We start from the raw sequence: 72,089 nt of genomic DNA, 5'->3' as shown, positions 1-72,089 counted from the left end.
CTTTGATCTGGAAGGCTGAAGCTAAAATTATATTGTGGGTTTAGTATCTGGGCAAAGCTAATGTTGAGTGAGCACAATGTCTGGTTCTCTGCCAGATTTCCAGGGTAGGTGTCAAATGAGGAGAAAAGCACCTCCCTTCTGTGACCAATGAAAAATTATTTTTAAAAGGATGACGGTGAGAAATTCTCAAAGCTACTTCTGTGTCTCAAGTTTTTGATGCTAAGAGCCTTGAATTAATACAGTAAGACACAGGATATGAACAGCTTTATCAAGTACATCCTATTGAGCTAAATGTCTACATAGTACTAAATCAAACTCCAAGTCTTTTTTCAAGTAATAAAGTATTAGGTGTGTGCAAAATGTAGTGAAGATTCCAGGTGCAAGCCCCAGGTAGGAGGGAAGGGAGAGGAAGCTGGCTTATGGACTGTATTGAGGACATACAAGGAAAAGGTTCCTATCAGACAGTCAGGGTAGGGTGAGTGACCAGGAAAGGGAAAGGATGTCAAGGCACAGAGGGAAAGAGGATGAGAAGCCTAACAGAGCTATCTTTTCCAATTCCAGGATGGAAGAATGCTGGGGGGAGATGTCACTTAATAGCACTTCCTACAAAAATACAACATTTTATCAAATCTGTGAGTTTACCCACTATAATAAGACGCAAATTGAGGGGGGAAGGGTGATGTTGACTAGGCAAATAAGGGTGTTGCTGAAGGGGTTCTGGTGCGCCAGCAATTTTGTGCTTCTAATATTCTTCATTCTGGAAAAGGTCAGCTGTAGCCTGGGTCCTGCTTTGGACTTGGAGGGATCTGAGTAACATAGGGGTACATGTGTCCCAGGAGGACAACTGAAAGATTTTTTTTTAAGGAAAATCAGTCCAATCTACATCTTGACACCACATAAGACTTCAAAAACCTATTTGCTTTCCTGAATTACTCTATTGAAAATTAACTCAACCACTTTGTAGGAAGGTAAACCTTATTCTAAGAGAGGTCTGTATCGATTCCATTATAAATATTGTAAACATACAGACTAACAAAGCCTCTTCTTTGGTGTCATATTTCTTTTAGTGAATTTCCATGTGATTCATTAAGGATATTTTTAACTTTTTTCTCTCAGTTGAAAAATTACATATATAAATCCTGACTTTAGAATTGCACAAACACGCACAGCTGCTGGTTTAAGCTTATAAAAACACGAAACAAAACAAAACACAACTTGGCACAGAGCCATGGTTAAACCTTTTGTAACTGATTTTGAGGGGAATGTAGGTAGAAATACACTCCATACAGAAGAAATAATTTAATTCTAGTTATATAGAGAGGACTCCATAATAATATAAATTATTTTCCATGTCATACTAGGAGAGCACATTATTCTTAACCTCTTACAACAAGAAGGAAGCTTGATACATTTAAAAAAATTTTTTTTTATTTTGAAGATTTCATTTATTTATTTATTTGAGAAAGAGAGAGAAACAGCATGAGAGGGGAGAGGGTCAGAGGGAGAAGCAGGCTCCCCGCTGAGCTGGGAGCCTGATGTGGGACGCGATCCCAGCACTCTGGGATCATGACCTAAGCCAAAGGCAGTCGCTTAACCAACTGAGACACCCAGGCACCGAGCTTGATAATTTTTTTCAATTTTTTATTGTTATGTTAATCACCATACATTACATCATTAGTTTTTGATGTAGTGTTCCATGATTCATTGTTTGTGCATGACACCCAGTGCTCCATGCAGAACGTGCCCTCTTTAATACCCATCACCAGGCTAACCCATCCTCCCACCACCTTCCCCTCTAGAACCCTCAGTCTGTTTTTCAGAGTCCATCGTCTCTCATGGTTTGTCTCCCCCTCCAATTTCCCCCCCTCCATTCTTCCCCTCCTGCTATCTTTTTCTTAACATATATTGCATTATTTGTTTCAGAGGTACAGATCTGTGATTCAACAGTCTTGCACAATTCACAGCGCTCGCCATAGCACATACCCTCCCCAATGTCTATCACCCAGCCACCCCATCCCTCCCACCCCCCCATTCCAGCAACCCTCAGTTTGTTTCCTGAGATTAAGAATTCCTCATATCAGTGAGGTCATATGATACATGTCTTTCTCTGATTGACTTATTTTGCTCAGTATAACACCCTCCAGTTCCATCCACGTCGTTGCAAATGGCAAGATTTCATTCCTTTTGATGGCTGTGTAATATTCCATTGTATATATATACCACTTCTTCTTTATCCATTCATCTGTCGATGGACATCTTGGCTCTTTCCACATTTTGGCTATTGTGGACATTGCTGCTATAAACATTGGGGTGCATGTACCCTTTCGGATCCCTACATTTGAATCTTTGGGGTAAATACCCAGTAGTGCAATCACTGGATCGTATGATAGCTCTATTTTCAACTTTTTGAGGAACCTCCATAATATTTTCCAGAGTGGTTGCACCAGCTTGCATTCCCACCAGCAGTGTAGGAGGGTTCCCCTTTCTCCGCATCCCCGCCAACATCTGTCGTTTCCTAACTTGTTAATTTTAGCCATTCTGACTGGTGTGAGGTGGTATCTCATTGAGGTTTTGATTTGGATTTCCCTGATGCCGAGCGATGTTGAGCAATTTTTCATGTGTCTGTTGGCCATTTGGATGTCTTCTTTGGAAAAATGTCTGTTCATGTCTTCTGCCCATTTCTTGATTGGACCATTTGTTCTTTGGGTGTTGAGTTTAAGAAGTTCTTTATAGATTTTGGATACTAGCCCTTTATCTGATATGTCATTTGCAAATATCTTCTGCCATTCTGTCAGTTGTCTTTTGGTTTTCTTGACTGTTTCTTTGGCTGTACAAAAGCTTTTTATCTTGATGAAGTCCCAATAGTTCATTTTTGCCCTTGCTTCCCTTGCCTTTGGCGAGGTTTCTAGGAAGAAGTTGCTGCGGCTGAGGTCAAAGAGGTTGCCGCCTGTGTTCTCCTCTAGGATTTTGATGGACTCCTGTCTCACATTAGGTTTTTCAACCATTTTGAGTCTATTTTTGTGTGTGGTGTAAGGAAATGGTCCAGTTTCATTCTTCTGCATGTGGCTGTCCAATTTTCCCAACACCATTTGTTGAAGAGACCGTCTTTTTTCCATTGGACATTCTTTCCTGCTTTGTCAAAGATTACTTGACCATAAAGTTGAGGGTCCATTTCTGGGCCCTCTATTCTGTTCCATTGATCTATGTGTCTGTTTTTGTGCCAGTACCATACTGTCTTGATGATGACAGCTTTGTAACAGAGCTGGAAGTCTGGAATTGTGATGCCGCCAGCTTTGCTTTTCTTTTTCAACATTCCTCTGGCTATGCGGGGTCTTTTCTGGTTCCATACAAATTTTAGGATTATTTGTTCCATTTCTTTGAAAAAAGCGGATGGTATTTTGATGGGGATTGCACTGAATGTGTAGATTGCTCTAGGTAGCATTGACATCTTCACAATATTTGTTCTTCCAATCCATGAGCATGGAACGTTTTTCCATTTCTTTGTGTCTTCCTCAATTTCTTTCATGAGTATTTTATACTTTCCTGAGCACAGATCCTTTGCCTCTTTGGTTAGATTTATTCCTAGGTATCTTATGGTTTTGGGTGCAATTGTAAATGGGATCAACTCCTTAATTTCTGTTTCTTCTGTCTTGTTGTTGGTGTATAGGATTGCCACTGATTTCTGTGCATTGATTTTCTATCCTGCCACTTTACTGAATTCCTGTATGAGTTCTAGCCATTTTGGGGTGGCGTCTTTTGGGTTTTCCACATAAAGTATCATATCATCTGCAAACAGTGAGAGTTTGACTTCTTTGCCGATTTGGAGGCCTTTTATTTCTTTTTGTTGTCTGATTGCTGTGGCTAGGACTTCTAATACTATGTTGAATAGCAGTGGTGATAGTGGACATCCCTGCTGCGTTCCTGACCTTAGGGGGGAAGCTCTCAGTTTTTCCCCATTGAGAATGATATTCGCTGTGGGTTTTTCATAGATGGCTTTTATGAAATTGAGGTATGTACCCTCTATCCCTATACTCTGAAGAGTTTTGATCAAGAAAGGATGCTGTACTTTGTCAAATGCTTTTTCTGCATCTATTGAGAGGATCATATGATTCTTGTTCTTTCTTTTGTTAATGTATTGTATCACGTTGATTGATTTGCAGATGTTGAACCAACCTTGCAGCCCAGGGATAAATCCCACTTGGTCGTGGTGAATAATCCTTTTAATGTACTGTTGGATCCTATTGGCTAGTATTTTGGTGAGAATTTTTGCACCCATGTTCATCAAGAATATTGGTCTGTAATTCTCCTTTTTGATGGGGTCTTTGTCTGGTTTTGGGATCAAGGTAATGGTGGCCTCATAAAACGAGTTTGGAAGTTTTCCTTCCATTTCTATTTTTTGGAACAGTTTCAGAAGAATAGGTATTAGTTCTTCTTGAAATGTTTGGTAGAATTCCCCTGGGAAGCCATCTGGCCCTGGGCTCTTGTTTCTTGGGAGATTTTTGATGACTGCTTCAATTTCCTTAGTGGTTCTAGGTCTGTTCAGGTTTTCTATTTCTTCCTGGTTCAGTTTGGGTAGTTGATACATCTCTAGGAATGCATCCATTTCTTCCAGGTTATCTAATTTGCTGGCATAGAGTTGCTCATAATATGTTCTTATAATTGTTTGTATTTCTTTGGTGTTGGTTGTGATGTCTCTTTTTCATTCATGATTTTGTTGATTTGGGTCATTTCTCTTTTCTTTTTGAGAAGTCTGGCCAGGGGCTTATCAATCTTGTTAATTCTTTCAAAGAACCAGCTCCTAGTGTTGTTGATCTGTTCTACTGTTCTTTTGGTTTCTATTTCATTGATTTCTGCTCTGATCTTTATTATTTCTCTTCTCATGCTGGGTTTAGGCTTTATTTGCTGTTTTTTTCTCTATCTCCTTTAGGTGTAGGGTTAGGTTGTGTATTTGAGACCTTTCTTGTTTCTTGAGAAAGGCTTGTATTGCTATCTACTTTCCTCTTAAGACTGCCTTTGCTGCATCCCAAAGATTTTGAACAGTTGTGTTTTCATTTTCATTGCTTTCCATGAATTTTTTAAATTCTTCTTTAATTTCCTGGTTGACCCATTCATTCTTTAGTAGGATGCTCTTTAGCCTCCATGTATTTGAGTTCTTTCCGACTTTTCTCTTGTGATTGAGTTCTAGTTTCAAAGCATTGTGGTCTGAAAATAGGCAGGGAATGATCCCAATCTTTTGGTACCAGTTGAGACCTGATTTGTGACCTAGGATGTGATCTATTCTGGAGAATGTTCCATGGGCACTAGAGAAGAATGTGTATTCCATTGCTTTGGGATGGAATGTTCTGAATATGTCTGTGAAGTCCATTTGGTCCAGTGTGTCATTTAAAGTCTTTATTTCCTCGTTGATCTTTTGCTTAGATGATTTGTCCATTTCAGTGAGGGAGGTGTTAAAGTCCCCCACTATTATTATATTGTTGTCAATGTGTTTCTTTGCTTTTGTTATTAATTGCCTTATATAATTGGCTGCTCCCATGTTAGGGGCATAGATATTTACAATTGTTAGATCTTCTTGTTGGATAGACCCTTTAAGTAGGATATAGTGTCCTTCCTCATCTCTTATTATGGTCTTTGGTTTAAAATCTAATTTGTCTGATATAAGGATTGCCACCCCAGCTTTCTTTTGGTGTCCATTAGCATGGTAAATGGTTTTCCACCCCTTCACTTTCAATCTGGGATTGTCTTTGGGTTTAAAATGAGTCTCTTGCAGACAGCATATCGATGGGTCTTGTTTTTTTATCCAATCTGATAGCCTGTGTCTTTTGTTTGGGGCATTTAGCCCATTACATTCAGGGTAACTACTGAAAGATACGAATTTAGTGCCATTGTATTGCCTGTAAGGTGACTGTTACTGTATATTGTCTGTGTTCCTTTCTGGTCTATGTTACTTTTAGGCTCTCTCTTTGCTTAGAGGACCCTTTTCAATATTTCTTGTAGGGCTGGTTTCGTGTTTGCAAATTCCTTTAGTTTTTGTTTGCCCTGGACGCTTTTTATCTCTCCTTCTATTTTCAATGGCAGCCTAGCTGGATATAGTATTCTTGGCTGCAGATTTTTCTCGTTTAGTGCTCTGAGTATATCATGCCAGTCCTTTCTGGCCTGCCAGGTCTCTGTGGATAGGTCTGTTGCCAATCTAATGTTTCTACCATTGTAGGTTACAGATCTCTTGTCCCGAGCTGCTTTCAGGATTTCCTCTTTGTCTCTGAGACTCGTAAGTTTTACTATTAGATGTCAGGGTGTTGACCTATTTTTATTGGTTTTGAGGGGGGTTCTCTGTGCCTCCTGGATTTTGATGCCTGTTTCCTTCCCCAAATTAGGGAAGTTCTCTGCTACAATTTGCTCCAATATACCTTCTGCCCCTGTCTCTCTTTCTTCTTCTTCTGGGATCCCAAGTATTCTAATGTTGTTTCATCTTATGGTATCGCTTATCTCTCGAATTCTGCCCTCGTGATCCAGTAGTTGTTTATCTCTCTTTTTCTCAGCTTCTTTATTTTCCATCATTTGGTCTTCCATATCACTAATTCTTTCTTCTGCCTCATTTATCCTAGCAGTTAGAGCCTCCATTTTTTATTGCACCTCATTAATAGCCTTTTTGATTTTGACTTAGTTAGATTTTAGTTCTTTTATTTCTCCAGAAAGGGTTTCTCTAATATCTTCCATGCTTTCTTTAAGCCCACCTAGTTTTTTTAAAATCGTCATTCTGAATTCTAGTTCTGACATCTTACTAATGTCTGTATTGATTAGGTCCCTGGCAGTTGGTACTGCCTCTTGTTCTTTTTGTTGAGGTGATTTTTTCTGTCTTGTCATTTTGTCCAGAGGAGAATAGATGAATGAGAGAACAAAATGCTAACAGGGTGACAACGTCCCCAGAAAATATACACTAAACAAATCAGAAAAGACCTGAAACCAGGGGAAAAGAAAGGGAAGGAAAGAAAAAAAAAAAAAGAAAAGAAAAAGATTAAAAAGAAAAGATATGATCAAATATGATCTGGCTGGTGCATAGATCAGTGCCACACACTAGATTTTGGGCATATTTTGGTCTGTTAGAAGAAAGTGCCTCCCAAAATTTTAAAGAAAGAAAAACGTATATATGTACAAAAATAAGGGTAAATATGATGAAGAGATGGAATATGACTGTAAAGATGAAAATTAGAAAAGATTTTATAAAAGGAAGTGATAAGATAAGAAGTTGGTTGAAAAAAGAAAGAAGAGGAATTAAAAAAAAAAAGGGAGAGAATGTGATCAGGCAGGAGACTAGAACAAAGCCATATACTAGAGATTTAGGGTATATTTTGGTCTGTTAGAAGAAACTGTATCCCAAAATTTTAAAGAGAGAACAACTTATATATATATATACCAAAAATAAGGTTAAGTACTATGAAGGGATAGAATATGACTCTAAAAATGAAAAATTAAAAAGATTTTTTAAAAAAGGGATTGATAAGATGTTGGTTGCAAAAGGGAAAAAGAAAAATTCAAAAAAAAAAGAAAAAAAAAATTAAAAAAAAATTAACTTTGAAAGACTAAAGAATCATGGTAAAAAAGCCATGAATTCTATGTGCAGTATTCCCCTTCATTGATCGGTAAACTTGGCCTTGGCTGGCTGTTCTTGCAGATCTTCTGGGGGAGGGGCCTGTTGCCGTGGTTTCCAAATGTCTTTGCCAGATGCAGAATTGCCCCGCCCTTGCCAGGTCCGGGCTAAGTAATCTGCTTGGGTTTGCTCTCGGGAGCTTTTGTTCCCTGCAAGCTTTCCGTACAGCTTCGGAGGACGAGAGTGAAAACGGCGGCCTCCCAATCTCCACCCCGGAGGAGCCGAGAACTCGGGGCCCCACTCCTCAGTGAGCCCCCAGAGCAAAGCAGTCAATCACTCCCGTCTCCCCGGTCTCTGGCCGCACTCCGTGCTCACCCGGCCTGTGACTGAGCGTTTCTATCTCTGGCACCCGACCCCGTTTGGAGTCTCCAAACCCAGCAGATCCCTGCAGTGCACTCCCGCGCCGCTCCTCCCTGGGGAGGAAGGGGAGTCTCCCCGGATCTGCCGCTTGTTGGGTCCCTGCTGGAGGAGCAGTGGCCTGACTGTGCCTCAGATCACGGTTTATGGCAGCCCTGAGCTGAGAGTCCACTCCTCGGCTCCGTCTCCGCAGCCGGCTTCCCCACTCCAATACCTGGGAGCTCTGCCGCACTCAGGCACCCCCGGTCTTTCTGTGACCCCAAGGGTCCTGAGATCACACTGTCCCAGTGAGGGTTCCACCCCCCCTTAGCCACTGGAGTGACATCTCTCAGTGGAGCAGACTTCTACAAGTTCCGATTTTCTGCTCCGCGGCTTGATCACTTGCCAGAAGCGGCCAACGGAGGCCCCCTCCCCTGCTGTCTATCCTCCCGAATATGGCCTCAGATTCACTTCTCGGCATGGCCTACCTTCCAGAAAGTGGTTGCTTTTCTGTTCAGACAGTTGTTGCTATTGTTTTCTTCGATCTCCTGTTGAGTTCATAGGTGTTCAGAATGGTTTGATCCCTATCCAGCTGAATTACTGAGACCAGATGAAATCCAGGTCTTCTACTCCTCTGCCATCTTGCTCCCAAGCTTGACAGATTCTTGAGAGCACTTTGATTCTATGTAGGTATTTACCACTCATAAGAAACTACAGTCATGTCCTTGTTTAGTGATAATTTGGGAGGCCCTTTGTTCAAGTTTTGTACTGGGGGGCAGTTCCAAATTTATTTCTATTAATTGGCTTTTTGTTAATTTCTGTAATAACTGAGAAATAGCCAGTCCTCTCATAAAAGGCCTCCTGGATAGGGTGAACTTTGGAAAGAGAAAGAAAAAAGTTTGCCTAAGGTTCTAGGTGGAGAGAAGTGGGAACATCAAGTTCCTGATCAGCATCCAGTTTTTCTTTTATTTTTTTTTTAAGATTTTATTTATTTATTTGACAGAGAGAGACACAGCGAGAGAGGTAACAAAAGCAGGGGGAGCGGCCAGCACAGGAAGAGGGAGTAGCAGGCTCCCCACTGAGCAGGACCCCGGGATCATGACCTGAGCTGAAGGCAGATTTTTAACCAACTGAGCCACCCAGGTATTCCTCCAGTTTTCTTTTCAATTAGATTTTCTGAAGCCATCCAGCTTCTTGAACCCATCTACCAAGTTGCAGGGTCTATAATCCAATGTTTTAAACATATCTCAATAAAGCCACGGTTTGCTTTTGTGTGGAATGGGGGTGGACAGAGGGAGTATCAGAGAAACATGATGGGTAAAAAATTGCGTGGTATGATCATGGACAAATCCTCTTGCATTTATTCTAGACCTCTTCATAATAAGGCAGCCTTCTTTATCAAAAGTCTAACAGGTACCGTCCAGTCACATAAAGAAAGGATACGTTAAAGATGTGAAGGTTAAAGCCACCTATCTACTTCCAAACCCTTTACCAAAAGAAAGGGGGATGCAGGTTGGGGGTTGGGAACTTCCCCCAAATAAATCTGCATTTGAAATAACAAAGGCAAATAGGTATGCCAAACCTGAAGCCTGTGAAGCTACCAAAAATTATTAGATTCAGTTATGTAATGTCACCTCAGGTACTGACAGAACTCTCGCATCACTGATCTAAAAAGACCAGATGCCAGCCCCTCCTCCCAGGCATTTTGACAACTTTATATCCCCACACATTTCTAAATCCCCACTAGGTTGGCAGTACAGCCTCAATCTGGGAAACCCTGGGCCACATGGTCCACTGTTTTCTTCCTGAGAAGTTCCCCGACTGTGCCATTTCTCTCACCTTGAATGCTTTCTCCGTCTCTCTTTAGTCTAGGTCTTAGTATCTGCATTAAACTCCCAGAAGCTGGTTCACAGTAACCAATCATCACTCCCATCATCCCTAAACTCTTCTTTTTACCACTGATTTGGCACTTTGTCTGTATCACTGTGTGGTGTTTTTCTTTGCAAGTGAATGTCCTACCTTCTCTGAAACTGACAGCTACTTGGAGGCAGGGCTGCGACTGAACTGCCAGCATGTAGCACAATAGCATGTTTTAGTTTCCCTCCTGTGTCACATGTCCGGCTTCTTCCCAACTAGTAGCCTTTGCTTACATTGTTACTACTCCCTAGAATATCCTCACCTCACATTTTCTACTTTCAAAATCCCCCATCCTCAGCTGTCACCTTGTTTGGGAAGCTTCCCTTGATCCTAACCCCGTGATAGGGGCCCCTGTGTGTTTTCTCATGACACTCTGCATGCACCTCCATCTTAGCACCTACCCCAATGTCATACACTTGCCTGGCTGGGTAATTCTGTCTCCCCCACTCTATATGGAACTCCTTGAGGCTTTTATTTTAATTTGCTCTCCAGTCTCTACCACAGCACCTGTCACAGATGCTGTAGCTATCAGCTTTGTCATCTTCCATTATGTTGGCTTTGTATGGCAATAGAACTCATTTGTTTCCAGCTTTGAAAATGCACTAAGGATCCTTCTGCCTATGTTAAGAGGATCATTCTGATGCCTAAAAGTAAGAAAAAATTTTTTCATCCCCCTATGAAAACTTTGGAGGCGGAGGGGGAGCAGAGGCTTGTAAGGTGTTGAATAAAACTAATGTTTCAAGATCATCTAACATGAGCCAGGTATTACTACTTTTACACATTATTGCAACACACACATACAAACATATACACACAACAACCAAAACAACAAAAAATGCAAAATTTATCTTATTATCTCCTTATTAGAGGTGAGAGACAGAGGGAGATTTTAATGTACTGGCCCATGCAATTGTGGAGGCTGGCTAGTCTGAAATCTGAAGGGCAGACTAGCCAAGCTAGAGAACCAGTTAAGAGTTGATGTTGCAACTCAAGTACAAAGGCAGTCTGCAGACAGGGGGACCTCGGTCTTTTTCTCTAAAGGCCTTCAACTGATTGGATGAGGCTCACACACATTATGGGGGGTAATTTGATTTAATAATTTAAACCTTAAGCTCATCCAAAAAAATGCCTTCACAACATCTAGACTGGTGTTCGACCAAATATGTGGGTTATGTGGCCTAGCCAAGTTGACACATAAAATTAACTATCACACTGGGTAATAGCAAAGAGTAAATCTTAGCAACCTCACTTTTTATAGGATCTCCTCTTCTAGATACCACTTTTATTTTTTTGACCTTAAAAAAAAGTTTTGTGAAATGAGCCTACAAATTCTGAATCTTCACCTGGGCTGAGGTAGGGTGTCTCTCACCCAGGCAAGGGAGAGGGAGAGAGATGTGAGATGGGCCCTCTCAGGGGGTTGGAGCAGGAAAAGAATGGAAGGAGCACTCTCCGCCTCCTGGACCCCCACATGAATTCCTAGAAATTCCCCCTTCCTGAGCCTCCTCCTCTTCCATTTCCTCTCCCCACCCCAGGCTCATCTGAATTTCAGCGGCCCAGTAGGACATGTTTTAAATGCACCTAATGCCCTGCGTGAGTTACCTAATAGCCACATAATCTCTCCTAGTCATCCCCAAACCTTTAAAACTATGGGCACTTTTTCTTCTTATCAGAATCTTTTTCTTCTGCTCCTTCCAGAATGTATGCTAAGAGAAGGCAAGACTGTTCCTAAGAAACATAAAGAGACCCCTACTCACCCTTCTTCCCTCCAGTATAAACAATGACCATGATAATATGGGCCATGGTTTACAATTTGTGTAGCTCCTTCACATTCATCATCATCATATATAACCCTCAAAAATTAGATAAACAGGATAAGGGTTATTGTCATTTCAGACTTCATATATAAAGTTCTAAAGAGCAAGTAAGTTGAATGTATTACATATTATGAAGGAGAAAATAATCTAATTTTCTTTTTTGGCATACAATTATTCATGAATATTGTTACACTCTGAATCATAGGCCTAGAGTACACACAAATTTGGATGACTTCCCAAGTCACAGAATTTTCTCCAGGATCCATGCCATCGCTGCACCCATACTCTTTTCTGGAGGAACCATTTCTCCCCCCTGCCCCAACTTACAGTGACCCAAATGGGAATTACCTGACCCTTTCTCCAGAACCTCAATGATTGGGCTGATAAATGGGCATCTTACCACACCCCTAAACCAGTGATTAGTCCAAGGGAGGGACAGAAGCCTCAACGTTTAGTCACCGAGAATTTTCAAATTGAAGATTAGAGAAAAAAGCCCAGTTTCACCTCTGACACAAGTATGTAAGACTGTAAACCCAGAAGCTAATATGGACAAGGTTTCAACCATAAAATGATAGACTGAATGAACAAAGCTATTAGTAGAGACTAGCAAAGGCATGAAATGGCCAGAGAGGCAGAGAAAATCATGAAAGTGAGTGAATCCCTGTTCTAGCTCAGTCTCATCTTCCTACTGCTTAGTTTACTGAGCCTTGGTTACTTGGTTACTTTGTACCTAAACCAGAAACCAAAGGAGAGAATTTTTTGAGGAAACAAAAAGTTTCTTATTGGTTATTTACATACTATCCTAAGCAACTGAAGATAAAGTCCTTAAAGTTTTGTTAATTGATTGAAATTACATATACACAGGCAGAGCATTTGCCTCTGGAAATAGTTTTAGTAGAGCTATATTATTTTACCCTTTCCTATTCAATATGCACAAGTGTTCATAACAATGTCAATTTCTTTGTAGGAAAATGTTTTAACTATATGGGCAACTTTTTAGTAAAAACTAAGTTTATTTTATAAAGCACGAAACTATTTAGTTAATGCAGTATTACTTTTTTGAATAGTGAATTCTGAAGGGAGGCATCTAAATGGTAGTGTGACATAGGAGACTTAACAAATAATGTTTATTTTTTCTTTTAATAAATTTCTTTGGTATTATTAACACAATGTTTGTGTGTAATAATAGAAAGCCAAAGTTGTTGGAGAATTGGTGATTGGAGGGAATGACTAATGGTGTGACATCAGAAATAACTATTGATGACTAATAAAAAAAAAAGTGGAGGAGATTTTTCAGGTAGTTTTCTAACTGGGCATTTGATTTTATTCTAACAAAATATCATAAAAAGTAGTAACACCTTCCGCCACCACCACTACCATTATATTACTGAGCTGAGAGGAGAAGTAGAGAGAAAACACAAACAAGAACAGAGAAAGAAGCCCTGTGGGATGTTTCATAGAAACTGTATTGCCGAAGAGTATACCCCCTTGTGTGATAGTATTTTACATATGTTAGAAGTAGTAACTAAAGCTACAGAAATATAGCTGAACAACTGAATAAAGAGATGAAGAATCTTCTGCAAAATCAGCTCTGATACATGGATGTCCATAAAAATGCCAACCAGCATGGGGCATGGACTAACATGCAACCCAGAAAAGCATCAGCAGACAACACAAACGTAAGTCAACTCTATACTCTATATATAATTATCCTTCCAAAATCATCCTCTATGAACACCTTTGTAGTTGGTATAAAGTTCCAATTTAAAGGGACTCTTAACTCTAGGAAACAAACTGAGGGTGGCTGGAGGGGAGGTGGGTAGGGGGATGGGGTAACTGGGTGATGGGCATTAAGGAGGGCACATGATCTGATGAGCACTGGGTGTTATATGTAACTGATGATTACTAAACTCTACATCTGAAACTAATGATGTACTCTATGTTGGCTAATTGAATTTAAGTTAAAAAAAAAAATGAAGAAATACTCCAGGTAATATTAAAGATGGGGGCATGGATTAGGTGGATATTAACTAAAAATAAGAGTTAAGACCTGGGGCACCTGGGTGGCTCAGTCACTGAAGTGTCTGCCTTTAGCTCAGGTCATGATCCCAGGGTGCTGGGACTGATTCTCACGTCTGGCTCCCTGCTCAGTGGGGGAGTCTGCTTCTCCCTCTGCCCTTCCCCCAGATCATACTCTCTCTCAAATAAATAAATAAAATCTTAAAAAAAAAAAGGAGTTAAGACATTAATGTCTAGGGAGGGCAGACCAGATACCAAACTAGGCAGTACTGAATACCGATGCCTATATTCGGTATAGCCCTATCTGCAGGTTCTGCATGTCTCCATTCATAATATTGTAAGAACAATGCTTTAAGGTTGAAATTAAAACTTTATTTAATACATTTATTGTTTTCACTTGTTCTCCAATCAGTTCCAAGTTACTAGCTATTTGTAAGGCCTTCCCAGAGCATAGGGCCTATATACAATATAGTTTACTCTCAATGGAAGCTACTTTACCAGAGATTTATCTGAAGTAGGATAAGGTCAATTAGACAACTAGGGCTGCCTCTAGCTTTCCTTTCTTACATAAGGGGAATAAAAAAGCTAAGAAACTCTTCTCAAGGTCACAGTCCAGAAACCCAGTCCTACTAAGAAAACTCCGAGATTTAATCTTACAATTTATAGAGAAATACCGTCTATAAGCTCTCCACCACATCAGCAGGGCTCCATTATAATAACAGTTGATTAAAACCAAGAGAGCTACAAGACACAGACTTTAGGAAGTAGTTTCCAGGGAAACCCAAAGAAAATAAGACAGACAAAAAAGATACTAGAGGAAACTGAAGACACTGACACCAAAGCTACAGCAAACATTAAGCACAGCCTAACTTTTAGTTAAATAAATATAAAACCTCACACTAAAGACTTATTTACTTCAGTTCCTATTACTCCATACATCATGATGGTATTTCAACAAGAAAATTGCAAGACATGTTAAGAAGCAAGAAAAAATATAATCTGAAGAAATAAAGTAAGGATCAGAAACAGAGGTAGATATAGCAGAGATTTTTAATGATCAAACTAGGAATTTAAAAAAACAATATGCTAACGACTCTAATGGAAAAAGTAGACAACATGAAAGAAAAGATAAGTAATATAAGTGGAGAGAAATTTTACAAAAGACCCTAAAAGAAATGTAGAAATCCAAAACACTATAATAGAAACAAAGAATACCTTTGGTGCACTTGTCAGTAGACTAGACTCAGCTGAGGAAATTACAGTGAGATTGAAGATATGTGAATAGAAACTTCACAAACTGAAAAGCAAAGAGAAAACAAATGCAAAAAAAGAACAGAATATCCAAGAACTGTGAGGCAATTTTAAAAGATGCAACATTTGTATAATTAGAATATCAAAAGGAGGAGATAGGAGCAAAAGAAATATTTGAAGTGATAATGGCTGAATTTTTTTTTTTTTTTTAAGTTAATGACAGACACAATACCACAAATCGAGGAAGCTCACGTCCAGGAACACCAAGCAGGGTAAATACCAAACAAACTCACCTTAAGCATATAATATTGAAACTGGAGAATATCAAAAACAAAGAGAAAATCTTGATAGAAGTTGGGGTGGTAGGGAGTGTCTGTAGGGGGACTGGGGGAAGACACCATACCTGTAGAGAAACAAGGCTAAGAATTATATAGGACTTCTTTTCAAAACCATGGAATCAATTAGAGAGTGGCATGAAACATTTAATGTGTTGAGAGAAAAAAATTACCAACCTAAAATTCTGTATCCAGTGAAATTATCAATCAGAAGTAAGAAGAAATAAAGATTTCTCATACAAACAAAAATTGAAGGAATTTGTCACCAGTAGACCAGCCTTACAATAAATGTTTAAGTTCTTCAGTGAGAAAGAAAATGATGTAGGTCAGAAACTCAGATCTACATAAGGAAAGTAGAACATTAGAGAAAAAATAAATTAAAGTAAAATATAATATTTTATTTTTCTTATTGTTAGTTGAGCTAATAGATAATTGTTGGTTCAAAATACTGACAGCAGGGGCGCCTGGGTGGCTCAGTCGGTTAAGCGGCTGCCTTCGGCTCAGGTCATGATCCCAGGGTCCTGGGATCGAGCCCCGCATTGGGCTCCCTGCTCAGCGGGAAGCCTGCTTCTCCCTCTCCCACTCCCCCTGCTTGTGTTCCCTCTCTCACTGTCTCTCTCTCTCTGTCAAATAAATAAATAAAATCTTTAAAAAAAAAATACTGACAGCAACAATGTATTGAGTGATTATAGCTTATGAATAAGTGAAATTAATGACAGCAATGTTTTAAAAGACATGAGGGAGGAACTGGGAATATTCTGTCATAAAATACCTGTATTTCTTGTGAAGAGATACAGTGTTACCTGAATGTGGACTTAGATTAGTTGCAAGTGTATATTGCAAACTCTAAAAATAACTTTTTTAAGTACAATTGATAGACTAATAGAGAAGAGAAAACAGAATCATACAAAATGCTCAGTTAAAGCCAGAGAAGGCAGAAAAATGAGGGGGGGATAAAGAACAAGTACAACAAACAGAAAACAGTTACAAATACAATAGATAATAATTCAATATTATCAATAACCACTTTCAATGTAAATAATCTAAATATACAATCTTAAAAAAGAAAGACTAACAGTGGATTAAAAAGACCTTTGAATAAAAACTATATGCTGTCTACAAGCGACCCATTTTAATTTAATGACACAAATCAATTAGAAATAAAGGGATGAAGAAAGATATACTATGCTAACACTAATCAAAAGAAAGCTGGAGTACCTTATTAACTCCAGACAAAGCATACTTCAGTACAAGGAATATTATCAGGGCTAAAGAGGAGTATTACATAATGATAATATTATCAATTCTCCAAAAATACAGGACAATCTTTAATGTGTATGTGTCTAACAACAAAGCATTAAAATATATAGGGCAAAACCTAATAGAAGTGCAAGGAGAAATAGACAAAGGGGGAGACTTTAACACCCCTCTATAATTAAGTCACAGACCCAGCAAGCATAAAATCAGTAAGGATATAGTGGAACAGAACAGTACTATCAATCAACAGTGTCTAATTGACATTTATAGACTACTTCATCCAACAACAGCACAATACACATTTTTCTCAAACTCACATTGGACATTCACCCAGATATACCACATTCTAGGCCATAAAACATATCTTGACAAATTTAAAAGAATAGAAATCATATAAGAATATGCTCTCAGATCACAGTGTAATTAAACTTCCACCATAGGAAACTGGAGAAGTAAGAGCAATGTAGACCAACTGCAAATGAAAGAAAAGAAATAACAATTAGAATAAAAAAATCAATGAAATTGAAAACAAGAAAACAGTAGAGAAAACAAACCAAAACAAAAGATGATTCTTTGAAAAGATAATGACACTGATAAATCTCCAGCCAGGGTTACCAAGTAAAAAAGAGAGAAACTCCTTTTTTTTTTTAAAGATTTTATTTATTTATTTGCCAGAGAGTGAAAGAGTACAAACAGGGGGAGTGGTAGAGGGAGAGGAAGAAGCAGGCTCCCTGCTGAGCAGGGAACCTGATGCGGACTCAATCCCAGGATCCCGGGATCATGACTTGAGCTGAAGGCAGCTGCTTCACCAACTTAGCCATCCAGGCACCCTGACACAAACTCCTAATATCAGAATTGAAATAAGCATCATCACCACTGATCCCATGGACGTTAAAAGAATAATGAAAAAATATTATAAATAAATCTATGCCCACAAATTTGATAACTTAGATGAAATAGACCAATTCCTTGAAAGACACAATCTAACAAAACTCACAAAAGCAGAAATAATCTGAATAAGCCTATATCTATTAAATACATTGAATTAATAACTAATCACCTTCCAAAAAAGGAAAGCACCAGAACTAGATGGTTTTACCGGTGAATTCTACCAAACATTTAAGCAAGAAATGATGCCAATTCTATACAATCTCTTCCAGAAAACAGAAGCAGAAGGAACTTGTTCTAACTCATTCCATGAAGCCAGCATTATGGTTATAACAGAAGGAGGTAAAAACGTTATAAGAAAGAGGGGCACCTGGGTGGCTCAGTCGGTTAAGTGTCTGATTCTTGATTTTGGCTTAGGTCATGATCTCAGGGTCATGAGATTAAGCCCCAAGTGGGGCTTTGCGCTCAGTGGAGAGTCTGCTTGAGATTCTCTCTCCCTCTCCCTCTGCCCCTTTCCCCCACACATGGACTCATTCTCTCTCTCTGTAAAATAAACAAATCTTTAAAAAAAACTTTATAGGAAAGAAAACTACAAACCAGTATCTTTCATGAACACAAAAGCAGAAATCCTCAAAAAATATTAGCAAATCAAATCCAGCAATGTATAAGAATTATTCAACATGACCAATTGGGTTTTTTTTTCCAGGTATGCAACCATAGTTTAACATTCAAAAATCAATTAATAAAATTCATCACACTAATAGGCTAAAGAAGAAAATTCTCATGATCATATCAATAGTTTCAGAAAAAGAATTTGAGAAAATTCAACATCCATTCTTGATTAAAATCTCTGAGTAAACCAGAAAAGAGGGGAATATCCTCAACTTGAGAAAGAACATCTACAAAAATCCTACAGCTAACAGCATACTTCATGGTGAGAAACAATGCACTTTCTCCTGAAGATCAGACACAAGGCAAATATGTCACCCCTCATGATTCCTATTCAATATTGTACTGCAAGTCTTAGCTAATGAATAAGATAAAAAAAGGAAATTAAATGTACACAGATTGGGAAGGAAGCAATAAAACTGTGTTTGTTTGCAGATGACATGATTGTTTATATAAGAAAATCCCAGAGGGGCGCCTGGGTGGCTCAGTCGTTAAGCGTCTGCCTTCGGCTCAGGTCATGATCCCAGGGTCCTGGGATCGAGCCCCGCATCGGGCTCCCTGCTCGGCGGGAAGCCTGCTTCTCCCTCTCCCACTCCCCCTGCTTGTGTTCCCTCTCTGGCTGTCTTTCTCTCTGTCAAATAAATAAAATCTTAAAAAAAAAAAAAAAAGAAAAAGAAAATCCCAGATAGTCAGAAAATAAAAAACCTCCTGGAACAAATAAACAATTAAAGCAAGGCTGTGGGTTACTAAATTAATAAATAAAAATCAATTGCTTTCTTATATGTCAGAAGTGAAAAATTGGAATTTTATATTACAAACTCAACACCATTTATATCAGCATCAAAAATAAAAGAAATACTTAGATATAATAAAATATGTATAATTTCTATATAAAGAAATCCACAAACTATAAGCAAATAAAAGATCTAAACAGAGATCTAAATAGAGACATAGTCCATGTTAATGGATAGGAAGACTTAATATTGCGAAGATGTCAGCTTTTCCCAACCTGATCTAGAGATTCAATACAATCTCACTCAAAATCTCAGCAAGTAATTTTGCAGATATTAACAAATTCTAAAGTTTATATCAAAGGCAAAAGACTCAGAATAACCAACTCAAGGGGCACCTGGGTGGCTCAGTCAGTTAGGCAGCTGCCTTTGGCCCAGGTCATGATCTTGGGGTCCTGGGATTGGGCCCCACATCTGGCTTACTACTTCATGGCGCACCTGCTTCTCCCTCTCCCTCTGCCTACCGTTCCCCTGCTTGTGCTCCCTCCCTCCCTCTCTCTCTCTCTGTCAAATAAATAAAATCTTTAAAAAAAATAGCCAACTCAATACTGAGGAAGAACATCAGTATACTGACACTACCCAACTTCAAGACTTGCTACAAAGCCTAGTAATTAAGACAATAAGGGGGCGCCTGGGTGGCTCAGTTGGTTAAGTGACTGCCTTCGGCTCAGGTCATGATCCTGGAGTCCTGGGATCGAGTCCCACATCGGGCTCCCTGCTCGGCGGGGGGTCTGCTTCTCCCTCTGACCCTCTTCCCTCTTGTGCTGTCTCTCATTCTCTCTCTCAAATAAATAAATAAAATCTTTAAAAAAATAAATAAATAAATAAATAAATAAATAAAATAAAAAAAATAAGACAATACGGTTATTAGCAAAATATACACCCATAGATAAATGGAACAAAAAAGAGAGCCCCAAAGTAGACACTCAAAAATATAGTCTACAGATCTTTGACAAAGAAGTAAAGGTAATTCAATGGAGAAAGGACAAACTTTTCAACAAATAGTATTAGAACAACTGGACATCCATATCCAAAATAATTAATGAATCTAAATACAGATTTTATGTCTTTCACAAAAAATAACTCAAAATGGATCATAGACCTAAATATAAAATATGTTAAGTATAAAATTTCTAAAAAAAAAAAAGAACAGGAAAAACCTAGGTGACCTTGTGTTTGGTGATGACTTTTTAGATGTAACACCAAAAGCATCATCCACAGAATAAAAAATTGATAACTTAGATTACATTAACATTTTTAAAAAATCTGCTCTACAAAAGACACTGTTAAGAGAATGAAAATACAAGTTGCTGACTAGGAGAAAATATTTGCAAAACACATATCTGATAAAGGACTTGTATCCAAAAATATACAAAGCACTCTTAAAACTCCAAAATAAATGAAAGAACAAACCAATTTTAGAAGTTTAATTAGGGGCACCTGGGTGGCTAACTCAGTGGGGTGTCTGACTCTTGGTCTCAGCTCTCAGGTCTTGACCTCCAGATCGTGAATTTGGGCCCTGTGTTGGGTTCCATGCTGGGCATGGAGCCTACTCAAAAAAATAAAAAAGTTTAAATTTTGTATAATCGTCAAATTCAAAATATAAGGAGACTGTTTGAACAGCAGGTTAGACACATCCCACAACTGAATTACTGAAGAAGTTATGGAGAATGAACCATAAAAGAGAAGTAGATGAATAAACAATGAAGAAGAGATAATAGATAAAACAATTGTGAAGACTAACATATGTCTATACCTACTGGGAAAATAATGGACGCAAATGAAGATACATGCAAAGAAATCCACAGACTTTGAAACATTGTAGTAAAATTTCAAAAACTAAAAGGGGAGGAGAGGGTTTTAAAGCAGCTGAGAGTAGGGGCGCCTGGGTGGCAATTGGTTGGTTATTTTGAGTCTTTTGCCTCAGTTGTTAGGCATCTGCCTTTGGTCCAGGTCATGATCCCAGGGTCCTGGGATCAAGTCTCACATTTGGCTCCAGTCCTGAACTGGGCTCCCTGCTCAGTGGGGAGTCTGCTTCTCCCTCTCCTTCTGCACCACCCCCCTCCCCGTGTGCTATCTCTCTCTCTCTCTCATAAATAAATAAAATCTAAAAAAAAGCAGCTGAGAGTAAAAAGAGGGAGGCCATGGGACTGAACATGGAAGGAACACATGGGTAGTTGCAACAATATTGCTAATGATCCAGTTATGAGTTGGACAGTGATTTCATGGCTATGCTTCATAATTTTTATATATTATCAGTACTCTGTACTACCAAAAAGCACATAGTAAAAATCATTTTAAACTCTTTCCCACACATCATTTCACTTGTTTATTATACTCCTCTGAGGCGAGTTTTCCTCACTTTACAGTAGGGAAATTGAGATACATTGACTTTTCCAATGTCATATATCAGGTAAATAAATAAGTGAATCTAGAACTAAGTATTCAGACTTCTTACACAGTTCTTTTTCAATTAAACTGCATGGCCTCCCAGAGACATATCATGTGAGAGATAATTCTTTGCCATCTACATCCATATTCAATCTCTAATAAACACACATTCATAAAATTGACTAAAAGAAAAAATAGTCATTCTGGCTAAAAGCTGACCGTCAAATTCTCCATCCAGAAGCTCTATTATAGCCAAGTAGAAAACCCTATTAAAGTAAATTATGTTAAATGTGCTGGCACAGCTGTAACTGTATCAACTATATCTCTGCTTTGAACATTATTCTACTTTGACTAAGAATTAATGGGTTGTGGAGAATCAATTACAATCTAATAAATGTACCATTGGAAAATCTGAAGGAAAAATGTAGAATCATTGTTATAAACAATGTAGCAAAAGAATTCAATTACAAAGAACTTAATATCCATTTTTATACATTTTTTCATTCTTAATTCACTGAAGTGTTTACCTACACATTTTCCATTTGTAATCACACATCTAGTGAATGACAGAGATAGATTCAAGCTAACATTGTGGAATCTTGGCAATCTGGCTCCTACTTAGGTAACTTTCTTTTGTGCTTCTCTACTAAGAAAATATATATATATTTTTTGTTTTACTAGCAGTGGTGTTCAGTAGTGATTTTTCATTATAATTAGCTTTAAAAACAATACTCCCACCCCCCTACCTGGTAAAAGCAAAGGCATTTTGAGAAGCTTTGTCCTTTTTATATTTGCAAAAGTTCTTAATTCTCCTCCAAAATCCTGGTTTTAAAAGAAGCTGTGACGGGGGGCGCCTGGGTGGCTCAGATGGTTAAGCGTCTGCCTTCAGCTCAGGTCATGATCCCAGCGTCCTGGGATTGAGCCCCGCATTGGGCTCCCTGCTCAGCGGGGGGCCTGCTTCTCCCCATCCCTCTGCTTCTCCCCCTGCTCATGTTCTCTCTCTATCTCTGTGTCTCCAATGAATAAATAAAAATATCTCTAAAAAAAAAAAAAAGAAGCTGTGGTTATATCTATCAACACAAAAAAAAGTCTGAGTTTAAAAATAAAGCAACTCAAATTATAATTCTAAAAACAATTCATTGAACTGCATTAATCAATTGATAGCCATTTGTTCAAGAAGCCCATATTTTACTTAAAACTAATTAGTGAGCATAGACACAGATAAGTAAATTTGACATTATTAATTATCTCTCGTACTTTATCTCATAAGAGAAAATATCGTGAACACTGAGGTACTCAACAGGCTGAATGGTTCCATGCAACACACACACACACACACAGAGGCACATGCACATGCACACACACACACAAGCTCTGAAATAGGAGATTGTATCTTTTAAAAATAGCCTAATATGATAAGGAAAAATATGCTTAAATTATCAAAAGATTAAAATCACAATTAAATTCACATTGAGACTTAAAAATTTCAAACTTATCATTTAAGGGATAATTATTTGATTCGGGTTAGAAAAAAGTTTAGTCCTTTAGGCAGCTGTGTTCTATTCTCAGGCTTTAAAAACAAGCCAAGGTAGAGTTTTGTAAATTAAAGGATGAGCCTGAGACAACATTAATCCAGAAACTATGCTGCCTCATAAACAATTTTACCTTATAGAAACTGCTAAATAAAAAGCAAAGTATTTACCCATAAGTTAATTTTTTATTCCATGGAGTTACATATTTGCAGTTCAGTATATACAGTAAACTGATTTTTTGAGCTGTGCCTCATTTAAAGTGTTGTGTTAGAATTTCAAAATGGGCTTTTGGAGGTATTGTTAATATGGCATTATGGCATCTATAGTCAGTCAACTGAACGACTTTATTAACACAATATCATGAATAGATAGTAGACATTTACCACTAACATTTCTTAACCAATATATCTATTGCACTTTACATTTCATTTAATAAAGGTGGATAAAGTAGAGACATGGGAATAGCAAGTTAGAGGGCCTATATTCAGGTTCTTGATGTGTTTCTTACTAGCTCTTCATGGCTTGCGGAAGTCCTATAAAATCTGCATCTCAATTTCCCCATCAGTACAATTGGGTAATAGTTACTCTTGTAGTCACCAAAGTTTACATATAAAGTCATGAATGTGAAAATACTTTGATAAAAAGAAACAAGAGCTTTGAATGATACATTGGACCAGATGGACCTCATAGATATATACAAAATATTCCACCCTAAAACAACAGAATACTCATTCTTCTCAAGCGCACATGGAACTTTCTCCAGAATAGACCACATACTGGGTCACAAATCAGGTCTCAACCGATGCCAAAAGACTGAGATTATTCCCTGCATATTCTCAGACCATAATGCTTTAAAACTGGAACACAGTCACAAGAAAAAATTTGGCAGAAATTCAAACACTTGGAAGTTAAAGACCACTCTGCTCAAGAATGTTTGGGTCAACCAGGAAATCAGAGAAGAACTTAAACAATTCATGGAAACCAATGAGAATGAAAACACATCAGTCCAAAACCTATGGGATACTGCAAAGGCGGTCCTAAGGGGAAATACATAGCCATCCAAGCCTCACTCAAAAAAATAGAAAAATCCCGAATTCACCAACTAACTCTACACCTTAAAGAACTAGAGAAAAAGCAACAAACGATGTCTAAGCCACACATTAGAAGAGAAATAATGAAGATTAGAGCAGAGATCAATGAATTAGAAACCAGAAACACAGTAGATCAGATCAATGAAACTAGAAGTTGGTTCTTTGAAAGAATTAATAAGATCGATAAACCACTGGCCAGACTTATCCAAAAGAAAAGAGAAAGGACCCAAATTAACAAAATTATGAATGAAAGGGGAGAGATCACGACTAACACCAAGGAAATAGGAACAATTATTAGAAATTATTATCAACAACATGCCAATAAACTGAGCAATCTGGATGAAATGGAGGCCTTCCTGGAAACCTATAAGCTGCCAAGACTGAAACAGGAAGAAACTGACAACCCCAATAGGCCAACAACCAGTAATGAGATTGAAGCAGTGATCAAAAACCTCCCAAAAAACAAGAGTCCAAAGCCTGATGGATTACCTGGGGGAATTCTAACAAACATTCAAAGAAGAAATAATACCTATTTTCCTGAAGCTGTTTCAAAAAATAGAAACAGAAGGAAAGCTTCCAGACTCATTCTATGAGGCCAGCATTACCTTAATCCCCAAATCAGACAAAGACCCCATCAAAAAGGAGAATTTCAGACTGATATCCCTGATGAATATGGATTCCAAAATCCTCAACAAAATCCTAGCTAATAGGATCCAACAATACATTAAAAGGATCATCCACCACAACCAAGTGGGATTTATCCCCGGGATGCAAGGGTGGTTCAACATTCGCAAATCAATCAGTGTGATAGAACACATTAATAAGAGGAGGGAGAAGAACCATATGGTCCTCTCAATTGATGCAGAAAAAGCATTTGACAAAATATAGCATCCTTTCCTGATTAAAACTCTTCAGAGTATAGGGATAGAGGGAACATTCCTCAAGTTCATAAAATCCATCTGTGAAAAACCCACAGTGAATATCATCCTCAATGGGGAAAAGCTGAGAGCCTTTCCCTTAAGATCAGGAACACGTCAAGGATGCCCACTCTCGCCACTATTGTTCAACATAGTACTAGAAGTCCTAGCAACAGCAATCAGACAACAAAAAGAAACAAAAGAGATGCAAATTGGCAAAGAAAAAGTCAAACTCTCTCTTTTCACAGATGACATGATACTTTATGTGGAAAACCCAAAAGACTCCACCCCCAAATTACTAGAACTCATCCAGCAATTCAGTAATGTGGCAGGATACAAAATCAATGCACAGAAATCAGTTGCTTTCTTATACACTAACAGTGCAACTGTAGAAAGAGAAATTAGAGAAACGATTCCATTTACAATAGCACCAAAAACCATAAGATACCTCGGAATAAACCCAACCAAAGAGGTAAAGGATCTATACTCTAGGAACTACAGAACACTCCTGAAAGAAATTGAAGAAGACACAAAAAGATGGAAAAACATTCCATGCTCATGGATCGGAAGAATAAACATTGTTAAAATGTCTATGCTACCCAGAGCAATCTATATCTTCAATGCCATCCCGATCACAATTCCAATGACATTTTTCAAAGTGCTGGAACAAACAATCCTAAAATTTGTATGGAATCAGAAAAGACCCCGAATCACCAAGGAAATGTTGAAAAAGAAAAACAAAGCTGGGGGCATCACGTTGCCCGATTTCAAGCTATATTACAAAGCAGTGATCACCAAGACAGCATGGTACTGGCACAAAAACAGACATAGACCAATAGAACAGAAGAGAGAGCCCAGAAATGGACCCTCAACTCTATGGTCAAATAATCTTTGACAAAGCAGGAAAAAATATGCAAAGGAAAAAAAGCAATCTTTTCAATAAATGGTGCTGGGAAAATTGGACAGCCACATGCAGAAGAATGAAACTCGACCATTCTCTAACACCCTCCACACAGATAAACTCAAAATGGATGAAAGACCTCAATGTGAGACAGGAATCCATCAAAATCCTAGAGCAGAACATAGGCAATAACTTCTTTGACATCGCCCACAGCAACTTCTTTCAAGATACATCTCCAAAAGCTAGTGAAACAAAAGCAAAAATGAACTTTTGGGACTTCATCAAGATAAAAAGCTTCTGCACAGCAAAGGAAACAGTCAACAATACAAGAAGGCAACCCACAGAATGGGAGAAGATATTTGCAAATGACACTATAGATAAAGGGCTGGTATCCAAGATCTATAAAGAAATTCTCAAACTCAACATCCAAAAAACAAATAATCAAGTCAAAAAATGGGCAGAAGACATGAACAGACACTTCTCTGAAGAAGGCATACAAATGGCTAACAGACACATGAAAAAATGTTCATTATCAATAGCCATCAGGGAAATTCAAATCAAAACCACATTGAGATACCACCTTACACCAGTTAGAATGGCAAAAATGGACAGGGCAAGAAACAACAAATGTTGGAGAGGTTGTGGATAAAGGGGAACCCTTTCACACTATTGGTAGGAATGCAAGCTGGTACAGCCACTTTGGAAAACAGCGTGGAGGTGCCTCACAGAATTAAATACAGAGTTACCCTATGACCCAGTAATTGCACTCCTGGGTATTTACCTTTCACTACACAGATGTAGTGAAAAGAAGGGCCACATGCACCCCAATGTTCATAGCAGCAATGTCTGCAATAGCCAAACTGTGGAAAGAGCCGAGATGCCCTTCAACAGATGAATGGATCAAGAAGATGTGGTCCATATATACAATGGAATATTACTCAGCCATCCGAAAGGATGAATACCCAACTTTTACATCAGCATGGATGGGAGTGGAGAAGATTATGCTAAGTGAAATAAGTCAAGCAGAGAAGTCAATTATCATATGGTTTCACTTATTTGTGGAACATAAGGAATAGCATGGAGGACATTAGGAGAAGGAAGGGAAAAATGAAGGGGGGGAATCAGAGGGAGAGATGAACCATGAGAGACTATGGACTCTAAGAAACAAACTGAGGGTTTTAGAGGGGAGGGGGTTGGGGGGATGGGTTAGTCCAGTGATGGGTATTAAGGAGGGCACGTACTGCATGGAATACTGGGTGTTATATGAAAACAATGAATCGTGTATCACCACATCAAAAACTAATGATGTATTGTATGTTGACTAACATAACATAATAAAATAAAAAAAAGAAAGTACTTTGATAAAAGAAAAATTCTATTCAAATATAAGATATCATAATTATCAGCTGCAGTATCTGATTATCCTACCTTTACTTTCCTTTGGGGGGGAAGTATTTATGGGATTTGGAAAAAACATGAAGAATCTCAAATGCTGGGGCACCTGGGTGGCTCAGTGGGTTAAGTGTCCAACTCTTGATTTCGGCTCAGGTCATGATCTCAAGGTTGTGAGATTGAGCCCCACATTGGTCTCCATGCTGGGTGTGGAGCCTACTTAAGATTCTCTCTCTCTCCCTCTCCCCGTCTGCCCCTCTCCCTTACCAATCTCTCTTTAAAAAAAAAAAAAAGAAAAGAATCTCAAATGCCATGCATTTGGGGAAAAAAATGGCCACTATTACCACTTGCCTATAAGCATGTCCTTTCAGTGTGACTTTCCAGCTCTTCTAATCAAGGGATGAGGTCTATTTTATCTATTTCTCCATTTCGAATCTAGGCTGGCCTTGTAACTTCCTTAGGCTAATAGATAGTGGTGTGCTGATAAATGGTCAGTAATCCACTCTCCTAGGGAAAAGAAGTCTTAATTTGTAGCTTATGCTGATTTCTGAAGTATAAAATTATTCCCCTATGACCAATTTCAAGGTATCCACATATCCTCAATGCTTCTACATCAACTGATATGACCATATAATTTTTATCTTTAGCTCATTAATATAGTAGAATACATATCCACTCTCAGGAGTTCGTATACATTGGCTTCAGTATGCCAGTGCAAATAGAACATGGTAGAGATGATAGTGTTCCACTTTGACCCTAAGCCTAGAGAGGTATTATTGCCAATTACTGCTCAATTTTTTTTTGGATCCCTGCCCCATTGTCATGTGAATAAGTCTGGGGAAACCTCCTACAGGATGAGAGACAGCTGATTCAATTACTCCCGCTACCCCAGCCAAGAGCTCACCAGTCTCCAGATCAGAAACACCTAACTGATTTACAACTGACTGCAGATTTATGAGGGAGTTCAGATAAGAATAGAAGAACCACTGAGCTGAGAGAATCCCCAAATACCATGAACCCACAGAAAACTATTCCAAATAGATATTTGTTGTCTTAAGCCATTAAATTTTGGTGTGTAGACCCACACTATTATTGAATATTACTCCATAACAATGAGGATCGGCTTCTTGTACTCTTTGCTTATAGGGATAATCTAAAATATATATGTATATAGTTTGAGCTGATAGCACATTGAATAGTGATATATACACTTAAACCAGAAGTCCATCTTTCAGCTAGAACACACAGATACTAGAATATTTGTCATTACTTATTTTTATTGACCGTTTTGCTGTAAAATATAAATGATTATAAAACACTAAAGATCAAATAAAATATGATAGCCAAGGGTGTCACTTAAAAAGTAGCTCTCCTAATTTTCTGCATCCTCTTTCCAATTCTAAGAGTTGACAACTAGACAAGAGAACTGCTCTGCTCAAAGGTATAAATGATCATATGGAATTTATTAAAAGAATGAATAAATGAAAATGAACTCTATAATCAAACAAAGCATATGTTTCCATAAAGTTTTCCAATAAAAAATTCATGGAAGTATAACTGGGTTGTTCCCAGTTTAAAAAAATGCTTAAAAATATTCACTTCCTCTGTGTAAAGTATATATTAAAAAATGGATAAAAGTCTACTTTTGCTTTTTATTCTTAGGCATACATAATTTACAAAAATTCTTAGAAAAATTTTAAATTGAGTTGGCAAGCCAGTTTTGGAAATTCAGTTTGGTGGACCATTGTTCCAAAGGAGGAAAAAAATTATCTGGTATGCAACTTTAATTTCTATTGATATGTTTTTCATCTTTAAGATGAAAACACCTTTTGAGCGAACACTTTCTTTGAAAATTACCAGGATACTTTCTTTCCCATAATACTAGAAATGTTAAATGATACTGCCACTTAAAAAAACTGGTTCAACATGATCAAAATGGACATTTTTGTCTTGTCCCCAATCTTAGAGGAAAAGTCATCATTAAGTATAATGCTAGTAAGTGTGGTTTTTGTAGATGATTTTTATCAAGTTCAGGAAGTTCCCTCTATTCCTATTTTTATGAGCGTTTTTGTGATGAATGAGTGTTGAATTTTGTCAACTGCTTCTGAATTGGTTGATATGATCATATGATTTTTTTTCTTTACCTTGTTAATATGGTGGATTACACTGAATGACTTTCAAATGTTGAACCAGCCTTGCATCCCCAGAGGAAACTTCAGTTGGGTCATAGTGTATAATTCTTTTAATGTATCACTCAAATCTATCTGCTAATATTTTGTTAAGAATGTTTACATCTAATTCATGGGATATTCACCCTAGTTAGTTTGCTTATTTTGGTACTATGTTTGGTTTTGGTATCACTGTAATATAAACTTCATAAAATGAATTGGGAAATGTCTTCTCTTTTCTGTTTTCCAGAAGAGACTGTAGAATCAGTGTTAATTCTTCAAATATCTGGTAGAATTCTCCAGGGAAACCATCTGGGTCTGGAGATTTCTCTTTTTTTAATTAAAAATTCAATTTCTTTTATATTTATAAGGATATGCAAATTATGTATTTCTTATTGGGTGAGTTGTGGTAGCGTGTGTATTTTGGGGAATTCATTCATTCAACAAAGAAGATATACAGATGGCAAATAAGCACATGAAAAGATGTTTAACGTCATTAGCCATTAGTGAAATGCAAATTAAAACCACAGTGAGGTATCACTTCACACCTATTAGAATGACTAAAATTTAAAAAAATAATGACAAAACTAAATGCTGGTAAGGATGCAGAGAAACTGGATCACTCATACCTTGCTGGTAGGAACGTAAAGTAGTACTGCCACTCTGGAAAACAATTTCTCAGATTCTTAAAAAGCTAAACATGCAACTCTCATATAACACAGCAATTATATTCCTGGGCATTTATCTCAGGTATGGGCACACAAAAACCTGAACACAAATATTTATAGCAGCTTTATTCATAATAGTCCAAAACTAGAAACAACCCAGTTATACTTCCATGAGTGACTGGTTAAACAAACTGATACATCCATATCATAGAATACTTCTCATCAGTATAAAGGAATTAACTAACTACTGATACATGCAACAACTTGGACGAATCTCTAGAGAATTATGATGAGTGAAAAAAGCCACTCCCAAAAGGTTAGACACTATATAATTCCATTTATATAATATTCTTAAAATGACAAAATTATAGAACACATATTAGGGTTATCAGAGCTTAAGGAAGGGGTGAAGAGAGGAGGGAATTTGGTGTAGACATGAAAGGGCAACGTGAAATATCCTTGTGATGATAAAAATGTTTCATGTCTTGATTGTATCAATGTCAAAATCCTAATTGTGATATATAATTTTGCAAGATTACCACTGGGTAAGGGTACAAAGTATCTCTCTGTGTTATTTCTTACAACTGTACATAAATCTATAACCACATTAAAACAAGAAATTTATTTTTTTTAGAGAGAGAGAGAGAGTGGGGGGCAGGGGCATAGGGAGAGGCAGAGAGAAAATCTTAAGCAGGCTCCACGTTCAGTGCAGAGCCCGACACGGGGCTTGATCTCATGACCCTGAGATCACGACCTGAGCCGAAATCAAGAGTCGGACACTTAACAAACTGAGCCACCCAGGAGCCCCAAAATAAGAAATGTTTTTTAAAACAGTAAAACTGATTCAAACAAAATACATTTTTTTATATACATCCAACAAATTGTTGGCTACTCTGATGGAGACATGTGAAATGAAGAGTCCAACAGAGGCAAGATTTTGGCATTGAATAAACTATTCAGGGTTAAATTGCTTATTATCACCTAATCATTCATTTGTAAAAACTTACATTTACTGAGTGACAACTGAGTAGTCACTGTAAGCAATTCATTGTAATAAAATATGTAATGATATTATGACTTGGATTAGTGATATTAGATATTGTTTATCATTTGTAGTACCAGATAAGTTCATCTGACATTAAAGGAACTTAGTATATGCAAGTACTACTTTACTGGATTCATGGATGAATGAAATGCTCCCTCCAACACATTTCAATATGGCTTCTCATGTGCCAGGGAAGCTCAAATACTAGGTAGCAAGGGCTCCCAGAGGATGGTTTTAATGAGCTATGATGAAGATAAATGGGAGAATCAATCAGAGATGTCTAGGACCAGCTAGAGCAATTTTCAAACGTATTCTGAGTTAAGTAACATTTTTGAGTACCTACTATGTGTCTGGAATTGTACAAAATGTCTTCACTTTCATATTCAATTTCATGGCAGTGTGTTGTATTACAGGTGAGAGAACTGAGTTCAAAGAGTCAGGTGTCCTCTAGCTTAACAGAACACTATGGATCCCAGAATGTGGCCTGATTTCTTGCAGCCTTTTTTTCCCACTTAGCAACTTTTGGGGGATCCTAATGAAAATAAATATATACATATACTAGTAATTTTCAGCCTAGAAAACAATGCATCCTTAGCAGATAATACAGAAAATCTTTCCTCTACAGAAACCTATGACTCTCAGGCAATTATTTATATATCTAAAATGCATATACCTCCCTATTCCATTTTCTCACCATTAGGAAACCACTGAAGCAGAGGAAAAATTTATTGACATTGATAGCTGCCTGCAGAACAGGTTTTTGTGGAAAATTATAATGTCTTTTTCTTTTTGAAGAAAGCATCTGGGAATTATGAAAGATTGATAGCCTTGATGGCTAAAATTTTTAGCATATTCACCAAAAATGCAAAAGGGGTTATATATTTCTTAGAGCTTTCCTTAAAAGCAGTTTATTTTGTTCTTCTGTCATCATGTTTCATTAAGAGGTTGACTGGTGATTCAATAAGCATGGCATTAATACCACCAGTTGTTCCTTAGGCTAGATCTATGTGTTCAAAACAATCAGAAGAATATGGTGAAGGCAAGCAAAAGACTCCTCTCATCTGAGGGACCAGTGGGCACCACTGCTGGGCTAATATGACAATAGATACTGACACCAATTATGAGAACAGCTGCAAAGGCTTCATAGATTTGCTGGCCTAGCTACATGTAGGCTATGTCTGTGATATCAAACTCTAAATAAAAGTTGAAAACTTTGAAAAGTATTCAGATGCTTTGTCTATACAGCATAAGCATTTCAAAATTCAGAAAACCTTTTATTGCTTATATTATCAATCAACTTAATTCATTGATCCAGATTAATACAATGGAAAACTCAGTGTCCCGATTTGGTTGTTCTGAGCCACTGAAACACACTACCTTATCGCTGATACACATACGATTCCTTTAGGAGAATTAGCAGTTAGATACTACCCAGTAAGGAAAGGCAGGTATTTATCTTTACATAGGGGCCAATGTGTGACAAATGAGCAGGACAGAGCATATTTCTTCCGGATGGAAAGAGAGCCTACTTGCATAGTAAACATAAGAATAGCCTTACTTACTTCTGAACTCCATGCCTTTACCACAGAGGTTCCACTCTCAGATGCCAGTTGAAATAAATTGACTAGGACAACAGAATTTGAAGATGCTGTCAGAAATAGAAGGCAGCAAAGCAGCTGCTTTTTTTTTTTTTGTAAGTCATGTGACACACTTAGGAATAGCTTCACTGATTCTGAATGGATCTCAGTGTATTATGGCTGACTTGATCCGACAAAAGAATAGCTGGGCCCACTTCAGTCAGGTGTAGTCAGGAACCTAGAAATGTCTACTTGAACCATTCAGGTGACTCTCTTGTTAAGAGTAGAATGAATGACACCAAATATTTTATTGGTTAACTATTCTCACAAAAGAAATATCTGACTTTCTGGGGCGCCTGGTGGCTCAGTTGGTTAAGCGCCTGCCTTTGGCTCAGGTCATGATCCCAAGGTCCTGGGATTGAGTCCTGTATAGGGCTCCCTGCTCGGCAGGGAGCCTGCTTTTCCCTCTCCTCCCTGCTCATGCTCTCTCTCGCTATCTCTGTCTCTCTCTCTCAAAAAAATAAAATCTTAAAAAAAAGAAATATCTGACTTTCCATTGCTTTTATAGTAAAATCCAAACTTTAAAAAAAAAAAAAAGTGTATTACTCTCTACACCCAATACAAGGCTCGAAATCATGACCCCAAGATCAAGAGTCAGTGCTCTTCCAACTGAGCCAGCCAGGTGCCCTATAAAATCCAAACTCTTTACCATGACTTATGGGACCTATATTGTCTAGCCTCTGCCCACCTCTTCAGCTTCATTTTCTTTCATTCCTCCTGCCCCTCCATCCACTCACATCCATAGAGAGGCCCTTCTTAGAGTCCCCAGAATCCTGACTCATAATTAAGCTCACTTATATGATTTTAATCTTCCCCTTTGGTAATGTTACCGCATCTGTTTAATGTCTGCCTCCTCCACTAGACTATAACTTCCTTAAGGACAGAAATGATACCTTAATAACCACTGTCTCTTTAGCAGCTAGCACAGAAACTGGCACATACTACCCCTTGGTAAATACTTACTGAAATCACAAATGGATGAATCCATGAGAAAGTGAGTAAAATTGAGTTCTGCTTTATTTTAAGAGCAAACAGGAATGTAAGGTGACAAACTATCCTGGTTTGCCTGAAATTAAGGGGGTTCCTAGAACATGGATCTTTCACTTTTAAAACTGGGACAATTCCAGGTAATCTGGGATGAGTTGGTTATCCTACACATGACCCTTGATTTGTGAGGGTAGAAATGCTGAACAGACACTCAGATTTTTGTATATACATTCTTTATGGATGTTCCTGACTGTTTGCCCACATAAAAACTAAGTGAACTAACCAGACAACCAAAAAAAAAAAATCTGTTTTTCTCCTTAACAGCAGATATTTTGAGGCCTTAGTTTTCCAAGTAATTACAAATTAAGCAATCATTCATTCTTAATTTCACCTGGATAACAATAAAAATTTATGACTATCTACTTCATCCTTCATTTATCTCTATGCTCTGATTCTATGGAAATCTGGGGTTGGAGACCCATTCTTATTTTGTCTCCACACTGACCTCGCTGCTATAATATTGGAAATTACAAAAGTCACCTTCTATCAAATGGGCTAAAAAGTGACTAGGCTTTTTGATCTTAGAAAAAAATAAGCTATATGGATCGATTAATACAAAAGTCACTTCTTTAAACCATCTTTTTTTGCAAAAAGAAGGCAAATACTTGGTAATTTTGATTTCAAGGACTATTTCTAACTCTACAAGTTCTCATAGAACAACACTATTACCCTAAGGTATACTTTCTGAAATTAGCTAAAATATTCTTGACCTATAGTATTAATTCATTTTAAAACACCCTTATTTTAGGGGCGCTTGGGTGGTTCAGTCAGTTAAGCATCTGCCTTCAGCTCAGGTCATGATCCCAGGGTCCCTGCTCAGTGGGGAGTCTGCTTCTCCCTTTCTCTCTACCTCTCCCCACAGCTCATGCTCTTGCTCACTCTCTGTGTCTCTGTCTCTCTCAAATAAATAAATAAAATCTTAAAATAAATAAAATAAATAAAACACCCTTATTTTAGTAGGAAAATTATTATTTGGTGCTATTGTATAGATTTTAAATTTCCTCCAGTAAATCATGTATGATAGGTTTCAGTAGCCAGTTTGGTTTAGGATGAAGAATTAGATTAGTTACATTACTTAAAGTAGGGTAAAGTAATTCTGGAACATTTAAAAAATCTGTCATGTAGAGAAGCAAGAGGTACATTTATATATTGAAAAGACATGAAAGACCTCATTCTTAGCCATCAGTTTAGCCATCAAGGATAAATTACAATATGCTTCATTTTACATAGTAATTCTAAAAAGTCATAATTTATAATTGAAAAAAATCAGTGGTACTATGATCTAATAAACTTCTAAGGAGAGTTATATTTATACTCTCCTTATTTACTACTTAAAACTCCAAACTTCATGAGGCAAATATCTATAATTTTTTAGTTGTCTTTTTCTGAGCCACAATGCCAACAGATTTAAAGCTGCAAGGGTAAGATTAAATAGTTTATCAGTAGACTTTAAAATCTGAAAATATGAAAACATGCAGGTAAGAAAGCATGTTCTTCAAATAAAAAAAGCAGATCATTATTTTTTTATAGTACATCTTAGAAAAAAACACAAACAGCTGCTAATTATCCAGCAGTTAATCCCAATACTTGGTACAAAGCAGAATTATGTGAAGAACATGTTGAAAATACATATGCCTAGTTTCACCCTAGAACCCCTGAATCAAAATCGTTGGAGCTACTGCTTATGTGCACCCCTGGTTAGGCAACACTGCTCAATACCGCAAAGCCTCTGTGGGGAAGGAAAAAAACAAAACAACAACAACAACAAAAAAAAACAGAAAAACACTGAAAAGACAAAAGAAAACAAACTAACCAAAAAGCAGGTTAGTAATGCATTTAAACAACCAAGTTACTAGCCCATTCTTTTCTGCTCAGTGGCCTTTGTTGAGCATCCTGAGCAAAGAAGTCTAGGATGATGAGAACGGAGAAACCTTTGTTAGATATATAATTAACAAGCCTTTTGCGACCTTGAAGGACGGAGCTTTAGAAATTGATGAGGGCTGATTTCCAATTGCAGAGGATAAGGGATTTAACGGGAAGGGAGGAAATAGGAGCAGGAAGAATAAACCTCTAAGAAAGACAGAAAACAAAGAAGCTCAGAAATGTTTCAGGGCTGAGGGAGTTGTTTTTTCAGAATGATGGCAACCAAACTCAAATATATTTGTCGCAAAAAGGAAGGAAAAGAAAGGCAGGCAGGGAGGCAGGCCGGAAAAAGATTTTGAGATTCTGAAATGCACTCTGGAGTGAGGCACTATTACCCACTAGCATTAGCTATATGATTTTCAATAAATTAATCTCTGAGCTTCAATTTCCTCACCTAGAAAATAGGAGTTAAGGCAGTATATTTCACATAGTGTTGATAGGAGAATGAAATAAGATCATTAATGTAAAATGTGTAGTCCAGTGCCTGGCACACAGTAATCACTCCATAAATGTTTGCTACTCTTATAATTATTATTCATGTTGTTCTTGTTCTAGTCTCAGTAATTATTAGCACAGATCCTTAACTATCTTTGAAAAAATATGAGTTGAATAGATAAATGTGAACAACCAGCCCCATAGAAGTGACTTCCTCCCCTTTTGTAACAAAAGAAAGTAAGAGCCCCTTAACTCAAAGGAATGTGGTGAGAATGGAGTAAGAAGGTATTTGTAAAGCCCTCAGCACAGTTCAGAGATGTAAGTGTTCATTAAATATTATATACTATTACTACTATAAACCCAATCTTTCCAATGTTACTATCATAAAGATCATTTAAAAAGCTGCTCAGAAACCTATTAATATCTATATTTGGTCTGCTCTTTTCCTCAGTAATACTAATATATTCAGTAATACTAATATATTGATAATACTAAGAATTATAAGACTAATATGTGAGTATTCACACATGTATATCCATACACATAGTACTCTACATAGAGGTAAATAAATGAATATATGCATAAATTTCTCAAGGTTGATGGTTCTCAAACACACACAGGAATGATCTGGAGAATTTATTAAAGTATAGAAATTCTGGAACACAGTTTGAGAAACAATGCTTTCAAATTCCAAAAATATGGGGAAAAGCAATAGTTAGTTGATTGAGTCTTAAAATACTTATCCCCTCACAGTTTACTCAAATTCCTTTTTTCTGTTTTGTTTCCTGAAGGAAAGTTATGTTTACCATGCTGTTTGTCCAGAATATTACTACTATTATATGAGCTGATTCCAAGGATTGCAAATAACCTAGAACATGTTTGAAAACATTGCCAGACTACTCTCTGCTGAATTTGTTACTAGAGGTTCTAAGAACAAAACTGGGCTATCCAGACATTGAAGACTCCGTATGGCCCTTGCTTTGTTTACTGAGGTGCTCTTCTCTGACAGTTAATTCATAATTTGAATGTTAATGAATTTTGGCATAAATTCCTGAACTTGGAGAATAGATGTCAGGTTTCCTTATTTCTATATTCACATGAGAATGCATTCTTGCTTCTTCTGCTCAAATCGTGTTGGGAAATGTGCCTTGAAGCACTCAGAAATACATCAGAACTGAATTCAATTGACAGTTGAATCACAAAATAATAAGTAACTCAATGTTTCACAGAATGGTCTTATTGGTGGATATTGTTTATCCCTGGAAAATGCATTTCAGCGCATCTGTTTAGCTACATTGGCTACCCCCAAAGACTTCTCAAAATACCTTCTCATTTAGACCAATTTCCCTTTTTGCAATGCACCCCCTCAAAAACAAATGAAACAGAAAAATGATTTTGAAATGTTAACTGTTTTTAAAATCTTATATCCTTCAGTACTTCCTGTTGCCCTCTGATGTGTCTCCTCCATCCCCATGACCTGTAAATTTGGGCAACTTGAACTAAGAAGAGTGCTTACTTCAGGACACAAGGAACAAAGAAGTCAGTCCTTAGTTTCTGTGTTTCGAAAGCAAGACAATGACCTGAACAAGATTTGGGAAGACATGCTTTGGTATGTCCATCCACCTGTCCACCTAGGGAATGAGTCAAATGGTAAAGTCTTTCTGCTTTCCCAGTAATATGCATTGCATGCATTGTTTATTATTACATGCCAGGGGATGGTTTGTGACTAACAAATTATTCTGCGGTAAATATCCCATTTAAATGATAGTTAACAATAAACCTGGGTCAGATGCAAATAATTAAATCCTATTCCTTATAGTCATCAGTTCCATAAGTCACTTTCCCTGTCCACTGCCTTAATAGGGCTCAGTGGAGCCCCTGGGGCTGTACAGAACACATCTTTAAAAAAAAAGAGTGTTCTAAATTGCACTTTTGAAAAAGAGGACATTATTTTCAGAGGCATACCATAACTCGAATTAGGAAAACAAAGTGTTGCTCTGTACAGGTCCCTTGGTGGATATGTAAGGTTTTATGTAATATATTCTTTAGGCAGATGACTTTATGTAAAGAGCTACTTTGAGAGTGGCCAAGGATACTGGAAACAGTCTAGTCATTTCAATAGTTTAAACACTACCCTGCTTCCCTAATTTCTAAGCTAATCTTTTCCTCTTAAACTCAATCCAAACATTTTCCAAAAGGATTGCTGTGATTTTATAACCCAAAGAGGCAGTTTTCTGCTTTTGTATCTAGAGGACTTGTATGCAGAACTAGGCTGCATTATTAACTGTACTTAATTCAGCTTAAATTGTCACTCTTTCAAGGGCTTTCAAATAATAGCTAACTCTAAGATTAGCATACTTATAGGCTAATGATTAGATTCTATTTAGGACTCACTCATATTTCCATGGGTAAAAACAACAAAAACAAAAATATGACTAGTTCACAGCTTACTATATAGTTGGCTTGACAAAAGTACCTGCAGTTTCTCCTTCAGGCAGAAGGGCGACGGAAATTTCCCTAGAAGCCAGCCACTCTACTGTGAAAGTAGTCCAGGTGTGGTCAACTAGACCTACTTGATGAAAAAACCAAGTTAACTAGTGGTTGTCAGTGGCTGGGGGGTTGGGAGAAAAAGGATGTTGCTGTTCAATATGTATGGAGATTCAGTTATGCTGAAGGAATAAATTCTAGAGATCTGCAGTACAACACAGCACTTATAGGGAGCAGTATGGGATTAGGCACTTCAAATATAAAGGGATATAATTCATGGATTTTTTTTTTTGCCTGCAATTTATTTTTTCCAGATTTATTGAGATGTAACTGACATATAACACTGTGTGAGTTAAGGTGTACAACATGATTTGATACACATATACATTGTGAAATGATTAACCACACTAGGTAAGTTAACACATCCATCACCTCACATACTTACCATTTTCTTTTTCTGTGTGTGTGTGTGTGTGTGTGTGTGTGGCATGAGAACATTTAAGATATGCTGTCTTAACAACTTTCAAGTAGACAACACAGTATTGTTAACTATAGTCACCCAGAACTTATTCACCTTATAACTGGAAATTTATATCCTTTGACCAACATTGCCCCATTTCCCCCACCTGCAGCCCCTGGCAACCACCAATTTACTCTTTGTCTTTATGAGTTCATTTTTTTTTTTAATTTCACAGTGTAATCATATAGTATTTGCCTTTCTCTGTGTGACTTATTTCACTTAGCCCAATGCCCTCAAGTTTCATCCATGTTGTCACAAATGGCAGGATTTCCCTCTTTTTTAAGGCTGAATAATAATCCATTGCATATATATACATTTTCTTTATCCATTCATCTGTCAACTGGCACTTAGGTTGTCTCTGTGTCTTAGCTATTGCTAATAATGCTACAGTGAAGGGGGGGCAGAGCGGGGGCAGATATTTTTTTGGGATAGTGATTTAATTTCCTTCAGATAAATACCCAGAAGTGGAATTGCAAAATCATATGGTAGTTCTATTTTCGATGTAATGAGGAACTTCCATACTGTTTCCCATACTGGCTATACCAATGTACATTCCCACCAGCAGTATACAAGTGTTCTCCTTTCTTCGTATCCTGGCCAACACTTGTTATCTCTTGTATTTTCAACAACAGCAATTCTATCAAGTGTGAGGTGATATCACAGTGTGGTTTTGATTTGCATTTTCCTGATGATTAATGATGTTGAGCACCTTTACATTTACCTATTGGCCATGTGTAGGTCTTCTTTGGAAAAATGTCTATTCAGATCCTTTGACCATTTTTAAATCAGATTGTGGTGTGTTTTTTTTTTTTTCTCAATTGAGTTGTATAAATTCCTTATGTATTTTGAGAGTGTTTCCTACTCTTCAATTTTTTGGGAGAGTTTGAGAAGGATCGGTGTTCATCATTCTTCTTTAGTTGTTTGGTAACATTCACCAGTGAAACCGTCTGGTCCTAGGTTTTTCTTTGTGGGGAGCTTTTTCATTACTGAGTCTACCTCCTTACTCATTATTGGTCTGTTCACATCTTCTATTTCTCCTGATTCAGTCTTGGTAAGTGGTATGTTTCTAGTAATATATCCTTCTGGGTTATCTAATTTGTTGGCATATAGTTATTCACAGTAGTGTCTTATGATCCTTTGTATTTCTTTTTTTTTTTTTTAAAGATTTTTTATTTATTTTTATTTGAGAGAGAGAGAATGAGAGAGAGCGAGTACATGAGAGGGGGGAGGGTCAGAGGGAGAAGCAGACTCCCTGCCGAGCAGGGAGCCCGATGCGGGGCTCGATCCAGGGACTCCAGGATCATGACCTGAGCCGAAGGCAGTCGCTTAACCAACTGAGCCACCCAGGCGCCCCTGATGATCCTTTGTATTTCTGTGGTATGTTATAATGTCTCCTCTTTCATTCATAATTTTCTTTGAGTTCTCTCTTTTTTGCTTGGTTAATCTGCAGTTTGTCATTTTTATCTTTAAAAAAGCCAACTATTCGACTTACTGATCTTTTCTATTTTTTTTTTTTCCTATTCTCTATTTCATTTTTTCCTGCTGTAATCTTCATTTCCTTTCTTCTGCTAACTTCAGGCTTAGTTTGTTCTCCTTTCCTAATTCCTTCACATGTAAATTTGGATTGTTTATTTGACATCTTTCTTTTTTTTTCCTTCACGTAGGTGTTTATAGCTTTAAACTTCCCCCTTATAACTGCTTTTGCTGCATCCCATAAGCTTTGGTATATTGTATTTCCATTTTCATTTGTCTCAAGGTATTTTTTTTATTTCTCTTTTATTTCTTCTTTGACCCATTGGTTGTTCAGGAATGTGTTAATTCTACATGTATGTGAATTTTCCAGTTTTGCTCCTGTTACTGATTTCCTGTTATACACCATTGTGGTTGGGAATGACAGTTGATATCATTTCATCCTTCTTTAGTTTGTTAAGACTTGTTTTGTGGCCTAACATACAATCTGTCATAAAGAATGTTGCATGTGCTCTTGAGAAGAATGTGCATTCTGTTGCTGCTGGATGGAATATTCTGTATACATCTGTATGGTCCATTTGGTCTATAGTGTTGTTCAAATATGCTGTTGTTCAAATTGCATGTTAAATGTTAATACTAAAACAAAGCAAAAATAAAAACACGGAGACATAAGAAAATTTTACGAGCTGTTGCATATGTCTCTTGACTGTGGAGATGGTATCACTGGTGTTTGCATATGTCCGAACTTATCAAATTGTACACATTAAATATGTTCTGTTCTTTGTATATCAATCAGACCTATCTATATAAAACTGCTCAAAACAGTAACTATTCCTGATCCCTAGTGAACTGCCAACACAATGAAATATATCATCCGCTCTGATTCAAAACTGAGAAAATGTCACCTCTGTACTCCCCATGGCATAATTCAAGCTGAGGCCCAGTGTTATGATGGCCACAATTTCCTTACCTTTTCTGTTTCTCACTTTGTCCTTCCCAACACTACCATTTCTTAATATTCTTCCCTCAGAAAAGACCACTTGATTCATGGCCACCCATAGTTCCCCCATAGCAACATGTGCATTTTTAAAAAACATGCGCATTTTTATTCTTGCTTTTATTTAAACCAATCTGTCTGCTTCTGTTAAAGTTCACTAGCAATTTATAACTTGATTTGCAGTCATGGCCACATTACTCCTCTCGGGGACTTTGCCCTTTTTCCTCTTCTGAACCTTCAAAGCATAATTTGACTATACAGAACAAAACATATCCCTTTTGAAACAGATAAAAAGAACACTGGTTTCTCAAGTTCTCAAATCATGACAAATCTCAAATCAATGGAGGGCAGACTAGGAGGGTATAACGTTTGCATGGGAAAACAACAAGGGCACTGGACCAGCCCAGAGCCAGCCAGGGAAGCCCAAAGGCCAGCAGCACTGGATTTATCCCTAAAGCAGGAAAATGAGTTCAAGAGCACCTGTGAGAAGAGCTCTTGCCTCTCCAGAAAGCTTGAAAGGCAGAGGGAGCTTAACTCCTGATTAATGCAGAACAGTCAGAGTTGCAATTTGTAGGACCTGAATGAAAGTGTTCTTCAGTTGTCTCCCATTTGTTTTTCCAAATACAAACCCCCTCCAATCTCTGCCAAACCATTTCTTTGGATTCAAGGCAATGTCATAGCTGTACAGTGACTACCGCCAAGTGTCCTCTTTTGCTAACAAGTACAATTTCACACATACCACTTAATCCAACTTCTTTGTGTTTCACTAATTTTTTAGTGATTACAGAAAACACACACTTCTGATATTAAAAGAAACTAGTTTGATATAAGTATGGGTTCATCAGTGAGTGCCAATATTTCAGTCCTGGAGCCACAGTTATTTTAAACCATGTGGTTTTCTAGATAGCTGAAGGCTTATTATTTTAAGCGCAGATACTTGGTTTTAATCATTTATTATCTAAATATTCTAAAACAGAGTGTACTCTTAGGGCCTTTGTAAAATAAGAAACCTGAATGGACGTTAACCATTTCCCACTGCCTTAGGGTACTGTCTATAAATACCAGTTATTATACTTCAATGCCATATAATTTGGGCTCCTGTAGGCTATTGATACATATATAGCGTTATTTGCCCTAGATAGCTTAGAAGTATGTTTTAATAGTTTTCCTATATTGTATTCACTAACAACTATCACTACTTATTTCAGTCAACATCCCAACCTTTAGAAACTTTTCTCACTTCTAATTTTGCGCCTCCAATGTAGGGTAGATTCAGAAATGAGATAACCCACATTTATTACTATTGTAATTGAAATAAGATAAAGAGGTACTGAATACAGACAAGAGAAATTGTACTATTACTGAGACTCATTAACTTTATCAGACATCACAACCTCTCTTTGGCCACTTTCAAGTCCTTTTGATTTAATGATGTGTTCCTGACTGTATTCCCCATAAGCGAAACTTCTAGTTTGGTGAAATGTTATTATATTTTCATTCATTTTGGTATATTTCAAAGATTAATTTCTTTGTTGTTTTTGCTTTTGTCATTCCAGGTAACTCCTCTGATCTATTAATGACAAAAATACCAAGAAATTTGATTTTTGTCTATACTGACATAATTGCTTATATTTTAAAATAATTCTGATGAGATATTGTTTAGAAAATGACTTATGCAAAGGCCTTTTTCCTTCAATTTCACTTGATCTAATCAAGAGCCATTGATCTGAATTAAGAAAGTACATTTCATGCTAAGGGAAATAAGTCATACGGAGAAAGAAAAATATCATATGATTTCACTCATACATGGAATCTAAAAAACAAATGAATACACAAACAAAAAGCAGACTCAGACCTATAAATACAAAGAACAAACTGACGGTTGCCAGAGGGAAGGAGGGTCGGGGGATGGGCAAAATAGGTAAAGGAGAGTGGGAGATCTGGGCTTCCAGTTATGGAATGAATGTCATGGGAATAAAAAGCACAGCATAAGGGAATATAGTCAATGATACTGTAATAGCATTGTATGGTGACAGATGGTAGCTACACTTGTAGTGAGCACAGCATAATGTATAGAGATGTTGAATCACTATGTTGTATACCTGTAACACTGTGTGTCAACTATACTAAAAAAAATTTTTTGTTAAGAAAAGAAAGTGCATTTTGCTGGCAAATGCTTTTGCTATTTCTGAGCTAGTTTTTAAATATATACATATATATTTCCTTCATTCACTTTATTCTCATTGGAAAACACTGTACAAATCTAGTATTTTAATTTCCCTTTTTTATCCATAATATCATCTTACAGAACTTGTTATATCAATATTTTTACATGATTTTTCTCAAACCACAAGACTGTGCACCTAAATGATGCAAAACAGAATTAACATTTCATAACATTTTTTTTTTTCTTTCTTAGGGACATAAAAATAACCTTTAAATGGAAAGATACTAAAATGAAGAGGTAATGGATTTTTCTATATTTAATTGCTCAACTAGAATAATGATGACATTGGTTTTTATTTCATGATATCAGATTATAAACTTCCTTTTTTTTTATAGTGGCCACTATTCTTCCATCCATATGTGTGTGGGAGTATGTGTGTCTTGCGTGGGAGGAGGTATGTGTGAGGTTAGAGTCTGGATAGGATTTTTGCTAATACCAATTACTATATAGCTAGAGGTAGAGTATTATGTGGGAAAGAGTAGGTTTTGGAGACAGACAAATCTAGATTCATATACCCACTATCAATATATTAGCTGTGTGACCTTGGAGAGGTTACATAATCTAAGCCTCACTTTTGGATCATCTGTAAAATGCCGATAATAATACATACCTTGAAGGATTTGGGGGAAGATTAGAATTGATATGTCACACAGAAAGCACTAAATACATAGTAATTATTATGGTCCTCGTCATCACTTTATCTGACTGGGAAACCAGCTAAAACTCAACTCAAACCTCAGCTGTTCTAGTTACTAGCTGTGTGATCTGGGTCATGTTAAACTGGACATTTACGAGCCTAAGTTTTATCACCTGTAAAATGATGATACTTGCTTCTTAGTGTCATTATGAAGATTAAATGAGATCACGTATGTAAAGTTCAGCTATCTCAAGAATTAGTTTCTTTTCTACTCTCTTGTGAAGATCAGATGAAGGAGGGATTAAGACTGGATCTAACCAAGGCTTTACTATCATTGCATGTCTTGCAGTGAACATTCATGGAGTCTTTTTGTTTTCTGTTGTTTTAGGAAAATGAAGACATATGGAGTGATAGGATGAGGATGGAAAAACACAGATTTGGGGGCTTATTTATTTACTCCAACGCCCCAAAACATTTGATGACATCTACCATGTGCAAAGCCCTTTCCATGTTTTCGAGGTGCAATGTTTAATTCAAAAATTGTTTTCAACTTATGGTGGGTTTTAAGAATATACGCAGATCATGTTTCTGCCATTATATCCTTAGCCCCAGGTACCTCTTTATTTGATACACAAAAGAATTTGGTCACATACCAGAAGACAGAACAGTGCCCAGCATGGGTTTAAGTTTTTCAGTTCCAATAGTCCTATCTTTCAGCCAGGAAGATTTATATTACATAAAGTTTAATTTTATGTTATTAAGTAGTGGAATATGAATAGGACATCCATTAAATGATTACAAATTCAATGGGTAGAAAAATATATACTGTAAAAACTTTCCCTCTCAGTCCACTGTTCCCTAGCAAACAATATTATGTTCTCCTATGTAGCCTTGGAGGGAACTTTAAAAAGCTGATCTTCACTCCTCCTGTTTCTGTCTTTTTTCTATTATTTTCTGAAATAAGTATGCAATGAACAGTCAGAAAGATGTGTGCATCTTGCCCAAGGTGAAGAGTCAGAGAGATGGTAGATGCTATTACATCGATGCATTTACCATCACTACATTTATATCAAATGATACAACTAAGAACATTTTTAGTGTTACAGTCCTTGAATGCATCAGAGATTTCCCCAGTGAGAGGCCTCAAGAAATTAAAATGAACTCTGTAGCTATGTTATATGGTGTCTCTAGGACAGCTCAAAATAAACAAGTCACAGTAGCAAATATGCCCCAGAAAACAGACATTCTCCCAGAGAAGACATTCACCCTGACCTCTCACTCTTGTGTTCATTAGTTTAAAGAGAGTTCAATTTTGTCTTCACAAATTCATTTGAAGGTACTTGGTTAACTGCTGTTTGCCCTCAAAAATTTGGTATTACTCATATTTTTAAAAAATTAGACATTATCCAAGAGAATCGTAAGAAATAAATGGTCTCCTGCAACCATTTTTCCTTTCCGAAGCTATTTCATTGCTATAAGCTGTGTACCATAATTAAGGTTTTAGTGGCTTAAGGAGTTGAAGATGACATGCTTTGGAGCCAGATAAAACTGAATTCAGGTTTGGGCTCCTTCATTAGTGTGCTGAACCCCAGTAAGTCTCAGTTTTCTGTGTGTAAAATCGAGATAATAATACCTATGTGCAGTGCTGTGGTGAGGATTTCAAGGAACCATATAACACTAGAGGGCACTTCAAAAATAAATAATACCAGCAAGCACTCAAACGAGAATATTATTATTGTGGTGGTGGTGGTGTTACTATTATATGAAGCAAATGAGCCTGAAGCAAACGAGCACTAGCTTTGAGCACATTTCAGCAATCAGAATTGAGGACATGCTGTATTTATGACAATGCACTATGATGATTCTAAACTCAGAACCAACTAACTGGTGAGAGTCAGCCACAAATTAAGCCACCTAAAGACTAAAGAGGAGTTTTGATGTGGCATGAGTAGTAGTGGGATATTCAAAATTGCACATTATCCCACTGTGTTGGCAAGGGTCTGGACAAAGGGAATACTGAATAAGGTGGAAGGAATACTAGACTTTAAGAGAAAAAATTTTTTTTTCAGTGCCTGGCCATATCACTTCACATGTGATTTCAGCAATCATGCCTCCAATTAGATTCCCCACACAATCATGATAAGCTCCAAGAACCCCTCTCTATTCCTGCTATTTTATGAGTTTCTGGCAATGGAGCTTTTAAGAAATTGATAGGATGGAGCTCACAGAGAGGACCGCTCTTACAAAACATTGTTTGCTGTCTCTATGCAACTGGTCAGCACCACAGCACCTACCATGCAAGTGAGTATACAACATGTAGATCAGGGAGAGCCTGTTCTGCAAGCTCAACCTACTGTCCACATGCCTCATTTTCCCTTGCTAGCCCAGAGATCTGCAGCACACCAAATATGAAAAGGACAATATGCAAGTTTCAAAATGTATACTCTCTTCATTAACAAAATGTGTTAAGCAGATTGAAAGTCCAAGGCAAGCGTTTTTGTTTGACATGACATGAGAAGTCACTTAGCATACTCTAGTTTTGCGTTGTCTCAAGTGAAGAAGGACCCAAAGTGGCTTCATTTTCCCACTGACCTTTTCCCATTTTGAAAAAGCAACATAACAACAGTATGTTACTTAGTCTGTGAGTAGCTTTTCCACAGATTGCACTTTAAAAAGAAGTATTCCTTTTTGTTTCACTCCTTTGAAAGATTTTGAACTGTGAATTGCATAATACAATAGGTTACTTTTGCCTTTAAATATAAGAGCTATAGTTAAATTGTAATACTTTATATTGACTGTAGAAGTTATCTTTTCTGATCATATATTGTATGATGTTTTTGTTTCCTGAAAAATGGAGTGGTTTAAATATATATGCAGTGGTGTGCCAGCTCTTACAATTTCATGAGACTTGGCTGTTAACTATTTTCCCCAAATCTACATTCAATGTTATATTGGTAGCTTGAAATTGGTTATGTTGGGAATATTTATGCCATGAAAATCAGCAAATGCTACAAATCAGGACTTACCCACCCAACCCCCAAGCCAGTTGCTACACATTTCCCAGCACATCATCCATCATTTCCTTTACAAATTTGTGATAAAATGGCATATTGAAATCCACTAGACATTGATTATTTACCAGTTTAGATTGAGCCTTGCAACATATCTCCTAGGGATCTCTAATGCCCAGATCCAAGAGGTAGGTGGCTGTGTAGAGAAGGAAGTTAATCTCCAGTCTTCTGTAGCACTCAAACTGCTATTTTCGTCTTCAACATAATACACTCTGCTATCACTATTGTGAAAATATGTGGCTGATGTAAATGTGATCTGAGTAGTAATATTCTTTATTTGTATTGCTCAGAGCAAAGCTTATCACAATAATAAGTGATATGCATGTTATCACATTATTTATGTTCAAATTCCACAACTATATACAGCAAAGCTGCAACAAACAAGCTCCCCAAATATCAGTACCAATTCAGAGAAAGATTAAGGAAGAACGGGAGTCTCTGAGCAGGGGGAAAGGTACAAAAAGAACACAGAAGACTTGTTTGGCATCAGCCAATATTTCCTAAACTGCTAATTAAGTTGTCTGAGATAGGGAGGCAGGGTAGGAACTTAGGCAGGGAATGGGGAATATATCAAACAAGAACATTTTAGCCTTTAGAAAAATCTGAACTCTTGAGTCATTGAAATACTAAAGGAATTTACCAATCAAAGAAGACAGTGATGATTTAAATGGTTTCAACGTGGAATAATTTCCAAAACTCCTAGTCAATTATTATTTGGCATAGATGATTAAGGCCCATGAAGTGATTTTCAACAAGGCAAAGATTAAAAGGTTGATCAAATCTGAGCATAAAAACACAGGAAAGAAGAAAAAAGAATAAAGAAATTCTGCACAGAGTATAAGAGTTCTTAAGTCCTGTGAATGCTAACAATTGCATCTGAAGTCATTTTCTCCCAGAAAACCAAAACCAAAAAATACTACTTGCATCTGTATTTTGGGAGTTTGTTAAAACAGACTGTTAGGGAGGTATATCAGCAGTAATTCAACATGATGACACTATTCCTCAACTTTACTTAAGCCCATAGAAAAGTCACTTACAACAATAAAACATTATATTAAAAGTTAGACGAAGTGAAAAATTCAATCCATTATGTGGTCAGATTGAATAAAATAGTCACATTTTAAAAATAGAGCTAAAAAACTGAAATGACATTAAATTAATTTGTGAACTTGTGTATACGAAGTCAGTGACTTATATTTACCGTATGGGGACAGTACTGTCATTTATTAAGTTGGATGCCAAGCACTGTGTACTTAGCACACATTCATTATCTCATGTGATCCTCATAATAAATATAGCACAAGAAGAATTATTTGCATTTTACAAATAGGGAAATTGAGGCCCAGCGACATTAAGGAACTTATTCAAGATCGAACAGCTGGCAAAGATATAAAAGCTTAGTTTTGTCTACCGTTAATCATAGCTTTTTCAAGTTTACCAAATACTGAGCCCTTTTAAATGTATCCCACTTTTTGTTAAGGCATTTATATAAACAGAAAAAAATCACAAATTAAGATAGCTCTTATTAGAGCTCAAAAAAACTGCACAGTAAAATCAAAATATTACTTGTTTCTGTAGGAATAGAGTCACAGTTTTATTTAAGACTGAATGGGATTGATTACTACTATCAACCTGTGTGTAGTGATTATTAGATCTCTTTTTATCTATCTAGCCCCTTTCCTTTTTTTAAGTAGGCTCCACATGCAGCATGGAGCCCAACGTGTGGCTTGAACTCACAACCCAGAGATCAAGACCTGAGCTGAGATCAGGAGTCGGAGGCCTAACTGACTGAGCCACCCTGTTGTCCCTAGCCCCCCATCGTTTAGGGGTAAATCCCCCAATAGATATAATCTTATGTGATTCTGTGTTTTCCTTGCCCTCTAAATTAGGAACCAAAGTGGGGCAGTGTCACTCTTTTCATTTTCTGGCAGTGACTTTGGGTACACAGTAAAGGAGGGTTAATAGGACATTTCCATCTAAAACTTTGAATCTGGAATAAGTGACACAAAGATGAAAGTTCAGATCCTTTCCTGATGAATGTTGTGGTGTCCCATTGGGAGTAGCAATAATGACCAAGAGGAGAGTCTTACATAACTTGGGGGGATGACAGTACATGTGCTTTCCTCTCACTGGCTCGTCCATAAGTGCCTTCCTGCCTACCATTTCCCAAGTTTGCTCCTCCTACATTTTTTTTTAATCAATTCTATGACCCCTGAGATCCTCCCAATGACTCTCTCTCTCTCTCTCTTTTTTTATTTAGTAAGAGTCAGCATTGGGGTCTGCACTCAGTGTGGGGTCTGCTTGGGATTCTCTCTCTCCCTTTCCCTTTGCCCCTCCCCCTGCTCATTCATGCTCTCTCTAAAACAAAGAGAAATTTTAAAAAAATTAAAATAAATAAATAAAATATTGTCCATAAATGAGGCTCCCAAGTTTGCAAAATATAAATGACTCTTTTTCACAGACTGTAGCCCTAAGCCATCAGTGCTGACAAAACCCCCAAATTAATGCTATGTGAGTTGAAAACCAGAAACCTTTGTGGAGGAGATAGTTTGATACTCAGCCTACCTCATAATCCAACAGCCTTACTTCTAGGTATATATCCAAAAGAACTGAAATCAGTATCTTGAAGAGGTATCTGCATACCCATGTTCACTGCAGCTTTATTCACAATAGCCAAGATACGAGAACAACCTAAGGGTCCTTGACAGAAGAATGGATAAAGGAAATGTGAGGTATCTATCTATCTATCTGATCATATATTATTCAGCCATAAAAAGAAGGAAATCCTGCCATTTGTGACAACATGGATGAAACTTAAGGGCATTATGCTAAGTGAAATAAAACAGACACAGAGAGACAAATACTGTACAGTATCACTTATATATGGAATCTAAAAAAAAAAAAAAGGCGATTTCATAGAAAATAGAGAATAGAACAGTGGTTGCCAGGGGCTGGGAGGGGGGGTAAATGGGGTGATGTAAGTCAAAGAGTACAGATTTTCAGCTATAAGAATATGTTCTAAGGATTTAATGCACGACATGGTGACTACAGTTAATAATACAGTATTATATACTTGAAAGTTGCTGAGAGTAGGTCTAAAGCATTCTCACCACACAAAAAAATAGTTTACTATATGAGATGATGAATTTGTTAATTGTCTTGATCCTGGTAATCATCTCACAATGTATATGTATATCAAATAACCACATTATACACTTTAAATATATACAATTATATTTGTCAATTATTCCTCAATAAAGTTTTAAAAAGTCATGGAACTTTTTTTTTAAGTAGGCTCCATGCCCATTGTGGAGCCCAATGCAAGGCTTGAACTCACAACCCTGAGATCAAGACCTGAACTGAGACCAAGAGTCAGACACTTAACTGACTAAGTCACCCAGATGCCCCAAAAAGTCACAGAATTTTCAAAAATATATAATTTGTGATTAATAGCAAGATAACTCAGATTATTTGGGGATTGTATGCTTTAAACTTTTTAAAACAAAAATCTATTAACCAGTAGGGAAAAAGAAAGGAAGGAAGGAAGGAAAGAAAGAAGGAAGATAGGGAGGAAGGAAGGAAGGAAAAAGAAAGAGGTAGGGAGGGAGGGAGGGAGGGAGAGGGAAACACACCTAAGGAAAATAAAGTACTCTCAACATATTCTATATTTGAGCCACTAAATTATCTAACTTCATAATCAGGAAACTTTGAATCTTAGTACAATAACAAGGAAGTTCCATTCAAGTGTTCAATGTCATTCATATAATAACTACAAGTAAAAATAGTGCATAGTTTATAAAATGACAGTACTTACTGAAGGCAAAAACCCGTGGCTGACAGCCAACAGATGGTCTGTCAGAGTGAAACTGATGAAAATGTCCCCAGCTACATTACTTGAAAACAACTTTGCCTGAGAAATCAGCTTCTTAATAGCAGAAGGCACATTTACTAATTGGTCTAACTCTGGATCGTATTCCACAATCTTTGTTTAAAAAAAGAAATTAATTCATAATTTTCCTGATTCTTTTTTGTTTAGGAAAGATCACTCAATTTAAAGGTTAACATTTATCAGATGCACAGAAAACAGGTACATGGCAGGCAGCTTCTAAGATTAAGACAAACATGTCAGGCAAAGTCAGAAAAAGTTCAAGTTTCACCCATCCCAAATAGGGAAATATGTCTGAGTCTTTTCCTACTCCTCTTTCTAGATCTTACCACCAGACTCTGGGAGACAGTCTGAAAAAAACAAAGCCTGGGAAAGCAAGAACCCTTTTCTCAAAGGCCTACAATAGAGCTGGTATATGCCACCAGTCAAGGGCTCCTTGCTCTGGGTCTCCCACCCTGGTCCTACTAGGCTGTTCCAGGATGGGGGATGTAGTAAGATGTTAGTATCAGGAGGGCCCAGAGACATGCATACAGACATGAACAGATAATCAAACAGTGCTAAGCAATATAGACAAAATACAGGATTCCAATAAAAGAAGAAAACAAGTTGAAGCTACCAGATAGTACAGGCATTAAGAGTGCAAGCTCATGAATCAGTGGGTGTAGATCTCCATAATTTTCTCATCTGTAAAACGGAGATACTAGCATCTACCTCATAGAGTTGTTATTAAGATTGAATAATAGACATAAATCACTTAGAACAGTGTTTGGCACATACTACGAACTCAATAAGTATATTCTCTCTAAGCCTCCATTTCCTCGTCTCTAAAGTAGCATGAACTAACAGCATCTACTTCTTAAGGCTGTTATCAAGTTTTAATTGAGATAATGTGGGTAAAGCACTGAGCACTCTGCCTGGCCAACAGTAAATATTCAGTAAGTATCTACTGTTGGTATTGTTTATAATCCCTTTCCTTCTCCCACTAGATGTCCTACTGCCAAGCATACTGCCTGCTCTTCCCAAACCAGATTTAGAACTCCTCTTCCCATCACTGGCCCACTACTGGTAGACGTTGAGGCCAAGAAAATCTTGAGGTTTCCTTGGGGGTTAGGGTGCTGGCCAACTCTGGCTAATATGTTGTCTTCAGCTCTCATATCCTGTTTCTCAACTGCCATCAAAAGACATGGTCTTCATCATATAGACAGAGAGAACAAAACAGGGAACAAGCTAGAAAGGCAGTAAATAAGGGATTATGCTTGTTCCTAATGCAAGTATGCATCCATACCCTCAAAAGCTTCAAGAGTCTCACAATTGAGACTTTCCCATGTTTTAACAAATAAACCCCTTCAATCTGAAAATCATTTACATGCCAAGATAGCAGAGTTGATGGCGCTGCATAAAGGAGAAAATGTTTTATAGACTAGTGGATAAAATAAGAACTATATAGTGGTGACTGAAACATTTCACACTTTTAATGTCTGGCAAGCAAGCAAAGACTGGGTTCTGAAGCTGTATCTGTAAAGTGTATATTATTGACATTTGATCCTAGAGGTAAAATTAATCAGTTCCACTAAATTTTAAGAGTAGCTTCATCCATTTTTTCTAAAATTTCCCTTCCAAGTGGAAGAAGAGTAAGGAGCCAGGAAACACAGGGCATATTCATAAAAAGGAAATCAATCCTACTTGGCTGGAGTAAACAGTACAGATAGGATTGAGCAAAAAATAAGGCAGGAAACGAAGGCTGGAGTTAGACTGTGAGGGCCTTGAACACCATGCTATGGAAGTTGGGTTTTCAAATATTTTGAGCTGGCATGTTAGGCAAAGCTTATGTTACATGTATGTTTTGATTATGTTTTGAGTTACATAACTTTGTAAACATGTCTGAAGAAAAAGAAAAGGAGATACAAGACACTGGCCAGCTTTATTGTGTAGGTTGATGGTCATTATGAAGTACTGTAAAGCTCTATTTTTTACACTTTATATCTTAAAACTGGCAGATATTTGATCTGAGAAAGGTGCCACCTATGTACATTCCTAACTGATTCACCCATTTTACCCAAAACCTTCTTACATATCCCCTCAGGCATGTTGCTAATTCTGCCTCTTAGAGTTCTATATTCTAGATCTGCTTTTGTGCATTGTTTTCAGACTATTATTTCAAAGCCAAGTGCATTGTCAGAGTATTCCTTAGAATTCTCTTGGAAACATTTTGAAAATCTGAAGTTGCATATTTAGAACGAAAGCTTGAAATGCTTATGTTTAAATAAATCACTTAATATGTGAACTTTTGCTAAACTTAAAAATCAAGTCTTAATGTTTAGAATTCTTAACCATAAAACATAAAACAACATAAGCACCCATATCTAATAGCCCAGGAGACTAATTAGTTTAGAAAACAAATGTTCTCAAGTCCCTCCCTCCATCCCCACCCCAACCCAGGGTCAATTTTTATTTACCACGTTTTAAACTGAAGAGAATATATAAGGCTAAATTGGAAAAGCTTTAAACTAGCCTTTTACAATAAGGACAGACTCTTAATTACGGCCATAGTATAAATAGAAAAGTGCCCTTAGACTATGCATTACTTTTACAAATGCTTATAATGAACTCCTTTATAGAACCATGCCAGTGTAGAGCTAATTTAACTCAGTTTTCAATTAAAACTGAAGAGAACTGTAATCTATTGCCTACAATCCCTTTCTCAAATACAATGCTACCAACTTTCATTTTAATTATCCAGGAGTTTATTCAGAAGAATAGCACTAACTTTAGGAAAGAATTAAATAAACTGCAACTGCATGTTATGAGCAATCTCATGTAAGATTCCAGTTATAATAGCTATTAACAGAAGGTATCACAATAACAGTTCACTTCCATTAAAAACAGTGTGGTGTGTGTTTATGTGTGTGTGTGCACATGTGTGTGGTATGTGAATGTGCACCCTATCAGATCATGGTATAAAGCAGAATTTGACAAGCTCTAGTTCTTTGGCCAAATCCAGATCACCACCTGTATTTATAAGTAAAGATTTATTGGAACACAACCATGCCCATTCATGTATGTACTATCCATGACTGCTTTTGCAATACAACAGCAAAGTTGAGGAGTTGTCACAGATACCATATTGCCCAAAAATCCTAAAATATTTACTATTTGGCCTTTTACAAAAGAAGTCTGCAAACCCCTTGTTTAAAGGGTCAGACTTAGATTACACTTACTAAAATATTTTACTCGTTATCAAAAATATACACAGGCAAGCAAAATGAAGACATTAGGCAAGTAATCTCTCTGGCAATGGATTAGTTATCATAATCCCCAACATTTACTAAAGATTTGCCAGGCACATCAGTGAGAGACAACATACAAAGAATCAATGGAGCATCTTTTGTGTCTCTTTTAGATATAAAGACTTAGGAGAATTCATGAATCACTTTTGTCATTTTGCATAAGTGTTCTCTGGATCTATACATACAAGGGCTGCATCTGTACCATCTATAAATATGTTCTAAAGGAAAATTCAGTCAACTGGTTATTTTTCATATAAACTAAATTTTTATTGCACTTATAGAATAGTTTGGCATGTTTTGACAGACTACAATGTGTCCTTGAACAAAAGGTCAGCAGTCAGTTGATTCAAGCTTTATAGACAGTTTGAATGACTCAGAGTCAGCTTTATGTAGTAAATAAAACACATAGATTTACTCAGAGAGACCAAACCTCAACTCCTGATTATACTTCTTAGCAGTTGTGTAACCTTGAGCAAGTGGTTTGTCTTCTTTAAGCATGTTTTTTTCATCTGCTGATATGTACTTCAGAAGGCTGATGTAAGGATTAGATGAGACACCACTTACATAATACATTCTACAACACCTGGCACTTAGCCAACAATCATTAAAACATAACATCCTTTCCTTCACAAATAATGTCCATTTTTTAAATCGTTATTCAGATACATAAAGAATTACACTGGAATTAAAATTTTAAAAAATTACATTAGTGTCAAATCACTATGTTGTATACCTTAAAATAATGTAACATTGTGTATCAACTACACTTCCATAAAAAAAACAAAAATTGCATTAATCGGTTAAAAAATGAACTACTGAAACCTAAGTGAGTGCATTTTAACAACTCTGATGACTCAAAAAGATAGACAAGATTGGTGGAGTCAACCTAAAATAAATCTAAGTCCAGGGAAGGGAGGGCAGGGGACAAACACTGCTGCTGGAAAGGGATGTTCAAATAGAATTTTCACAGTACCAACTGCTTGCTTTATCAATGATACATAATAGTTTGCTTCTTCTTCATTTGTTTTTTTACTTGAAACAGGCTTTATTTCCATACATGTCATTGAAACTACCATCTTGCACAAAGCTGGAGGTACCACAATCCCAGATTTCAAGATATACTGCAAAGCTTATAGTAATCAAAACAGTACAGTACTGGCACAAAAACAGACATATAGACCAGTGAAACAGAACAGAAAGTCCAGAAATAAGCTCACACTTTTATGGTTAATTAATCTATGACAAAGGAGGCAAGAACATGAAATGGGAAAAAGTCTCTTCAACAAATGGTATTGGAAAAACTGGACAGCTACATGCAAAGGAATGAAATTAGACCTCTTTCTTACATCATATACAAGAATAAACTTAAAGTGGATTAAAGACCTAAGTGTGACATAGATCAATGGAACAGAATAGAGAGCCCAGAAATGGACCCTCAACTCTATGGTCAACTAATCTTCAACAAAGCAGGAAAGAACATCCAATGGAAAAAAGACAGTCTCTTCAATAAATGGTCCTGGGAAAATTGGACAGCCACATGCAGAAGAATGAAACTGGACCATTCTCTTACACTATACACAAAGATAAACTCAAAATGGATGAAAGACTTGTGTGAGACAGGAATCCATGAAAATCCTAGAGGAGAACACAGGCAGTAACCTTTTTGACCTTGGCCACAGAAACTTCTTCTAAAGGCAAGGGAAACAAAAACAAAAATGAACTATTGGGACTTCATCAAAATAAAAAGCTTCTGCACAGCAAAGGAAACAGTCAACAAAAGTAAAAGGCAACCTATGTAATGGGAGAAGATATTTGCAAATGACATAACAGATAAAGGGCTGATATTCAAGATCTATAAAGAACTTCTCAAACTCAACACCCAAGAAACAAATAATCCAGTCAAGAAATGGGCAGAAGACATGAACAGATACTTCTCCAAAGAAGACATACAAATGGCTAACAGACACAGGAAAAAATGCTTCGTATCACTTGCCATCAGGGAAGGGCAAATCAAAGCCACAATGAGATACCACCTCACACCAGTTAGAATGGCCAAAATTAACAAGTCAGGAAACGACAGATGTTGGTGAGGATGCAGAGAAAGGGGAACCCTCTTACACTGGTGGTGGGAATGCAAGCTGGTACAGCCACTCTGGAGAACAGTATGGAGGTTCCTCAAGACATTAAAAATAGAGCTACCCTATGACCCAGCAATTGCACTACTGGGTATTTACCCCAAAGGTACAGATGTAGTGAAAAGAAGGGCCATATACACCCCAATGTTCATAGCAGCAATGTCCACAATAACCAAACTGTGGAAGGAGCCGAGATGCCCTTCAAGAGATGAATGGATAAAGAAGATGTGGTCCATATATACAATGGAATATTACTCAGCCACCAGAAAGGATGAATACCCACCGTTTGCATCAACATGGATGGAACTGGAGGGGATTATGCTAAGTGAAATAAGTCAAGTAGAGAAAGACAATTATCATATTGTTTCACTCATATGTGGAACATAAGGAATAGCACAGAGGACCATAGCGGAAGGGAGGGAAAACTGAATGGGAAGAAATCAGAGAGGGAGACAAGCCATGAGAAACTCTGGACTCCAGGAAACAAATTGAGGGTTGCAGAAGGGAGGGGGTATGGGGTAACTGGGTAATGGGCATTAAGGAGGGCACGTGTGGTGATGAGCACTGGGTGTTAGACACAACTAATGAATCACTGAACACTACATTAAAAACTAATGATGTACTATATATTGGCTAATTGAACTTAATAAAAAAAAATAAAGACCTAAGTGTGAGACCTGAAACCATAAAATTCCTGGAAGAAAACATAAGCAGTAATTTCTTGACCATAGAAATGACTATAGAAACATTTTTCTAGATATGTCTCCTCTGCCAAGGGAAACAAAAGTAAAATTAAACAATTGGGACTACACCAAAAAAAAAAAAAAAAAGTTTGCATAGTGAAGGAAACCATCCACAAAACAAAAAGGCAGCCTACTGAATGGGAGAATATACTGGCTAGTGATATATCTGATAAGGGGTTAATATCCAAAATATATAAAGAACTTATATAACTCAACACCAAATAAATAAATAATCTAATTAAAAATCGGCAGAAGATCTGAATAGACATTTTCCCAAAGAAGACATCAAGATGGCCAACAGACAAAAGAAAAGATGCTCAACATCACTCATCATCAAGGAAATACAAATCAAAACTGTAATGAGATATCACTTTACAACCATCAGCATGGCTAAAATCGAAAACACAAGAAATAACAAGTGTCTGAGAGGATGTAGAAAAAAAGGAACCCTCATGCATCATTTAGTGGGAATGCAAATTGGTGCAGCTACTGTGGAAAACAGTATGGAGATTCCTCAAAAAATTAAAAATAGAATTACCATATGATCCAGTAATTCCATTACTAGGTATTGACCCAAAGAAAATAAAAGTACTAATTCCAAAACATATATGCATCCTATGTTTATTGCAGAATTATTTACAATAGCCAAACTATGGAAGCAGCCCAAGTGTCCTCTGATAGGTAAATGGATAAAGAAAAGGAGGTATATATGTGTGTATATATATATATATATATATATATATAGATGTATATATATATATATATATATAGATGTATATATATACACACACACATATATAAAACATAAAGAAGAGGAGATGTGTATATATCTATATATATATCTATATCTATATCTATATCTCTATATATATGACAGAATATTACTCAGCCATAAAAAAGAATGGAATCTTGCCATTGGCAACAACATGGATGGACCTAGAGGGTATAATGCTAAGTGAAATAAGTCAGCCAGAAAAAGACAAATACCATACATTTTCACTCATGTTGTGGAATTTAAATAAATAAATAAATAAATAAAACAAAGAAAAAAGGGACAAACAAAAAAACAGACTCTTAAATACAGAGAACAAACTTGGTGGTTGCCAGAGGGAAGGTGGGTGGGGGGATGGGTAAAATAGATAAAGGGGATTAAGAATACACTTATCTTGATAAGCAATTAGAAATGTATAGAATCGTTGAATCATGATATTAATTATCTAAAATTAATAAAATACTGTATGTTAATTATATTTGAAGGAAAAAAACTACCATCTTGCCCTGTGATTGGCAGAAACCCAATCAAAACTACTTTTTAGATGGAGTCTGGTTTAAAGGGCCAGAAGAGCTATCAGAATGATGGAGGTAATTCTAGAAATAATTTGGTTAATGATGGGTTTTTAAAATTTGACATATACTTTAATAATGTATAATAGCAGTATCACAAAATTTTAAAAACAGTGCATGGAATCAGAAAGAACACAACAGCCATGTCATTATTTTGAACTTTAAAAATACCGCTATAGGACTAAAATTATTTTGAATGAATAGAAATATCAAAAGAATAAGGAGAAAAGAATCCCCAATGGTATGTACTTATGTCAACATCTCCTGAAAGAATTCTTTCCATTTCCACTACAAGATAGAGATTAATGTATTCTTTGATTGGTGAATTAGAAATGCAAGAGAAGGGGAGTTTTCATTCACTTCATTCAATTATTTGAGGGTAACAAAAATAACATCTTTGGGGACTGAATAATTTGATGATTATAAAGGCCATTTCAATTGCCTGTTCGCAATCCATATTCATTTCATATCCATTAAGGACAAATTATACCACCCTATTTAGCAGAAAAATAAAAGAATGAGGATGCTTTCAGAAAAATTACAGCTCTTACGTGTGGCCCCTTTTATTCAAGTACAATCAAGTGCATCTGTGTGTGGAAGAAACAGCAAATTCATCAATTAATTTTTAAAAAGGCATACACAATGAAGGTTAAGATACAAAACACAAACTCTTTTCTGTTGGACATGGGTATCTAACACTCCATTATCAAAGGAAGATTTCACCTGGGGCATTATTTTTGAGATCTTGTTTAGAAAGAAGTTTAAATGTATCTATACAATTGATGTTTTCATAAATTAGATACTTGGAGCCATAACTTTATTTTTGTATCAGTATGAGAAAGATGAAATATCTGTCCCAAATTAAAATCATACTTGTGATTCTATTGTTCATCATTTGGAGTACTTTCCCTTCCCTTCCTTCTTGTTTAAAACATCCCTATGCACAGAACATTTTATTGAAGCAATTTACTTCTCTTCTGGCTTACATTGCATAAAGAGGCAGGTAGAGCACAAGTGGTTAGAGCACAGACTTTGCAGTCAGATGAGCCTACATATAAATCCTTTTTTAAAACCCTCTTCTTGGCTGTGTGACCATGTCAAGTTCTTTTACCTCTCTAAACCATGTTTTTTTCCTCTGTAAAATAGGGATAATAACAACATCTATGTCATGGATGGCTATAAAAATGTACAAATACATTATATAACTATAACATATGATACATTTACAAATATAAAAACTATATGTGGAATTAACTAAAACGTGATATTTATGTCTATACAAACAACAAATGTATACTGTACATAGGAGACATACATGTAACATGTTTGCTTGTTAATGCACACATGATGTTTGACTAGGATTTAGCAAATCCTAGATTTTACAGGTAAAAAGTACATGATGCCCAGATAAATTGAATTTCAGGTAAACAACATATTGGTCATCCTGTATTTTATCTGGCAACTGTAACTAGGTTGCTTTATTGAGCTAGAGCACTTTCAAATGTCCCCACAGGTAATCGTTGTCAACAAATTTACCTTCTTTTTGTAAGTTAAATTAGGGTAATAGCCAGTTTATTAAATGCCCTGGAACAGTCCCATGCCAATTCTGATCAATCTGCTTTTCCATCTCTTTTTTTTTTTTAAGATTTTATTTATTTATTTGACAGAGAGATAGACAGAAGAGCACAAGCAGAGGGAATGGCAGAGGGAGAGGGAGAAGCAGGCTCTGCACTGAGCAGGAAGCCTGATGCGGGACTCGATCCCAGGACCCTGGGATCGTGACCCGAGCCGAAGGCAGATGCTTAACCATCTGAGCCACCCAGGCGCCCCTGCTTCTCCATCTCTTGATAACATCTCTTGCAGATCATATAGCTCTCTAGTCACTTATAAAAATATATATAATTTTCAGATATTGGGTTCTATTTAAGATGGCTTATGTCTAACTACCTCTAAAACACCACCTAACCAGGGGTGCCTGGGTGGCTCAGTCGTTAGGCATCTGCCTTCGGCTTAGGTCATGATCCCAGGGTCCTGGGATCGAGCCCCGCATCAGGCTCCCTGCTCCGCGGGAAGCCTACTTCTCCCTCTCCCACTGCCCCCCTGCTTGTGTTCCCTCTCTCGCTGTCTCTCTCTCTATCAAATAAATAAATAAAATCTTTAAAAAAATAAAAAATAAAAAAATAAAACATCACCTTCCCAAACTAAAACTCACACATTAGTGCCATGCCAAGATGTTGGACAAGTTAGCGCCCCCACTGCTATTATAGGATGCTCCACGTCAAAACTATTACCTGAGCAAAATCCAGGGAACACTGGTCATGCTGTTCCAATCATTTTTTCACCATCTGACACGCTGTGTAGCACACTGTGAGGAGCCTACAGAGTTTCTGCTATCCCACCAGTCTTCAGATGAGGGGGACAGTGAGCTGACTTTCTAATAGGCAGCTCTAACCTCAGGAACCAGTTTACCTGGTTTGGGGAGAGGAGGAAAAAAATCAAAGCCTCATCAATTTGTACAAATGCCCTTCAAACAATTCTTTTTTAAATTTTTTGTCTTCTCTGAAATAAGCTAGAGGTGGATGGTGATGGTTGGACTTACTCTTTCTTCTAGCAAACCCTACATGGATGTGTCTATCACCTTTCTTTAGAATGTAAGGACACTACTGTACATTGTTCTCAGCTTTGGGGCTTCAGCCAAAATCTGAGACAATAGAAAAAAATTCATTTAACATCCAGATACATTATTTAATTCACATTGACTAATAGAACTAATTTAATTACAAAATGCCAACATTTTCAATTTCATTAATAAGCATCATACATGATATTTATTGACAACTTAAAAACTGTATTCAAGGTAAATGTAGACTGTAATCATTTGATCTCAGTGAAACCATCATTTAAAAATGATCAACTCTGGGGGCGCCTGGGTGGCTCAGTCGTTAAGCGTCTGCCTTCAGCTCGGGTCATGATCCCAGGGTCCTGGGATTGAGTCCCACATCAGGCTCCCTGCTCAACAGGAAGCCTGCTTCTCCCTCTCCCACTCCCCCTGCTTGTGTTCCCTCTCTCGCTGTCTCTCTCTCTCTGTTGAAAAATAAATAAAATCTTTAAAAAAAAAAAAAAAAGATCAACTCTGGCAGCACCTGGATGGTTCAGTCAGTTAAGCATCCGACTCTTGATTTCAGCTCAGGTTTTGATCTCAAGTTAATGAGTTCAAGCCCTATGTTGGGCTCTATGCTGGGCATGGAGCCTACTTAAAAAAAAATGATCAACTCTGTTTTGATATTACATAATCTATGATATTCTGATTTGGAACTCTGCAGGATGACTTTTAATCACTTTGGGGTTCATACATTATTTCCTTTCTTGACACTCAGCTTAATTACTCTCTAAATCCCTCCTCTGGAAAGTCCTTAATTTAGGGTTGACACAGACCTATCTTGACTAGTTCATGCTTCTTACCATATTTATTGCTTAGCAGTTCTGTCATTTTCATTCCTTTATTCATGGAGTTTTTTTATTCTTATAGTTAACAATTCCACTTAAAAGTCTTAAAATGTTTCAATCATTCCAATATTGAGTACCTATCTTAAGAAAATATGCTTAAATATAGAATACAAGTTTTATGCACAAAGATAGCCACTATGACACTATTTGAAATACAAAAAAACCTTTAAAATTGTCTATGCATAGAATATTAGGAAAGCAAATCATGACACATATACTGAATATATTGTATGTCTATTTTAAGTGACATTTATAAAGAATTTGAAAATATAGGGAAATACATTGTATTTTGTATTAAGTGAGAAATTAAATATAAATCTATGTGCTCTATGAGAGTTACATTTAAAACATTTAAAATAATAATAATAATAATAATAATAATAATAATAATAATAATAATAAAGACCAGTAAGAAATATACCATGTAAGCCAAGGTTGACTTTGGGTGGTAGACTATGGGAGATATTTTTTCCTTCTCAACATCCTAATTTTCCATTTCCCCAATTTTTCTGTAATGAGTATATATTCCTATAGGATAGGAAAATACAGTTTTATTTAAAAACAACTTTTTGGGGTGCCTGGGTGGCTCAGTCAGTTGAGCGGTTGACTCTTGATCTCAGCTCCGGTCTTGATCTCAGAGTTGTGGGTTCAAACCCCATGTTGGGCTCCAGGCTGGGCTTGGAGCCTACTTAAAAAAGCATTGAAAACAACTTTTCAACAAGCCTTTGGAAAACTGCTTTCTTTCTCCTCCACAAATCAAATAGATGAAACAACTTCCTCTCCTTCCTCTTCCTCTTCCTCCACCTTCCCCTCTTCCTTTTCTTCTTTCTTTTGGTTTGACTTACTCATTTTGACTTCAATTAAAAGCCACGCATGGTTGAATAAATGTATTCAAATGGCTGAACAAATGTATTCTATTATGTTATTTTTTATCTGATGACTAAAATTTAAACTTTTCTACTAGCTATTTTGGTACCATGCAGAGATAGCTATAATGTACCCAGAGAGGAGGGAGCTGCTTTGTACTATCACACAGTCTTCATTCTAACCAAAATTAATTCTTAATCTTTTGTATACCATTTTTAAATTGTCTTTTTTCCTTTATGAAAGATAATGAACTGTAGCAAATATATTATAGCCATCTCTTATTACTGTGCTAACCATCATCATGATGTACTATTTATGGAGCAGTTTCTCAAACAGACTACTGAAACTGCCTTCTAACTGGCCTCCCTGCTTCTACCTTGGCCACCTAACAGTCCATTCTCAATGAGTATCCAAAATGCGATTCTGTGACATTTTAAAATATGTCAGAACATGTCATTCTTCTCCTCCAAAACCCCTCAGTGACTTCCTATCTCAGAGTAAAAGCCAAAGTTTTTACAGGGAACTGCAAGCCCTTTCTGGTCAGATTCCATTATCCTCTCTGGCCTCACCTCCTATCTTCCTCCCTCCACCAAGGTCAATTGGCTTTAGCTATGGCCACTGGCCTCCTCGAACTTCCTGAAAATTTTGAACCTGCTCTTGCCTCAGGGTCTTTATATTTGTTCTTTCCTCTGCCTGGTCTGCTCTACCCAGTGCACATGGCTCTCTCCTTTGTTTCTTGAAGGTCTCTGTGAATTGGTCTCCATATGAAATGGGACCCTTCTCCTCAGACCCTGCATTTTTGGTCTATACCTCCTCCTTGATTTACTGGTCTAACAGAATGCATCATCCTCTGACACACTACATATTTTACTTGTCTGTTTAGTGTTACTTTCCCACTAAAATGTAAACTTCATGAGGCTAGAGATTTGGTTTTGTTCACTGCTGTATCCCCAGTACCCAGAACAGTTATCTGATATAGAGTAGGTGCTTGGTGAATTCTTGGCTATAAAGGAAGGAAGGAAGGTGGGGGGGAGGAAAGGAAGGAAGGAAAACTTTACACAGATTATCTCATTTAAATCTCCAGCACCTCTGTAAGGTGCTAGTATTATTATTCCTATACCACTCATGAGAAAACTGAAGTCTAGAGAGTTAACTTAGTCAAGATCACACAAACTGCAAATGACAGAGCTGAGATTAAAACCAAGTTTGTCTGTCAGGACAGTCCATTCTCTTAACCTCCATGCTTTACAGATGACATTAACAAACACAAAAAGGATGTCAGTGTTTTATATTCTCCTCAGTCAGGGTTGTGCTGTTGAGCTGAAACAGCCCTCAAAATAGTCTTGGGAAAACTTTCATGAGGCCAGATTCAGAAAAAAAAACACTATCTGGGTGTCTTGGAAAACATGTCTGAGCCTCATCCTCCTTGTCTGTAAAATGTGGTGTATGGAAATCAGTCTCTCAGTTCTCTTGTCACTCCAGCATTTTTAGAAACCTGTTCAGCTATATGGTGAAATGCTTATCTTCTCCACTCAAAAAACACCAAAAGAGAATTTCTTCTACTAGTCTGTGAAGTATAGGGTAGTTAAACTCTGGCCCCTACTGCAGTTTAAAGTAACATAATAAAACGACAACAAATGATAATTATGTGCAATCTAAACAGGACCCTCCAACTTCAAGATAGAAGCTGTTTTACTCTTCTCTGGAGTTTCGAAAGGAAACTATCAAACTATGTAAGTATACAGAGGATATTAAATCAGTGTTTACATCTGAATCTTTCCTTTAGTGAACAGTATTGAGCACTTACCGTGCAGGGGCCTGGGAGAGTAAGTCAAAGAAGACATGATCCTTGCCTCTGAGTCACTCACAACCTGGTAACGTGGAGCATCTCATGTGTATGGCCTGCTTCTGTGGAAATATTGTGTAGCTGTAGGTAATATGTGTGCATACTATACACACATACATGGTATATACATATGTGCGCATATATATATTTATACATATGGCACGCAGCTATGTACAGCTGACTTTGAACAACACAGGTTTGAACTATGCAAATCCATTTATACATGGATTTTTTTCAATAAATGCAGCACAGTACTGTGATGTATTTCCTCTTCTTTATGACTTTTGTTTTTAAATAGGCTCCATGCCCAGCGTAGAGCCCAACACAGGGCTTGAACTCACGACCCCGAGATCAAGACCTGAGCTGAGATCAAGAGTCAGACACCTAACTGGCTGAGCCACCCAAGTGCCCCCTTAAGACTTTCTTAATAACTTTTTTTTCTCTAGCTCACTTTGTTCTAAGAACACAGTATATAATACATATAACGTCAAAATATGTATTAACTGTTTATGCTATCAGTAAGGCTTCTGGTTAACAGTAGGCTATTAGTTAAGTTTTGGGGGAGTCAAAAGTTATACACAGATTTTTTGACTGCATGGGTGTGGGTGTTCCTAACTCCCATGGTGTGTGTGTGTGTGTGTGTGTGTGTGTGTGTGTGTGTTATATATTTGCTGCACATCATTTTATTTATATTACTAATATATTATTTATATTACTAAAACTCTCTGAAATCTGTTACAGGGAAGAATATTCTCTTGTATTCTTAATTTTACACTACTAAGTGTAAAATTGTCTCAGGTACACTATTCATCCCATAGAATTCATTTGTCTTTGGTTTTTGAGGAAAATCACTCCTACTATTGTCTGTCAAAGATGCTCAGTATAAAGACCTTCTGCCTAGCGTCAAGTAGCAACAGAATTCTCCTTTACTCTTTCTTCCTTCAAATTCAATCTGAATGGAAGCCCAACCTTTGCCAAGCTGCTGCAGTTTCTCCTTACTCCCTGATCTCATCTTTAAAGTCTACATAAAGATGCCTGGGCCTGCCTGTTGCTGTTACCATGGCAACACACCCTTAAGTTCATCTGTGAGAATATTCCAGATTTCAGTTAAGTCTATGATGGTGTTACCTGGGTCAGTTAGCTCTGTGGAATCTACAGTTAGACAAGCTCATTAATAGTAAACCACTAGCTTCGAACAATCAACTGCTTAATTATTTCCCTAAAACAAATCACATCACTCATTGTTCAGACCGAGTAAATAGATGCCAATGTTGACAAAGTTCATTTAACTTTTTGAAATTGCAAAGCAAAAAGTTGTGAGTATGCATTATTTATAAATTGGCTTAAAACTGTGCTTGGTGAATAGACAGTTACATTTAGTAGTATTCTGAAACTGTCAGGAAATACTTAGAACCTAGACACACTGGCTTTTTCCAAATAGGATAGCTGATAGATGAGAAAAACAAACATTTGGATGACTGAATTTTCCTACTTTTCCTCCTGATATGTGGCAGTGTGTAAACTGATCATTTTAATAGATGCTCACAAATTCTGGAACTCAACAAATCAAGTTCCAGCAAGAGTATTTTTTATTTCTCCTTTTAAAAATACTGACTTTGCTGTCCTAATAATCAATTAACTGGAGTCCACTAAAATACTGCTAGCTCAAACGTCATTACAATTTTCAAATGCTAATCAAACACCTTTTACTGAGATATTCACTGTGGACATGTTTATACTCAAACACTTCCAATTTTATAACAATTGGTAAACTACAACAGTTGGCTGAATTAAACATAATGGAAAAGACATTTTGTTTGTGTTTTCACAACAGCAAAACAGATCAAATGGGCTATTTTAAAGTTGTGTCTTCACAAGCAAGCAGGTGAGTCATTTGGACTGTGACCAGTTAAGTCACTGAGTATGACATCTCTTAGTCACCACCATCTGAATTTTCAATAATGTCTGAAATCTTTAGAAAATGGGATTTTCCCCGGGGAATGTGATTGCTGTAGTCTGATACTGTGTTTAAGTCAAGACATTAGGATCTTGCTTCAGAATGGTTACATTCCATGAACAGTTCATATTGTTCACATCAGTCCAGTGCCATGTAGTGCCATATTGAAGCCTGAGGCAAAAGGAAAAATCAGTGATACTGATCCTGTCTTTATTTAAAATTCTGATGTTTTGTTCGAAGTGGATTTTTTGCATTAATTTTGATTTTTAAAAACACTACATTAAAATATTATTTATCTTGATTACTTAAGTTTTTGGCACTTCCTTAAATTTTGTGCCAGAAGCAATTGCCTCATTCACCTGACCGTAGTCCTGGCCCTGCACCAGTCAATATAAATTTGAATCCCTAACCTCAGGCTGTCTGGACTCCGGAATACCTTTGGGGTATATGAACGCAGTTTGATTTGCAACCACTAGATGGAGACCTTTTCATTAGGTAACACAGACCCCCTCCCTTAATCTACAGAAGATGGCAGTTGTCAAAGAACACTCAGATTAAACAGAAATAAATTCTTGGTTAATTTTTAAAATGTGTTAGGGAAAAAATTGGCAAGTAAGAAAGAAAGCTGGTATCGTCACTGGCAGAGGCTGAGATGACAAGTCCTGAGTTTGACTCCCAATCTGCTGTGGTTAATACCAGCTGTATAGCCTCTCTGAGCCTCAGTTTCCTTACCCGTAAAATACAAATAAGGTCCTAACCTTGTAAGGTTGCTTTACATGCATATGAAATCTCTTAAAAAAAATGACTGCTCATCAATAAATATGTTTCCTTTCTCCTTTGCTTCTCTTACAGAATATTTGAAATAGAAAAACAGTCTACTGGCACCAAAGGAACTGCACTCAACATCATGCCCCTTTCCAGTTACTGTTATTTTAAACCAGGTTTAGAGGGACACAGCTTCAGAAATCCCATGAAAGCTTAAACCCTGTGTAACCTCAGTCCCAAGACCAGCTCCTATTCCTTTTCTAAGTCAACCTACTTGCTATGAAAATTGACAAGTTCATTTCCATCCAACAAATCCTTATTGAGCACCATCTATATGCCCAGGACTCTGCCAGGTGTTGAGGCTATGAAAATAGGACAACACTGTTACTAGGAGCTCACGGTATCTAAATTAGGTGTGAGGTTAAATAATGTAGGCATTACAAATTATGATTCAATTTTACAAATAAATGTTGAAATCATACAATATGCAAGCGCTGTATTGGGCACTGACATGCATGCCAATACCCAGCAAGTCAGAAAAACACAGCCCTGGTAGAGGCAGAGAGACTAGCAATCAAATCTACTTCTTCCTGGCTATGTGAACATTTGCAAGCCCCCAACTCTTCTGAGCTTCATTTACTTTTATCAGTCAGTTCGAGTCACATGTGATCGTTGTGAGGATAACATGATATACTGCATACTGCATAGGACAAGCTATGGCCCATGGTAAGAACTCAAACAGTATCACTCATTATTATTAGTACTGTGAGGCTTCCCATGTAGAGGAATTACTTTTTTTTTTTTTTTTTTAAGATTTTATTTATTTATTTGACAGAGAGAGACACAGCGAGAGAGGGAACACAAGCAGGGGGAGAGGGAGAGGTAGAAGCAGGCTTCCCGCCGAGCAGGGAGCCCGATGCGGGGCTCGATCCCAGGACCCTGGGATCGTGACCTGAGCCGAAGGCAGACGCTTAATGACTGAGACCCAGGCGCCCCTAGAGGAATTACTTTTATCTCATTTCCTCTTCTGGCTCTTGGGAGAATGAGATGAGATTGTTTTTTCTGATAAGCTTGTAGAAGATCCTCTAATGAGGAAGAGTCCCAGGACAATTTTCTTCACAACTGCGTATGCAGAAAGGAGTGGCATAGGAGTAAATAGGTCGAAGGCAGGTAGGGTGGTGGTGGCGGCGGTGCTATTTTGTAGCCCTTGTGTATTTCTTTGCTGGATGTAAATACTACCACCATAGCAGATTCCAAGCTACCAGAGGTTTAATAACCAGTTTGCAAAATTTTTGAAAATTCAATAATCAGTTCTCCTGCTCTACTTTGAGCAAGTTCCAGCACACCACTGACAGAAAGCTATGGATACCAGTGGACGTGTTTAAGGCATTGAGGACTTCAGAAACATAAGCCTGAGAGCTTTTTCAGATTTATTATTAATTTTTTTATTACAGATTTTATTTTTCAGTAATCTCTATACCCGATGTGGGGCTCAAACCCACAACCCCCAGATCAAGAGTCACACACTCTACTGACTGAGCCAGCCAGGTGTCCCTATTTGTAATTTTTAAATAAAGATTCTGAATCTTATTATAGGACTTCCTGATACAAGGGCCTCTGTCCCTTGTATTTTAATACTGATGCTAACACTATGCAATTTTCTCAGCTGATTGTATTTTGAATAACGGATCCTGAACCCTTCACTTGGAACAGTGTTTACCTCCTCCATATCTAGCTTGTTTGTGTAGTGAAAATGGTCTACATTCTTACTAACCCACCATCAGTAAAAAAGAGCAGGGATGGCACCATGTTGTTTTCCAAATTCCCCTAATCTCTCCAGTTCAGAAGCAAGCTCAAGTCTGGATGGTCCTTGCACTTAAAGCCTAGGGGGGGCGGGGTGTAGTTGTGGAGGCAGCGGTGGGGGTAGCTACATTTTCAGAGGCAGGAAAGTGCAGCATCTGAATTTCTAATGCTGCTTCCCAAGTGCAAAGGGGACTTTGGAATCAAATTTCTTACAATATGGTTGAACAATTCTCCACAATTGAGGTATAAACACATGGGAAATTAATTTGATGACTGTTACATTTACCATCATGCTGGCTTTTGCCAATAAGTAATTAAAGGTAGAAAACAGTCCATTATGGACCTAATGAATGCTACCATTTAGTCAAAGCCATATAGTGACTACTATCAGGTTTTATACATATATTTCATTTAACATATATTTCATTTATACATATATTTCATTTCATTTCATTTAACCCTGACACAGCTCGCATGCTTTATAGAAATTCCTATCACCATTTTACACATAAGGAAAAAGAAGTACAGAGGAACAAAATTACCAACAAAGGTCTTGCCACTAGGAAATAAAAATCAGGATGCAAATCCAGTCCATGTTCTCCGAAGTCGGGGTACTTTGCAAGGCTTTGAGTATATAAAGATAAAAAAGCCTTAAGCAGCTTACAGTCCAGCAGATCTTTATAAACACGTCTTATACGCCCAGGACAACCAGGCATCTGTCAGCCAAACCACTAGCAACATCGTCTAGAAAAATGGTCCGAATCACCACACCATAGCAGCCCCACCTGCACATTATCAATGCATCTGCCTTCCTCACAGATTCGAAAGGTTCGAGTCTCTTAGGCTCAGGTGAGACAGTGCATGGGGCTAAGAGAAGGGCGCTTAGGAAATCAACTGAACACTTTGGGGACTAATCCTCATAAATTGAGCCATTCAAATATGTACTTTTTGCAAATTAATGAGAAATTAGGTGAAGAATCCATACTGGCCATGACGCCAGGACTCTCAACCTAAAGGTCTAGAAACATAAGTGAACCAGACTGAAATGCCTCAAGTAGGGTTCTCATATTAAATACAGGACACTCAGTAAAATCTGAAATTATAATAAACAATGAGTATTTTAGGATGAATATGGTATATCTCAAATATTGCATGAGATACACTTAATGTTGAATATACTCATTTACATTTAGTACTTATGCTAAAAAATTACCCATTTATCTGAAATTGAAATTTAACCGGGCATCTTGTACTTTTAATTAGCTAAATCTAGCAACCCCAGACTCAAGGGAAAAATGGGTTGATAATTATATAACTGTATATTGCTCCCATCCTACTCTCTGCCCTTTGAATAGCCTGACCTACTGTATATGGAGCTACTGAGACACACTGGCATCCCCCAGGCAGAAAAAAATTAACATTTTCCCAGGATACCCTTTCATTTACCACTGACTTTACCTCTGTCCCTTTCAACCAGACCACCTTAATACCTGGTATGCCCCAGGAATGCTTACTTTTTAAAGTTGCATCTCATAGCATACAAAACATACTTAAACGTATCCCCATTAATATCTTTGTCTCTATGTATAGGAGTTGAGTTCACTTGCAGGTGACTAGCTGACCCAATGTTAAGTAGTCATTTAATGGAGCATTTATTCATTTCAATTTAAAAATTTTTGTCCTAATTTGGAACCAATATTTTTTCCAAGTCTCAACCATTTTCATAGTCACGTGCAAAACACCTAAGTCCTAGGTCCCATACATTGTGTACCAAATGGATAAAATGGGGTCTTCCTCATCTCCCTCCATCTGCAAGGGATGGCAAGGGCACAGGCAATTCAGAAATACATGATTTTATGCCTCTAAGTGCTCCTGGAAAAGACATTTTTTCAACTGAATCCTTGCCAAATGCACTGGCCAAGGAAGCATGACCCTCAACTAGGAGGAAAGTGATGGACTCCCCCTTTGTCCTGGCTTAGTCACTTATGAAACCAATGACCCAGAGCCCTCCCTGAGCCTCGTACATAGAAAAAAAGAGAACAAATCTCACCCTGCTTCCTCACAAAACTCCTATAAGGATCAAAGGAGATCAGGTTGGAGAAAGTGTTTGGGAACCTCTAAAGTGCCTAAAGATAGTTGGTAACCACCCTCTGGATTCTTATCAACAGACTTCTGGGGTTATTTGTGCAAAGGGTCCTTTTGTAATATAAAATATTCAAAACACAGACACCCCGGTTTGCTGAGCTATAAATCTGAATTTTTACACCAGGTTTCCTTAAAGCAAGATTTCTCTGTTTCCAACTACAGTAACAAAAAAAGGAAGGCTCTCTTAATCAGAAAAAACTGTCATTGTCACTATGTGGGTATCTAAGTCAATTACTAGGGCACTTTGGTAGATTAGACTCATCTTGAAAGTTGTTTGTGAAATGTATTTAATTGGTTTGTCTGTTTTGATTTTGAGTGTGAGTCTC

The sequence above is a fragment of the Halichoerus grypus genome, chromosome X (assembly GCF_964656455.1).
Source record: "Halichoerus grypus chromosome X, mHalGry1.hap1.1, whole genome shotgun sequence".
NCBI lineage: Eukaryota > Metazoa > Chordata > Mammalia > Carnivora > Phocidae > Halichoerus > Halichoerus grypus.
Note: the sequence above shows the minus strand (reverse complement) of the source record.